The 72089-nt window shown below is 39.3% G+C and overlaps 1 long non-coding RNA gene across 1 annotated transcript; it reads left to right on the plus strand.

Annotated features, from left to right (window-relative positions):
• The first annotated feature begins 22186 nt into the window (after positions 1 to 22186).
• LOC134363657 (uncharacterized) lies at positions 22187 to 33660 on the plus strand. Its single transcript, XR_010021766.1, has 3 exons — positions 22187 to 22292; positions 31376 to 31488; positions 33131 to 33660. It is a non-coding gene; the product is annotated as an uncharacterized LOC134363657 (long non-coding RNA).
• The last annotated feature ends 38429 nt before the right edge of the window (positions 33661 to 72089 follow it).

Below are 72089 nucleotides of genomic sequence, written 5' to 3' on the forward strand. Positions count from 1 at the left end.
TCACAGCCTAATACAGTTTTCTTCCATTAACAAAAGGCATAACATTTAGCATTTCCTCTGGCTTAAAAAAAAATAGTATAAGGAATCCTCAGAAATTAAAATATAAAGAAAACATTTTGATAATAAATAAAGTCTTCCGGCTTTATTTATGATTAGTTGAAAATGAGAACTTGGGTCTAGACACTTTACTCAAAGTGTGGTCCAAAGATCACTTGCATCTGTGTTGCTTGGGAGTTAATAATGCAGAATCTCCGGCCCCACCCCAAACCCACTGAATCAGAATTTGGATTTGAACAAGATGCTTGAGTGACTTGCATATACATTAATGTTTGAGAAGCCCTGTTGCAAACAGGTGTGCCATTCAGCTGAGGAGCATGAGTGGGCTAAGTTATCACAGAGTGACTAAAGTCACAAAAACAGAGTTCAGGGAAGAGTTGGGGCCACAGTAAATTAAAGAAGAGCGAGTATTTCCTGAAGGACTAAATAACTAACATCCCACTTGATTTTTCCAGAATAGGGACATCACATTTAGTAAATAAAAATACAGTACACCCAGCTAAAATTAAATTTCAAATCAGTAATGGATAATTTTTTGGTATGTCCCAAGGAATATGCAAACATGCTTATACTAAAACCTTACTTATTGTTTATCAGAAATTCAAATTTAACGGAGCATTCTATGTTTTATCTGGTAACTCTATTGCAGAAACTCTAAATTTTTAAAAATTGTATATTGCATCCATATGGCTTATTTGTAAACTGGGCAGTAAGTAAAGATACACCAAAAGATAGACGTATCAATTATACTGGCAATTTCCAAAATTCTTGAAAGGATTTTTTGTTGTATAAACACATTCAAACCTTTTAAAGATACAACAGCCTAAATCCTCTCTTGAAGAACATAAAAATTACTAATTCTAATTATTACTTTTGAATTAATCATTTTCACCAGAATCAAAGATAATGATCTAATCCAATCTGCTTTTCAAATCCCTTCTTCATTCAGGTGTAAATATGGCTACCAAGGTCACCTCAAGAGTTAGCATCTTTTCTTTACCTGGTATAGTTTATAGTTACTCCTGAACTACTGCTTATGAGAAACAAGGTCATACTGAATTGTCTTGAGTTTTTCCTTCTGCCTTCTTTTCATAGTTAACTCTTCACATTGACTGGAAATAAAAAGAAAAAAATCTTAATCCAAGAAAGCCAGTGGAGTCAAGGGTCACAAATATGTCCTTCTGAATGAAATTTTTCTTAATAGACTTTGATAAGCTTTACTAAAAGAACAATGCCTTTTCTTTCCTTAGTATTTGTATTTGTTTTTTCTCCTTCTTTCTTTCTTCCTTTCTCTCTCTTTTCTTCCTTCCTTCCTTTTTTTAAATATCTGAAATTCATTGTATTTTTCATGTGTGCCTGAAAATGTAGCCAATCTATTTTATTATCTTACCAGAACCCAGGTCAGATAAGTGCTAATTTGGAACAGTCCTACTTCTGGTAGCATGAAGACTGCACATGAAGAAAATTTTTTAATTACTGAGGTCGGGGGATGTCTTGGCTAAATTTGTAAACACCCCTCCATTACCAATAATGAATGATGTAAGACTATTGCATTTAAATAGCTATCTTATATTTTAAAGTACTTAATTAAAAAATTACACTTCCAAGTAAGAAAACCTAAATTAAGAAAATATAGAAAATAGTATGCCATTCAATAGCAAGCTTCTACCTTCTAAGAAAGTATGAAAACAAACAGACAAAAACACTAAGGCCCAATAATTTCACTCAAATGAGAAACACACATAATACATGACTCCAACCAACAACTGAAGTAAAAGGTACATTTCATTTATGGAAAAGGAAAGAATTCAAGTATGTGTCAAGAGGGCAGTAAAATAAAAATGAGAAAAAATATAAAAGCACATTAAGTCACAAAAATTTTTTTCTTTTGATGTTTATTTCTGTCTTAAGTAGCACAATGATAATTCCATCAATCGACCATGAGTTTCAGAACAAAACAGAATGTTTTACAGTCTAAAAAAAAAGACACTTGGAAGATCCAGCCTTTAGTTCCCATGCAACATCCTGAAAGCAATAGAACAAGTGGGCTGCTAATTTTCTTCTCTGTTACAACAACAGAAATAAAATCTGGCAGAGAACAAAATGGTTACCATACCCACAACCAACATCTCATCTTTTTTTTCCCAGCTGCTATTCATATGGAATTTAAGAAGCTGCCCTTTTAAGTCTCCCAGAAGCCTCTAAAAAATAAAAATAGTCAGAAAAGGGTGATTACTAAGGACTGTGGGTGGGAAAACCATGTACTCAATTTGTTCTCAAAGTTTTAAAAGAAAGCAAGATGATTATAATAACATATTTGCACAGATTCATCTCAAAGGAGCATGCACACTACCAAGCACAGAGTAGCTGAGTTGGTGGTGACAGTTGGGTTAGTGTTTTTGGAGCCAGATGTTCTGAACCAGTGTCAGCTCTGATATCCCTGATGTACTGCACACTCTCAAGACAATGGTTTAGAAGATTTTTTTTTTTTTTTGCAGAATGGAAGATGGCAGGGAAGATGCATGGAGTAGCACTGAAACCTAAGTGCTGTCTCAGTTTGGCCAACTGCACCATAAAAGGAATTGAGTTTTTCAGAGAAAAGAGCTTTTCCTACAATATAAGGGACCAAGTCTATTTCTGATCACCAGATGAAGGTAAAGGATTCCAGAATATGCCACCCCAAAATATGCCACTTTGGCATAAAGATTATTTTGAGCTAAAGGTAATTGAAAATCAACAGATGTGGGGAAGGATCTCTTCCCTCCCCTTATCTTTCTGAAAGCAAGGCATAAATTTCCTTTCACAAAAGTAGCATAAATTCTCCAACTCTCTTCTGTAATGGGCTGAGAAGAGCAACTTGAATAGGCAGAGACAGAGGGCTGGCACTGAGATGAATCTGCATAAACAAACCTTACTAAAATAAATCTCTTAACCTTTTATTAGTTTCTCACGTACATTTCCTAGTCACTTTTTCATAGTGTATCAGCCCTAGAAGCCCAAACTTTCTTTCCTTTGTCTGCTCACTTCTCCATAAGTTACTAACTTTGTTAAAATGATATGTAAGCCCCAGAGTGTAACCACTTCTTTGTGTTTTCACTTCTTTTTCTGTGAATCCCTGTGCACATAAAAATATTAACATCAATAAAATTTGCATGCCTTTTCTCCTGTTCGTCTGTCCTTTGTCAGTTCAGTTTTATGCCCCAGCTACTGGACCTAAGAAGATGGATAGAGAAAAAAAAATTTCTTTCTCCCCTACAGGTAGCACAGGGTTGTAAAATATGTTCAAGTTAATTTAATCGATTATGAGAGGTAACAAAAGTGTTTTTATTTTAGATCACAATGAGCCTTGGAACTCTTTCCTCTCGATAACCTACATGCAGTATGACACACCTGCAAAGGTGTCTAGAAATTAATACCTTATCATAAGAAGAAAAAGCCAAACAACCACCCACAGTTGTTGCATTCCCAGAAGCCGGGGTGTGTCTTAGAATTTCTGCACCTCTGAGTTGGCATAAGCCTCAGCTTCATGTGTAGTTGCAGGAAGTAAGTTGATCCAGTGGAATCTGGTTAAGTCTCTCAGCTCCAAATCTACCACCCCTTCTTGTTCCCTGTAATTTCCCTGAAATGTTGTCTTCATAATAGAAGACAACAGCTTTTCATTTCACAATTATTGATAGCAATCACAAAACAAATACCTGTGAGAAAGGTTATACTAACAATCCCACACTAAATTTTAAATGATTAATGAAACATCTTTCCCAACAGAAGATTTTGAAAAGGCTGAAGAGGATATCACAGATGGAGGAGGAGGACGAAAATACCTAAAATGGGGTCTGGTCAGAATGGAGATAAATTCCACCTGCTTCTCAGTTTGGCAGAAGGTCAACCACTGCTAGGCTTCCATCCATCAACCCAAAGTGGCTACTCAGCACATCACTTTCCAAGCATTGTTTTAAAGGAAAGAAAGCAATTAATTTAGTCCTTGCCCTCAAAGAGCTTTTAAATTAGAGGAGGATCTAAAAAAAACTGCATAATTACAAAGAGTAAAAACATAAATGTATCCTAGCAATTTGCACTCCTTTTAAGTCTACAGTTTTGACATACATACACTTCAACACATATTCCAAAAATACAGCTGCAAAGAGGCACCCCCCTCCATCACCACCGGCAGCTACTAAAGAGTCCAGAGCAATGTTCAGATATAGAAACATGTAATCATACAATCAGCCAAAACCTATTTTTTTATTATGGAAGATTTCAAACATATTCAGAATTTGGTTATACCACTTGTGTGCTTGAATCAGAAAGCAAGCAAATCCCCTATATCTGGGGCCACATCTCTTAAGTTCACTGATCTATATGTTATTCCTCCCTCTTTTATTTTCTTGCAGTTTCTTTGTTGAAAAACTTCAATCATGTTTCCTGCATTCCGAATGTTGTTGACTGCATCCCCATGGTGATTATTCATAAATGTCTTTGCCCCTGGTGTTTTCTGTGGGCTGGTAGTTAGATCTCGAGGCTGGCTTAGATTCAAGTTAGGAGGTTTGGGTGATACTACATCAGGGGGCGTGCTATGTCCTTCCTATTGCATCGTATCAGGTGGCACGTATGTTGGGTGATGTTTTTGTGATGTTGGCATGAACCACTGGGTATAGGTGATGCCAACTTCATCCATTCATTACAAAGTCCTTTCAGCTCTTTGCCTAATGGTTAGCAGTCATTGATCATTGCCCAGACCCTCTATTTCATTCATGGTTGCAAAGTGGGGATATTCTCACTCCTTATAATTTCTCTTTTGTTTATTAATTCTTCTAAAAAAGAAAAAGTTTAACTCCTCAACTATTTAATTTTCCCAAGGTACAACTCTACCTGGAAGGGAGATTAAATGCTTTATTCTTTACCTTTGTTTAGCATTTTCAGAACGATGAGTTGGTTCCCTAGCATCCTACAAAGGGAATGCACGAGCTTTTTAAATACTGCTATGCACACATGGATTTTGGCATATTCTATATGTTTTGATACATTGGAGAGACAATTCTTTGGATATGGTTGCTTCATCTTTGGCCAATAGTAGCCTTTGTGTTGGCTCCTGTGTGTTTTGAATCTTTTCCCACAGCCTAAGTAGTCTTCAACAGCTTCCTTGCTTTCTGGTATGACAAGATGCTTATGAGCTCATCTTGAATATTTCCTACCCCAGCCTGGAAACCACCATTGTTTTTCAAGGAGCCCTGGTTCCTTTCAGTGAAAAGGTATTTGGAGACCACGGTGTGAACGCTTGGGGAGCTCCCTGCTCTTGGGTTAGTCACTGGCTCTAGGCCTTTTCAGTGGACAGAGCCAAAAAAATATTTATTGAAGAGAAATAATATTTTTAAGTTCATACTGATATTTTTCAACTCAAGTTTAAAATTATGGGTTTTTTATTTAACTTCTTTTATTTTCCATTTGATTTCTCTTTTTTTCTCTTCTGTCAAAAAACTTGATTTCTTATGACATTAATATAATTATAATGTGCTTTATACTAGTTTATGTAGGAAACATTTCAAAATATCCATACCAACATATTACTAACAATATAATTTCTAAAGCAATTAAAGATTTCTTTGCAGTTCTTTATTGCCTTTAGTATACATCCCACTGCAGATATATAGCTAAATAAATGAGGGTTGAAAGTCACTTCAAATAATTCCTTTCTATGTGGTTAATTCTCAATTAGCTTGCTTTATTTAATTTTGCCTTTGAATTAAGATATGGCTTTTTTTTACATTCTGTTTTATAATTTTGTAACATATTTGCATGTTGTCAAATATACAAAACAAAACACATCAAGAAAAACCTAGCTGCCAAAGTTGTTGCTTTTACTCTGTTTTCTCCCTCTTCTTGCAATTTCCAGTTTTATTAATTTTTTGTTTACTCTCCATATGTTAAATATTAAATACGTTCTTAAATAAAAGGTAACATATTAAACATTCTGATCTGCACTTTGCTTTTTGCACTTAATATATCCTGAAGATTACTCCATGGCCGTGTATAAGTTGGCCTTTTATCTCTTTTATTAACTATATAATGGCCCATTGTGTAGAGGTAGCATAGTTTAATTCAGCCAGTCACCTTGTGATGAACACTTGGGTAATTGACAGTTTCCTTCTACTGCATTAGTGCTACAGGGAATAGGCTTTTGCATTCATTTGTTCACGTTTTGCTAGTTTATCCTTGGGACAGATTCCTAGAAGTGGAATTATTCAGTTAAAAGGAAAATAGAGATATGATATTGCTAAATCCTCCCATAAGGGCTGTACCATTATGCCTTTATACCAGCAATATATAAGAAGGCATATTTCCCCACAGCCTCTACAACAGAGAATATTTTTAAACTTCAGAACCAATCAGAACACCTACCAAGAAAGACATGTTTTAGGAGAGTCAAGATAAAGCTATCAATAAATGAGAAGTCTAATTACAAAAAATTTTAAAGCTTTGATAGGTACTTCTCAGGCATATCTACCTAAGAATTTGACTTGGAAATAATAGAAAAGTAAAACTAGACAGACAGAACTAGATAGAGGAGAATCCGTTTAGTTTATCAATCATCAGAAACAACAACTGGAATAATTATTCCTGGCCCTCAATTTCCTGTAACTTCAACTGTGCATGGACAGGTATCATTCCCATTTTACAGAAAAAGAACAGACACAGAGAGAAGCAGTGGCTTGCCCAAGGCTTGCCCAATGCCATTCAGCTGAGACTTAAACTCAATAGAATATTCTTTCTTGATAATTCCATCAGAACCAGTGGAAGAGTAGGGAAGTAGACAGCCATTGGCTTAAAGGGTTGGAAAATGAATCCTTATCTCAGCCCTGCTGTGAGCTAGGGGTGTCATCTACAGTAAATCACTTGCCTCTCTAGGTTTCACTTCTCTTGGATGCAAAATCAGGGGCTTGGGTCTCTTGCCTAACCCTGTTGTCAGTTGCCTTTCATGCCTCTCATCTACGTGCATGAGGCTAAAGGAATGTTGCACCCAAGTCATCAGACCAGGGTCGGAAAAGCTTGGGAAAGCCCCGCTTCCACGCTAGCCAAACCCAAATCAGAACCCAAGACACTCCCAAGCTGAGTGTTGTTTGCAAAGGCATTCATGCTCCTGGGACCAGGTACCAAGGTTGGGCAGATGGGTGGAGCCTTCAATATTTACCAAGCTCCTATTGTATGCTGGGCATTTGGTAGATGCTCTACATCATTGTGGCTTGCTATCATCACTGTAAACCTGTTTTGCAAATGGAGAAACAGAGTCTCAGGGAGGTTAAGGGATTTGTCCCAAATCACATAGCCAGCCGCAGAGCTGGGATTACAGTCTTGCTACTGTTGTGTACCTAAGATCTCTACGTTGCTGCAGAAAATATTGTAGAGAATCATTTATCACAGAAGACAGGCTATGTATTGAACTCTGTTACCTAAACTCTGCACAAAATTGGAACCTTTTGGGTGTGATAGAGAACTTCCAGTCACTACAGGATCAAAGGAACCTGGGAGTGGGTACAGAGCAGGACAAGTTCTGTCCTGGTTCTCTCAGTAACCAGCTGTGTGTCTCAGGCATGTCACATAAGGACTGTGGACTCCAGTTTATTCCTCTAAAAAGTTATTGTGCTGAAGTAGTTCTTTAAAAACTTTAAACATCTTCTTGTTCCCCTCAGGGTAAAGTCCACATCCTCAGCATGGCCATCATGCCCTATGTGACTTCATCCCTCATATATGTTACTCCCGACTACCCCACTCTAAGTCTTCTTGGACTCACTGAGTTCCTTCAAAGCATCATGTCATCCCACCATAGGGCCTTAGGGCACACTGTTCCTTCTGCCTAGAACTCAGTCCTTTTTGTCCCACCCCCACACCATCCTCTGGGTAATTTCCATCTATCCTTCCCTCAGAGATGTCAGTCTTGACCATTAGACCAAGTACAATCACTCTGCTGTTTACTTCCCCGGCATCCTATCCTCCTTTGTTTTTTTAAATAGCATTTGTTACATTTTTTTTCCCAGTCTCTGTTTCTTTTTTTTTTTTTAATTTAATTTAATTTATTTATTTTTTAAATTTTATTTTGTTTTGTTAATATACAATATGGTTGATTATTGTGGCCCATTACTGAAACCTCCCTCCCTCCTCCCTCTCCCTCCTCCCACCCAACAATGTCCTTTCTGTTTTCTTGTCATATCAACTTCAAGGAATTGTAATTGTTCTGTCTTCTTCCCTACACCCCCCCCCAGTTTATTTGTGTATTTATTTATTTATTTTTAGCTCCCACAAATAAGTAAGAACATGTGATATTTCTCTTTCTGTGCTGACTCATTTCACTTATTATAATTCTCTCTAGGTCCATCCATGTTATTGCAAATGGCAGTATTTCATTCGTTTTTATAGCAGAGTACTATTCCATTGTGTAGATATACCACATTTTCTGTATCCACTCATCTGATGATGGACATTTGGGCTGGTTCCAACTCTTGGCTATTGTAAAGAGTGCTGCGATGAACATTGGGGAACAGGTATACCTTCGACTTGATGATTTCCATTCCTTTGGGTATATTCCCAGCAGTGGGATAGCTGGGTCATATGGTAGATCTATCTGCAATCTAACTCCATACCATTTTCCATAGAGACTGCACCATTTTGCAGCCCCACCAACAATGTATGAGAGTTCCTTTTTCTCCGCAACCTCGCCAGCATTTATCATTCACAGTCTTTTGGATTTTAGCCATCCTAACAGGGGTGAGATGGTATCTCAGTGTGGTTTTGATATTCATTTCCCAAATGCTGAGTGATGTTCAGCATTTTTTCATATGTCTGGTGGCCATTCACATATATTCCTTTGAGAAATGCCTATTTAGCTCTTTTGCCCATTTTTTAATTGGGTTGCTTGTTTTGTTCTTGTAAAGCTGTTTGAGTTCCTTGTATATTCTAGATATTAATCCTTTGTCAGATGTATATTTTGCAAATATTTTCTCCCACTCTGTTGGTTGTCTTTTAACTCTGTTAATTGTTCCTTTTGCTGCACAGAAGGTTTTTAGCTTGATATATTGTTTATTTGTTTATATTTCCTTTGGGTGCCCATGCTTTTGGGGTCATATTCATGAAGTCTGTGCCCAGTCCTATTTCCTGAAGTGTTTCTCCTATGTTTTCTTTAAGAAGTTTTATTGCTTCAGGGTGTACATTTAATTCTTTAATCCATTTTGTGTTGATTTTAGCATATGGTGAGAGGTATGGGTCTAGTTTCATTCTCCTGCTTATGGATATCCAGTTTTCCCAGCACCATTTGCTGAAGAGGCAGTCTCTTCCCCAGTGTATAGGCTTGGTGCCTTTGTCAAAGATCAGATGGCTGTAGGTGTGTGGGTTGATTTCCGGATTCTCTATTCTATTCCAATGATCCGTGTGTCTGTTTTTATGCGAGTAGCATGCTTTTTTGGTTACTATTGCTTTGTAGTATAGTTTAAAGTCAGGTAGTATTATGCCTCCAGCTTTATTTTTTCAGCTCAGAATTGCTTTGGCTATGCATGGTCTTTTGTTATTCCATATAAATGTCTGGATAGTTTTTTCCATTTCTGAGAAAAATGTCATTGGAATTTTGGTGGGGATTGCATTGAATTTGTATATCACTTTGGGTAGTATGGACATTTTCACAATGTAGATTCTTCCAATCCAAGAGCATGGGATATCTTTCCATCTTCCTGTGTCCTCTTTAATTTCTCTCAGCATTGGTTTGTAGTTCTCATTATAGATATTTTTCATATCCTTGGTTAACTCTATTCCTAAGTATTTTATTTTGGGGGTGGCTATTGTAAATAGGCAAGCTTTCTTGATTTCTCTTTCTGCATGTTCACTACTGGAGAATAGAAATGCTACTGATTTTTGTGTGTTGATTTTGTATCCTGCAACTTTGCTGAAATCATTTCACAACTCCAAGAATTTTTTTGTAGAGGCTTTAGGCTGTTTGATATATAGGATCATGTCATCTGCGAACAGGGACAGTTTGACTTCATCTTTTCCAACCTGGATGCCCTTTATTTCCTTCTCTTCTCTGATTGCTCTGGCTAGTACTTCCAACACTCTGTTGAATAGGAGTGGTGAGAGTGGACATCTTTTTCTAGTTCCTGTTCTTAAAGGAAAAGCTGTCAGCCTTTCCCCATTCAGGATGATATTGGAAGTGGGTTTATCAGATATGGCTTTAATAGTATTGAGATACTTTCCATCTGTACCTAACTTGTAGAGAGTCTTTATCACGAATGAGTGTTGAATTTTATCAAATGCTTTTTCAGCATCTATAGAGATGATCATATGGTCCTTGTGTTTGATTTTATTAATATGATGTATCACATTTATTGATTTGCATATGTTGAACCAAACTTACATGCCTGGGATGAATCCCACATGATCATGGTGTATAATTTTGCATATGTGTTGCTGCATTCTGTTAGCTAGTATTTTATTGAGGATTTTTGCATCTATATTCATCAAGGATATTGGCCTGCAGCTTTCTTTTTTAGTTGTATCTTTACCTGGTTTTGGTATCAGGGTGATGTTTGCTTCATAGAATGAGTTTGGGAGAATTGCCTCTGTTTCAATATTTTGGAATAGTTTGTAGAGAATTGGTGTCAATTCCTCTTTGAATGTTTGGTAAAATTCTGCTGTGAATCCATCTGGTCCTGGGCTTTTCTTTGTTGGGAGCCTTCTGATAACAGCTTCAATCTCCTTTATTGTTATTGGTCTGTTCAGATTTTCTACATCATCTTTGGTCAGTTTTGGTAGTTTGTGTGTGTCCAGAAATTTATGCATTTCCTCCAGATTTTCAAATTTGTTGGCATATAGTTGTTTATAGTAGTCTCGAATGATTCCTTGTATTTCAGAGGTATCAGTTGGAATGTCACCTTTTTCATTTCTAATTTTGTTATTTGGGTCTTCACTCTTCTTTTTTTAGTTAACTGTGCTAATGATGTGTCAATATTATTTATCTTCTCAAAAAACCAACTTTTTGATTCATTGATCTTTTGTATCATTTTTTGGATTTCAATTTCATTAAGTTCTATTCTGATCTTAATGATTTCTTTCCATCTGCTAACTTTTGGTTTGGATTGCTTTTGTTTTACAAGTTCTTTAAGGTGAAGTATTAGGTTGTTCACTTGCCATCTTTCCATTCTTCCAAAGTAAGCATTTCATGTGATAAATTTCCCCCTTAGTACTGCTTTTGCAGTATCCCACAGGTTTTGGTATGATGTATCATTGTTTTCATTAGTTTCAAGAAATTTTTTTATTTCCTGTTTGATTTCTTCTTGGACCCATATGTCATTAAGTAGAATGCTGTTTAATTTCCATTTGTTTGTATAGTTTCCAGAATTTCATTTTTTATTGATTTCTAATTTTAATCCATTGTTGTCTGAAAAAATACATGGGATAATTCTAATTTTTTTTAATTTGTTGAGACTTGATTTGTGACCGAACATGTGATCTATTCTGGAGAATGATCCATGTGCTGATGAGAAGAATGAATATTCTGAGGTTTTTGGATGGAATGTTCTGTAGATATCAGCCAAGTCCAGTTGGTCTAGTGTGTTGTTTAGGTCTTGTGTTTTTCTGCTGATTCTTTGCCTAGATAATCTGTCCAATATTGATAGTGGGGTGTTCAGGTCCCCTGCTGTTATGCTATTAGTGTCTATTTCCTTCTTTAAGTCTAATAGAGTTTGCTTTGTAAATCTGGCTGCTCCGACGTTCGGTGCATATAGATTTATGATTGTTATGTCTTCTTGATGGATCAGTCCTTTTATCATTATGTAGTGGCCCTCGTTATCTCTTTTTGTGGTTTTTAGTTTAAAGTCTATTTTATCAGATATAAGAATAGCTATTCCAGCTCATTTTTCATTTCTGTTTACCTGGTAAATCTTTTTCCATCCTTTCACTCTTAGTCTATGTGAGTCTTTATAGGTGAGGTGAGTCTCTTGAAGGCAGCATATAGTTGGGTCCTCCTTTTTAATCCAGTCAGCCAGTCTGCATCTTTTGATTGGGGAATTTAATCCTTTTATGTTAAGAATTGTTATTGAAAAGTGTTGAATTACTCCTAGCATTTTATTTATTTTTGTTTGGATGTCTTAAGTGTCTTTTGTTCCTTTCTTTCTGATTTAATGTTTGTCTTCTGTATTTGTTGACTCCTTAGGTTGTAGATAAACTTTTTTTATTTCTCTTCACTGTTGGCATTTTTATTTTACTAGTTAGTGTTATTTTTCTTGAGTTTTTATGGCAGTGTTAGTTATTTTTCAGTTACCAAACCCAGTACTCCCTTGAGAATGTCTTGTAAGGGTGGTCATGTGTTAGTGAACTCCCACAGTTTTTGTTTGTCTAAGAAATATACTATTTGCCCTTCATTTCAGAAGGATAGCCTTGTGGGTAGAGTATTCTTGGCTGGCAATCTCTGTCTTTTAGTTTTTTGAATATATCATCCCATTCCTTTCTGGCTTTTAGGGTTTGTGATGAAAAGTCTGATGTTAATCTGATTGGGGCTCCCTTATAGGTGATTTGATGCTTCTCTCTTGCAGCTTTTAAGATTCTTTGTCTTTGAGTTTTGCCAATTTGACTATAACATGTCTTGGAGAAGACCTTTTTGGGTTGAATACATTTGGGTATCTTTGAGCTTCCCGAATCTGAAAATCTGTGTCTTTTCTGATACCTGGGAAGTTTTCTGCCACTATTTTGCTGACTATGTTTTCAATGCAATCTCCTTTTTCTTCCCCTTCTGGAATACCCATGACTCAGATATTTGAGTGCTTAAAGTTATCTGATATCTCTCTTAGATTTTCTTCAATGTTTTTAATTCTTTTTTCTTTTTTTGTTGTCTGCCTGTGTTATTTCAAACAGCCCATCTTCAAGGTCAGAAGTTCTCTCTTCTACTTCTGCTAGCCTGCTTGTTAAACTCTCTGTTGTGTTTTTTATTTCATTGAATGAATTCTTCAGCTCAGCAAGCTCTGCTACATTCTTTTTCAGGGCACTGAATTCCTTGTACATTTCTTCTTTCTGGTCTTGTATACTTTTCCTCATTTTATCATGTCGTCTAGCTGAGTTTTCTTGTACCTCATTTAGTTTCCTTAAAATTATCACTCGAAATTCCTTGTCAGACATTTCAAGGGCTTCTTGTTCTGTAGGATCTAGAGCTTGAGAGTTATTACCCTTGGTGTTGTGCTTTCTTGATTTTTCATATTTCTGGTATCTTTCCTTTGATGTTTAGTCACTGTGGCAAGGGATTTCACAGTCCACTGCTTCAACACTATTGTCTGGCTAGTATGCTGCTGGGGCTGCCAATTTGGCATGGCTGCCTCAGTGTCTGCTCAGTCATCCACGGGCACCTCGGGTCTTGGGCCTCTCTGTGGGGGCACCTCTCTGGTCTCCACACACTCAGCTGGGCTGGGAATGGAGTCCGATAGTGGCGAGGCCTACCTGCTTGGTCACGCACTGGCACCTCAGGGCATGTGATCTCCACAGATCTCAGGCCTCTCTGGTGGGGTGCCTCTCTGGTCAGCATGCACTCAGCTTGGCTGAAGATGGAGTCTATTGGCAGCAAGGCCTACCTGCTTGGTCACATGCTGGCACTGTGGGGTGTGTGGTCTCCATGGATCTCAGGCCTCTCCGGCAGGGCACCTCTCTGGTAGGCGCTCACTCAGCCGGGCTGGGGATGGAGTCTGGTGGCAGTGAGGCCTACCTGCTTGGTCATGTGCTGGCACCGCATGGCGCATTGTCTCTGCAGATCTTAGGCCTCTCTGGGGGGCACCTTTCTGGTTGGTGCTCACTCGGCCAGGCTGGGGATGGAGTCTGGCAGTGGTGAGGCCTGCATGCTCAGTCCCAGTCTCTGTTTCTTTGGGACGGGATAAAGATAAGGCCTTATATTGGAGAAGTATAATTCTCACTGGTGGAAGGCAAGAGACCATTTGGGGTATGACACATGGCTTAGTCCTTATCAAACACTTCCTCTTTCAGCTTCTGAAGAAGATTTGGAGGCTGGGAAGTCCAAAGTCCAGGGAACACATCTGGTGATGGCTTTTTTTAGGTGGTGCCGCTTCACACCAGTGGAGGGTATCACATGGAGAGAATGGGCTGAGCAAGAGAGCAGCATTTGTTACTCTTAACAGGATTGCTTTATTTGTCATATTTTTTATTTCAGATTTCATTTTCCCTGCAGGCTCCATGATGAAGACAAGCACAGTTGTCCATCTTGTTCACTAATATTTCCCCAAAGTCAAACACAGAGCCTGGTACACAGGAGAATCTCAATAAACATATGCTCCAGACTCTCTAGCTCCCCTCTGGTCCCTTCCAGCTCTAGTAGTCTGAGGTGAGACTTGGATTCTTCTAGAAATCTTCTAGGATCTTCTAAGAGAGATGCTCTGGAATGTACATGCTTCATCTATCATTGGCACTAAAAAAAAACTCAATTAGGGACCACAGTAATGAGTAACAAGCAAGGATTATACAATCCTAGATTCATTGATGGGAAAACTAAATGTTAAAAACAAAGATTAGACCTCCAGGCTGTGTATTGCAATCTTGGTTGCCCATGGATTTGGCAAATTGCAAAATCACTCTGATCCTAGAAAGGTTTACTTATTTACTCCTTTATTTTACATAATTCAATAACATATGCGTATAGATGAAATTTAACATCAGGTAGAAGATGTATTAGTGAGTTTTGTGTTGCTATATCAGAATTACCTGAGACTGGGTAATTTAGAAGGAAAAGAGTTTTATTTGGCTTATGATTCTGGGACAGCTGCATCTGGCATGGGCCTCAGGCTGCTTCTACTCATGGCAGAAAGTGGCAGGGAGCAGATCACATGACGAGAGGAAGCGAGAGAGAGAGAGAGAGAGAGAGAGAGAGAGAGAGAGAGAGGAGGTGCTATGGTCCTTTAAACAATCAGCTCTCACAGAAACTAACAGAGCGAGAACTCACTCACTACCCCTCCTTCTCAGGGAGAGCATTAATCCATTCATGAGGGATCCGCCCCCATGACTCAATCAGTTTCCATCACTGCCACATTGGAAATCAAATTTCCATGTGAATTTGGAGGGGACAACACATCCAAACTCCATCAGGAAATGTCACCAGTTATAAGTCAGGCCCTGGAGTATTGCCTCATTGCAATTTTTCACTGTGATAAAATTTACCAGGTTAACCATTTTTAAGTGAACTATTCAGTGGTATTAAGTACATTGACATTGTTGTGCAACCATCACCATCATCCATCTCCAGAACTTTTTCGTCATCCTAAACTGAAGCCCTGTCCTCATAAGTACTAACTCCCCATTGCTCCCTCTCCCAGCCCCTGAAAATCATCATTCTGCTTTTGTCTCTATGTACTTGACTATTCTAGGTCCCTCATATTAGTGGAATCATGCAGTATTTGTCCTTTTGTGACTGGCTTATTTCACTTAACGTAATGTTTTCAGAGTTCATCCACACTGCAGCATGTGTCAGAATTTTATTCCTTTTCCAGGCTGAGTAATATTCCTTTCTATAAATACGCCTCCTTGCAATTCTTTTCAATTTTTTTTTTTTTTTTTTTTTGTATTTAGAAGTATTTCTATATTTAGAAAAATTATTGATTGGGGGGTTGTTTTGTTTTGTTTGTTTTATCATTACACATTGTAAATATTTTTTGTGGCCCTTTACCAATTTCTACCTAACCCCCCTCCCACGTCACTTCCCCACCTCTGGTGGCATCAGTTCTATTCTCTCCTTTTGAAATTTCAAGAAATTGTTTTGATTGTTCTATCTTTCTTTCTGTTTTGTTTTGTTTTATTTTGTTTTGTTTTCAGCTCCCACTTATGAGTGAAGACATGCAGTACTTCTTTTTGTGTGCCTGGCTTAGTTCACTTAGCATAATTTTCTCTAAGTTCATCCATGTTGCTGTAAATGGCAGAATTATATTCCTTTTTATGGCAGAGTAGTATTCCATTGTGCATAAATACCACATTTTCCTCATCCATCAATGGACATTTAGGTTGGTTACAACTCTTAGCTGTTGTAAATAGAGCTGTGATGAACAAGGGAGCACAGGTATCCCTTTGACATGATGATTTCCATTCCTCTGGGTTTATACCCAGGAGCAGGATTGCTGGATCGTGTAGTAGTTCTATCTGTTGTTGTTTGATGAAAGTCCATACTGTTTTCCATAATGGCTGCACTAATTTATAGTCCCTCCGGCAGTGTAGGAGGGTTCCTCTTTCTCCACATCCTTGCCAGCATTTGTTATTCTTGGTCTTCTTGATACTGGCCAGTCTGGGGTGAGATGATATCTCAGTGTGGTTTCGGTTTGCATTTCCCTGATGTTTACTGATATTAAGTATTTTTTCATGTGTATGTTGGCCATTTGTGTATTTTCCTTTGAGAAATGCCTATTCAGCTCCTTTGCCCATTTTTAAATCACGTTACTTGTTTCTTTACTGTCAGGTTGTTTGAGTTCCTTGCATATTCTGGATATTAGTCCCTTGTTGTATGCATAGTTTATGAGTATTTTCTCCCATTCTGCAGGCTGTCTTTTCACTCTATTAACTATTTCTTGTGCTGTGCAGAAGCTTTTCAGTTTGATATAATCCCATTCATTTTTTCTTTTGTTGCCTGTGCTTTTGAGGGTCTTGTTCATAAAGTCTTTGCCCAGTCCTACCTCCTGAAGTGTTTCCCCTATTAACTATTTCTTGTGCTGTGCAGAAGCTTTTCAGTTTGATATAATCCCATTCATTTTTTCTTTTGTTGCCTGTGCTTTTGAGGGTCTTGTTCATAAAGTCTTTGCCCAGTCCTACCTCCTGAAGTGTTTCCCCTATGTTTTCTTCCAAGAATGTTATAGCTTCATGTCTTATATTTAAGTCTTTAATCCATTTTGAGTTGATTTTGGTATATGGAGAGAGATAAAAGTCTAGGTTCATTCTTCTATACATGGATATCCAGTTTTCCCCACACCATTTATTGAAGAGGCAGTCCTTTCCACAATGTATGCTCCTGTTGCCCTTGTCAAATATCAGTTGCCTGTAAGTACATACATTGATTTCTGGGTTCTCTGTTCTGTTCCATTGATCTGAGTGTCTGTTTTTATGCCAATACCATGCTGTTTTGGTTACTATAGCTTTGTACTATAATTTGGAGTCTGGTAGTGTAATGCCTCCAGCTTTGTTTATTTATATATTTTTTTATTTTATTGCTTAGGATTGCTTTGGCTATTCAGGATCTTTTATTGTTCCATATGATTGCTAGTGTTGTTTTTTCTGTTTCTGTGAAGAACGTCATTGGTATTTTGATGAGGTCTGCATTGAATCTGTAGATTGCTTTGGATAGTATGGACATTTTTGCAATGTTAATTCTTCTTTTCTTCTAATCCAAGAGCATAGAATGTCTTTCTTTTTGTGTCCTCTAATTTCTTTCAACAGTGATTTGTAGTTCTCATTGCAGAGATCTTTCACCTCCTTGGTTAAATTTCTTCCTAGATATTTTATTTTTTTGGCAACTATTATAAATGGGCTTGCTTTCTTGATTTCTTTTTCTGCTAGTTCGTTACTGGAGTATAAAAATGCTACTGATTTTTGCATGTTGATTTCGTATCCTGCAATTTTACTGAAATTGTTTATCAGCTCTGATTGTTTTGATAGAGTCTAGGTTTTTCTATATATGGGATCATGTCATCTGCAAACAGGACAGTTTGACTTCATCTTTTCCAATCTGGATGCCCATTATTTCTCTCTCTTGCCTGATTGCTCTGGTTAGTACTTCCAATACTATATTAAATATCAGTGCTGAAAGTACACATCCTTGTCTTGTTCCTCTTCTTAGGATGATAATGGCAGTATTCCTTATTATCATTCAGGATGATATTGGCAGTGGATTTGTCCTATATGGCTTCTATTGTGTTGAATACTTTCCTTCTATACCTAATTTGCTGAGAGTGTTTATCAAGAAAGGATGGTGAATTTTATCAAATGCTTCTTCTGCATCTACTGAATTAATCATATGGGTTTTGCTCTTGATTTTGTTAATGTGATGTATCACATTTATGTACTTGCATATCTTGAACCATCTTTGCATCCTTGAGATGAATCCCAGTTGATCATGGTGTATAATTTTTTTGATGTGATGCTATAATGATTGTTAATATTTTGTTGAGGATTTTTCTGCCTATATTCATCAGAGATATTGGCTTGTACTTTTCTTTTTTCACTGTACCTTTGTCTGGTTTTGGTATCAAGGTGATGTTGGCCTCATAGAATGAATGTGGGAGAATGACCCTGTTTCAATTTTTTTGGATAGTTTGAAGAGAATTGGTATTAATTCCTCTTTAAATGTCTGGTAGAATTCAGTCATAAAGCCATCCGGTCCTGGGCTTCTCTTTGTTGACAGACTGATGATTACTGCTTCAATCTTGTTGCTCATTATTGGTCTGTTCAGGTTTTGTATTTCTTCTTGGTTGAGTCTTGGTAGTTTGATAGGGACTCCTTTATAGGTGATGACAATTTTTTTTTGTTGTTGTTGTTGCTGTTTTTAGGATTCTTTCTTTGACTTTGAGTTTTTTCAGTTTGACTCTAATGTATGTGCCTTGGAGAGGACCTTTTCAGATTGAATCTGTTTGGAGATTTTTTGAGCCTCCTGAATCTGAAGGTCCATGTCTCTCCCTATACCTGGGAAGTTTTCCACTTTATTTTGTTGAGTGGGTTTTCAATGCCTTTTCCTTTCTCCTCCTCTTCTGGAATACCCATGATTCAGATGTTTAGATGTCTGCTAGCTCTCTTAGATTTTCTTCATTTTAAAAAAAATTCTTTTTTCCTTTTTTTTTTCTGTCCACCTGAGTTATTTCAAAAAGACTATCTCTGAGATCAGAAATTCTTTCTTCTGCTGCTTGTTGTAGCCTGCTGGTTAAGTTCTCGGTTGTATGTCTTATTTTGTTGAATGAATCTTTCAGTTGAATGAGTTCTATTACATTCTTTTTTAAGTTATAAATCTCTTTGTAAATTTCCTTCTTCATATTCTGGATTTTTTTCTCATTTCATAATACTTTCTAACTGACTCTTCTTGTACCTCATTGAGTTTCTTAAGATTCTTGCTTGGAATTCCTTTTCAGTCATTTCAAGGCTTTCCCGATTGATAGGGTCTGATATTTGAGAATTACTTTATTATTTTGATGGTGTCATACTTTCTCAGATTTTTGTATTTCTAGTATCTCTGTGTTGATGCTTGGTCATCTGGTAGAGCAGTTGCTTCTATTATTCTAGGGTGGGCTTAGAGGAGAGAGACTTCCTCTTCCTTTTTCCAGTGTACACTGGTGATTCTCCTTGTGTCAATGCAGTTGAGTGGCTGGTGGGCCACCTGCACAATGGCCATGGCTGCTACTGTGGTGGCAAGCTGCTTTTGCAGCATCTGGGGCTGTGGTGGGCCACCCATGCAGAAGTGGTATTTTCAGCATGCTCCTGCCTTCTGCTGGGGAAAGGGTGTTGCCTGCAGCTCCTGCCTAGGACTCTGTGCATGCTTGTGCCTTCTGCCAGGTGGTGGGGGCTGCCCATGGCTCCTCTGCAATTTTTATATATGATCATTTAAGGATATTTACAGGAATTACTGAACAATGAGCCAGCCAGGGGATGGGTGATGGATAACAGAATGGAGGTGGGAGGGGTCACAAGAGGCCTTAACATTTAAAAAGAAGTCCAGCAACAGAGCTCTCAAATTCGAATCAGTGTTTCTCAGGAGCAAATGGACTGTGCTCCCTGGAGAAGCAAACTTCTGCAAAAGCTGCCCTACACCAATGCAGTGGAGAAACATACAGAAGCCACACCAGGAGCCAGGGGGTCAAGTTGTTAGATGCAGTATCTTTGCATAACACAGAGTTTCCATTTACACACACTCATTTTTATTGTCACTTGACTATGATTTGCTTGATAAAAAAAAGCAAAATAATCTCCCATGATAAATTACAAATACTTTCATTCAATATTACAGTTAACCTACATTCTTGAACTGAAAACTGGGCAGGTAGTCTACGTGCTTTGCACACACTATTTCAGTTGATTCCACAACAACTTCATAATGTTAGTTTTGTTGTTCTTGTTGACAACTAGAAAGGTGAAGGACAGAGAGGTTGAAAACTGGCCCAGCGTCACATGGGCAGAATCTAACCCAGGTGGAAGGCTCCAGAGCCCACTAAGAATTGTAATACACTCATTGTAAAAACGCTTTGTACCATACCAATCACACACAAACACACTTATATAATCCTAAAATGGAGAGCACATTCCCTGCATTGCAACCAAACTTAAATCTCCAGAAACAATTATTTATGGGGAAAAATTCTCATGGGTAAAGAAATCAGCTAGCTTCTAAGTCTAAAAGCCATCTGCAGAAATCTTCCATTGTCCAATTAAGTAAAAATTTAGTGTTCTACTGTTCAAAGTGATGGATGTTCCATTTAAAGGAAAGATGATATAGTCAACCCAGCCACAAGCATAGAGCATCTGATTTCCAGCCTCCCCACTTCCAGATCTCCTCTGTCAGATTGGGAGTAGCTGCCAAGATCTCATTGCTATGATGGACAAAGAGAAATAAACTTTCTATAATGGTGAACACAAAACTCAAAGCAAACTGAACACAGACATGTGGCAATGGTGCTTAGACTTGAGTGGGCATCAGAATTCCCTAGAGGGCTTGTAAAAGCCCAGATTGCAGGCTCAGCTCCAGAATCTCTGATTCAGTGAGCCTGAAGTGGGGGCCTGAGATTTTCACATTTCTAACATGTTCCTAGGTGTTACTGATGCTGCTGGTGCAAAGACCACACTAGAAAAGCACCTGCTATGACATCGGTACACAATGTTCCAAACTCAAACCTGTGGCAAATAGGACACATCTACCCACGCCTCCATCTGGCATACCTGCACCACACACGTGCACCCCACATAGGTACCACATACATGCACACATGTGTACGCATACCCTACACATCTGTACCCCAGAAACACACTAAACACTTGCACCATTCATAGGTAACACACCCTGGCATCATGGACACAAATACTTCACACCTGCACCACACATCTATAACCCACGTAACACACATCCACCCCATATGCAGACAGGCACTCACATATACACAGCATGAGCACAGCACACCTACACCACACACTGCTCACACCTGCTCCATACATGTGCATGCAAACACACACCCCACCCACACATCACAGATGCTGTCCTTTTGCACCATGACATGCCCCAGCCCCACACCACACCCACCTGTTTGCAGACTCCGAGCTACTGCCCTGTTCCTAAGACACTTCCCCCATCCTTCTCCTCTTTCCCTGCCCTTTGTCCTTGTCTGTTTCCCTCCTGGCTGGCCCAAATACCTTTCCCAAAATGTCCATACAAGAGGCCCCCCATGTCCTAGCCATCTCTGTATTTTCTTCCCACTCCCATCTGACTTAGCTGCTCTTTGTGAACCAAGTTCCTTATGAATTCTATTTTCTATTTCAGTGCAGACTTCTTCCATTCAGCTTAAATAAATGCTGCAAACAGTTACAGATCCCTTTCTGTGCAAAGCCTTATACTAGCATGTTGGGGAAGGAGAGAACCTTGACCTTCCTTCCTTCCTTCATCTGTTCACCCATTGACTAAGCTAAGTACTGGGCAAGCGATGGCCAGCGTGGACAGCAGGTACTTGAGCAACTTCTTCTCAGCAGGCTCCTCCTCCCTGCTCTGGGGCCCCTGTGGCAACTCCACATTATTCTCCGCCTGTGGGGAACCATCTAAACCAGCAGGTGAAAATTAAAATTCGTATAATATTAGCAGTAATGACAGCAAGAAAAAACAATAGCCACCTTTTCGTGAGGTCATACCACACAGCACACATTTTAGCTGCTAATTCTTACCCCAGATATTATCACCCCGTTTTCCAGGTGAGAAAATAGAGCCTCTGAAACACTAGGTTGAGGTTTTGCAGATTGTAAAGGGGGGTTTCAATCCAGGTGACTAACATCAGCAGATTTCTTTCCACTTCAGCATGTGCCCCCACCCCCACCCCCTAAAATGCAGGCAGAGCTCCCTTGACCGTGAGATCCGAAAATAGCAACGATGCAGTTCACAGAAATGGCAGATGTCTCTGTCCCTACCTGCTCCCTGTCCATTTCCAGCCACACGGAGAGAACAGTGTCATGAGGACAAAGGCATTAAAGCAGACATTTGAGATGAGTAGGTAAGTAACAGTGTTTATTTATTTGTTTTCATCATTTAAAACAAAACCATAACTTATAGTAAATAGGCTTTGTAAGAGAGATAACTTCAGCCGTACAAGCCATGAGTGACGTTCTTGTTTTATGAGACTCCTTGTTTTAACAGAGCCGCACGCATTTGTGTGGCTGGCAACACAGTGGGTAGTGAGGCAGGAAGTCTCGATTTAATTTCTCCATGATTCAGACTTGTCCAGACATTTGTCCTCAAGCTGTATTAGAGGGCAAAGAGGGTAAACAGTCCCTTAGCCAGAAGATGCGCCCGCGGTCACCTCCCACTTGCCCTGTCTGCTGACCTCCAAGGAAATTCAGCCCTGCAGTTAACATCTGTGGTCCCATCAGCCGGGCTGGAGTAAAAGGTACTTAACGCACACAGCTCGTTTTGCAAGGTTAGAAAGAATCAATAGGAGATGTGTTTAACGTGGTATCGCTATCAGGTCTCATCACACTTTTAAACTGAAATATCCACCATGGTGGATAATCTTAGTCTCACTGTAAAGAAAATGGGTTTAGTGTGGTCTAATATATCACACCTATTACAGATGCAAAAAAAAAAAAAAAAAACTGCAAGTGTCCTCTAGAATTTTACTCTTGCTATCTTCTTTTCTCTTTTTCCCATTCTGCTTTTCTTCCTTTCAAATGTTCTCTTTTCTCCTCTCTCTCTCTCTATTCCTCTCTCTTCTCTTTCTCTCTTCTTCCTTCCCTCCTTCTTCTTTTGTTCCTTCTTTCATCCTTCTCTTTAATTTCAGGCGCTTAATTCACTCCCTTGGATAATAGCCAGGACTTCAGCAAATCACCAGAGCAGGTGGGCAATTTCCCCTCAAGTTCCCTTGAGCTCGTGTCGACTGTAAAATTGAGGCTTGAAAACTCTTTAATTAAAGAGCAGAACTGGCCGAAACCCATCGGTTTACAACAAAGCAGACTTTTCCATAAGCTTCTGTGAAAATATTATGAAAGAGAAATCTGTCTGGATAGAGCGTAAATAAGGATAGCATATTGTCCTTTTGTTAAGTAGACCATAAGGTAAAATTATCTGTTGATTTTTGTATTAGTCCATTTTGTGTTGCTATAACAGAAATACCTGAGACTGGGTAATTTATAAGGAAAAGAGATTTATTTGGCTCACAATTCTGGGACAGCTGCATCTGTCACGGGCCTCAGGCTGCTTCTACTCATGGCAGAAAGCGGCAGGCAGCCGGCGGGTACAAGCAGATCACATGGCAACAAGAAGCAAGACAGAGAGAGAGAAGGTGCCAGGGTCCTATAAACAACAAGCTCTCACAGGAACTAATAGAGCGAGAACTCACTCATTAATCCCCCTTCCCCAGGGAGAGCATTAATCCATTCATGAGGGATCCGCCCCCATGACTAAATCAGTTTCCAACACTGCCACATTGGAGATCAAATTTTCACTTGAGTTTTGGAGGGGACAACACATCCAAACTCCATCAATTTTAATACATAATACTATTGGAAAATTAGAGAGCAAGGTCAAGTTTATATCATGTGTTTGTGGGGTGATGGGGTTGCTGTTCAATTTCACAATGAAGTATGTAGGGGAAACCATGGTCCATAATGGAGTGAAGGCTCAGAAGAGATGAAGTGAGAAAACGAGCCCTGGTTAACCCATCCCTATCAGCATTAGCACAGTGCAAACATTTGGATATTCACCTCTATTAGACCTTGCCTATGGAGTCCTTAGTATTTGGGGATTTAATAACTCAGCAGTGCAGTCGAGTTCCCCCAGGGAGACTGTTTTAGACAACTGACTCAATTGCTTGACTAGGCACCTTACTGATAACTACCACTGGTACACTTTGCAACCCCAGTGGCTGACCTGGGATTTAAACAGCTGTATTCATTTAAACCGCACACTGGGTGCCTGAAACAACAGACATTTACTGTCTCACAGTTCTAGAGTTTAGAAGTTTGAGATGAAGGTTGCGGCAGGGTTGGTTTCCTCTGAGGGCTGTGACAGAGAACCAATTCTGTCCTCCCTCCTAGCTCCTGGTAGCCTCAGGCTTATAGATGACACTGTCCCTGTGTCTCCACATCATCTTCCACTTATGCATGTCTGTCTCTGTGTCCAAATGTGCTTTTTGTAAGCACATTGGATTAGGATCCACCCCGATGACCTCATGTTAACTCTACCATCTGCAAGGACCCTATTTCCAAATAAGTCACATTCACAGGTTTGGGGCATTAGGACTTCAACAATTTGGGGGGGACACATTCCATCCATAACAACAACAACCATTTGCTTTCATACCTACATGTTCATCACTTAACTATTATCCTACATTGAGCTGTAAATACACATTGTATGTCAGCTGAGAAATTTACACTAAATTCCCTTTAATAATGCCTTGTGTACCTCTTAGTTGAAGGTTCTACATGCCAAAAAGGAAGTAAAATTTATCTTATTTCCCTTATTTGACTGCCTGGAGAATGAGCTTTTCCCAGGGCTCAGGACAAAGAAGGAATTGATGCCATACTAGGAAGGATTGAGGTCCCAGCTCCTTCAAAACAAGTTTCTCTGAGGAAGTGAGGGTACTGGTTGAGGAATAGTCACTGTCCTTTCTTTGGAAATTCACCAAAACTGGGGATGAAGCCTGACTAGCCTGGACTCTGTTACAGGAAAGTAGTACTTTATCTTTTACGTAAGTGATAAAATAGCTCGTTATCACATGACATGGGTAAACTACACATAAAACTGAGTCATGCAAATTACGGTAACATTCTGTGAAATCTGACACGACTCATCAAGTGCTTGATCCTATCTCACGAATATAAAAATTAACAAAGGTTTCTTTCTCTAATTTTCTCCACATGTTTATAACATTAAATAGCAAGATTTTACTATTGCCCTTAAACTAAAGTCTTTATGATTTAAAAATTGTTCCACTATCAGTGTCAAAAATTTGGCGAACAAATAAATATCAGATAAGTCTACAAATCCTATGACCGTGAACCCAATAAGTACTGAGAGATTTTCCTTCAGGGAGTCAGCATTCTGCCACTACAGGTACCACTTGGAGAGTTGGGTTTCTAAAATCCAGCAGCTAAAGGTTAGAGCTTCCTTGACTTGATTAACCTAATCAATAGAGGACTCTATTCAAAGCCAGAGCTGATTGTACTCAATCTTATTACTTTATTTAAAAATGAAGAGTGTATGTAAAAGGTTCCCAATTTAATAATTTCATGTGCCTACTAAACAGTGTCTCAGATCTCAGGAAAAAGAACTTTTCTAAGAGGAAATTCAAAACAGCCACTATTGAAGTATGAAGGAAGAAGGTCAAAGGAGGGAACTGTATACCTGTAAAAGTTAGATTATTTTCCTTTTCTTAGCTTTATAGTGAATTCCACCTTTCCTGAATAAAGGACATAGGCTTTAACATTTCATTTAAGTTCATTTGCAAAGGAAGAACTTAAGACCCTTTAAAACTATGAAGGTAATTCTGATCCCCACAATATTCAAGCCTTGCTACCTTTGGTAGGCACTGTGATGAAGTGAATGCATGTGATTATTCTCAATCTCCTATTATAGATGCATGAAAAAGTATTAGATCGCTATGATTTTCTTTCATACTACTCTCTACATGTAATATATGGTGACTGTGAAAACTTTGGGAAAATTCTGAATTTTTTTATACTCAAATAATCCAGGTATGCACATGCCTAGGACTTCCTCACTGCCTGGTGTCACTCTAAGTGATGAACTGCAGCAGGACCATCTGTCCACCTTGTTCCAGCCTTACCCTACCCCCACCCAGGCTATGTTGTCCCTTAACTCAGAGCCACTAACCCCTGTAATTCAATGCCTTCCTCCTCCAGGAGGTCATTCTGGCTTTCTCAGTTTACTCTTGAACATTCTCTTGTTTATTTATTAATCTCTATCCTAGGAACCTGGTTACCCATGCACTCTACCCCAAATTATTCATGTTCCTAATAAGTGCACTAAAGCTGAGACACCAAAGCAGAGCGATCAAGCTTATTGACTTAGGGACCCTAAAGACCACGGCTTGAAACCAGAGGCTATTAATGTGACTGCAGGACCTAAGCTCTGCAGCCTTGGTTTCCTCATCTCTATAACGGTGAAACTATCCCATAATCAAATGTGGTTGTGAGAATTCAAGGATCTAGTGAACCTGGCACAGAGTGAGTGCTTGGAAATATTAGCTGCTATTATTATTATTATTATTATTATTATTATTATTATTAATTGCTGTCAACATTTTACCATGTAGATATATATTATCTGCTGCTTATTTTCAGTCATGTCACAAATGTCTTTACATTTTTACAAGTGAGGCGTCAGGGCTTATTTACCATTCTCATTTACCAGATCAGAGGGAAAGGGGGTTCAGACAGCTCGGCTACTAGCAGAGCCAGGCCTGGGACTTGGATCTCCCAATTCTCTAACCCTTAACTTATCCCCAGTACCAGGAATCCTCTCTCTTGAGTCTCAAGAATCAGAGAATCGATATTTACCTTAGCAAATGAGATCTATTAAGATTATACCTCCACAAGAGTGGGGTCTGTTTCATAGTCAGAGCCCCTGGTCTCTTCTTCATTCCTGTTGGCATTTGTTTCTAAAGCTTCTAGATACTCTCCTGGAAATGCAGAAGCCACACACAGGGCTCTTGGATGTCCACAGTGCACCAGTGAAAGTCATGCTAAAAACAACATCACTGAACATTTTTCATGATCCACTTCTTCTCTAATAGTCACTGTAAATGTCTTTTAAGTGTAAAATAGCATTATTTTTTCTTCTGGTTGAGTAGACATTCTCATTCTGTTATTACACTATTCTGAGAAAAACACATTTTGTTTCTCTACCCTCTTACACAGCACTTCTGACACCATATGTGTGGGAGTTTCCCCAAGCGAGCAATTCTTCAGGAGACACCAACTGGGTGTCTAATAATTTAATTCTGAAACTATGTACCTGGAGAGAGTGTCAGATCTCACAGGCTGAGGACTCAGTTCCACAAGATTGCCCACACTTCAGATGCCAGTCAAAAGTCCCAGGTTGTGACCTGTGCCTCTGACCGACCAGCTGTAAATCAGCTGTTCCCATGACCCATCCTCAGGTTCTATAGTTTGTTAGGACGGCTCACAGAACTTAGGGTACCATGCTATTTACATTTACCAGGTTATTATAAAGAATATTATAAAGGATATAGGTGAACAGCCAGATGAAAGGTACATGGGGCAAGGTATGGGGGAGGGGCGACAGAGTTTCTGCGACATGAAGATTTTTCCATGAAGAAAGTAATAATATATGTGCATCCATTTCCTGTTATTACTGCAACAAATTACCACAAACCTAGTCACGCCAAGCACCACAAATTTATTATCTTATAATTTTTAAAGTCAGCAGTGTGAAATGGGTCTCTCTAGGCTAAAATCAAGGTATCAGCAGGGTATGTTCCTTCTGGAGACTCCAGAGGAAAACCTGTATCCTTGCCCTTTTTCATCTTCCAGAGGCTGCTCACACTCCTCGGTTTGGGGCCCCTTCTACCATGTTCACAGCCAGCAATGATGGCCAAGTTTTTCTCACCTCACATCATTCTGATCTCCCCTGCCTGTCTCTTCCACTTTTAAGGACCCTTGTGATTACGCTACACTGAGCAGGATAATCTCCCTGATATGGGTTGAATGTCCCTTCCAAAGCTCATGTGGAAGATTTCCCCCAGTGTGGCAGTGTTGAAAGGTGAGGCCTTTAGAGGATGACCGAATCACAAGGACTATGCTGTCATGAATGGATGACTCCATTCATGGAATAATGGGTTAATGGTTTGATGGGTTATTGTGGGTGTAGACTGGTGGCTTCATAAGGAGAACTCGTGAAAATGCTCTCACCATTCTTGCCAAGTGATACTCTGCATCCCCATGGGACCCTATGAGGAGTCTCCATCAAGAAGGCCCTAAGCGGATGTGCCCTGGACCTTTCACTTCCCAGCCTTCAAAACTGTAAAAAATAATAAACTTCATTTCTTTATAAATTACCTAGTTTCAGGCATTCTACTATGCACTATGGAAAATAGGCTGATACACACTATCTCTTAAAGTCAGCTGATTAGCAGCCTTAATTCCATCTGCAACCTTTATTCTCCTTTGCCATGTAAGGTAATATATCCACAGGTTCTGGGATTAGAATGTGGACATTTTTTGGCTGTCGGGGAAGGGAAGATTATTCTGCCTTTCAAAATATAAAAAGTACCTATTTAATTTTAGTACTTTTTTGTCATAAAGTTTTTTTTTTTAAACTCAAAACAGAGACAGCTCGATTAAAATTAATTTTAATGCTAATACAGCAAATTGGTTTACCTTTTGGGTTGAGTGGCTTTGTCAGTTCTGGGACTCCAGAGAATCACTACTTCAGCATCCCTTCAGCTCATTCACAGACGAGCACTTGGGGCTCAGTGACTCACACAGCATTTGCTGACAAAGTTAAAATTGAAATCTGGTGTCCTCGCTCCCAGAGAAGTGGTCTGTCCCATCACATTCTGCCACCAAGAAGTCCCCTGTCACCACTGCTTCAGATAGTGGTGACTGCCCCCTAATTCCACAGAGTGGACACACCTGCAGGTCGACCTGAACTGGTGACTGGTGGATCAAAACACCCATGTATATTCCAGGAAAAACAATGGAAATGACAATAATTATGTTTTTTTAATTTTTAGTTTAGAAAAAGAATTTGATCAGCATTCAGAATGTTTTTTTTTTATTCTGACATGTATACAAAAGTGTTTCAGATTTCTCAAAGGTCATCCTACAATGAAACCACATCCACCCAGTTTTGGAAGGAAAAGATGCTATCCAAGAATCCTCTGTCCCCCAAATTTGTCATTTACGTGTGAAGGTACATGAAAGATGCTTTTAGAAGGCACACAATCATCCCTCAGTATATTTGTTTAGGATATTGTTCAACTTACAGAGAGAAAAGCACTATAAAATAACATGAGAAGACTTATTAAAAATAATAACCCCACTCTAAAAATCACAGATGACACCAACAAAATCTGAAAAGCAGATCTGGGTATTATATGGAAACAAAAGATTACTACTGTCCTCATTTTACATAGAAGCTAATCAGTATTTAGTGCTTTATTTTTTATGTTGATAGTTTCTAAGCATAGATATGAACACTTTAATAACTTAAGGTAAATTTAAAACAGAATCACTAGAGAAAAAAGCCAGTTACCTCATCTGGGAGAGCGTGGTGCTGACAACACCAAGTCAAGGCTTAAGATCCCCTTACCGGTCATCTTTTTTAAAAAAAGAAACAAAAACTAAAGGCAAATGACAATCTATAAATATTGTAAAGAAAGATGCAAGTTATTAGAAGTCACAAAGAAAATTACAAAATTTAACTAGGGGATAAAAAAGAAGACTTGGATAAAAGAAGAAACAAACCATATTCTCAGAAAAAAACACAACGATGAAAAATTTTCCCCCAGATAATTAATAGGCATAATTAATTTTGCTTAAATCCCAGTAATATTTTTGGAAACATGGCGATGAAAAGCTGAAGTACATCTGGGAGAATAAAAACTTAATAGTTGACATTGTTCGAATAATAATAGTTAAAACCAACCTACATGTTGGTTTTATAAAATATATAAAATTCATGAATATGTAGTATAATTACATGTAAAATCATATATATTATAATATTGGTAAAAATAACAAAAATGGAAACAATCTGAGGGTATAATAGATTATTAGGTGTAGAAATTATGAAGGAGCCATATAGAGAGTTCATGGCAGGTGTTAAACATCATGTAAAGAAATATTACACGATTAAGTAAGTGTTTACATATTAAGAATGATCCCCATCCTATGAATATATAGGCAAATAAACTATATACATAACATATAAAACATATTTGTGCTGTCCCTGAAACATTTTTTTATTTATTAACAAAAGTTGCAATGTGATATCAGCCAAAATTGTAACAGTCATATGGGTTCTCTCTAAATGGCATGTTTTTAGATGCCTACTATTTTTGTCTTTAGGCTTTTTGGTGTTGCTTACATTTTCTGAAAGGGATATACTATAATATCAGAAAAGGCATTATGTATAAATAACACCAGTGCCTTGCATGTTCTGCATAATTTTTGTTCTTTTTTTAAATCACAGAAAGCTTTGAAATCCTTATAAAATTTTCAGCACTCTCCCCAGAAAAATGCATGACTTGCAAGTAAGCACCAAATTTTGTATAAAGGTACAGATTTTATAGACCTACTGAAGCCCATTTGATTTTCCATGTGAGGAACAGACTGTAAAAATTTCAAAGCTACTCCTCACGCATTATCTCAATAAATCCTCACCAAAACTTTGTAGATAGAAATAGCTACTATTATTTGCCACTTTAAAGATGAGTAAACTGTGTCTCAGAGAGGTTAAAAACATACAAGTGGCCATGTCCTTAGGTGAGTTTCATCTTGTAGCACAGAGTGGTGTATTATACACAGAACAGGATGTCATCAAATAAAATAAGCTTGAGTCTTGATTCACCCAGGAAACTTTGGAAAATCTCTCTTGACTTTACCTTGCCTTGGTTTCATCACCAGTGAAATAAGAGATAATAACACTTGTCCTGCCTATCCCCCAGAGTTGTCATGGAGATGAAATGCAGGGAAAGCACTTTCAAACATAATTTATCTTTGTTGTTAGTAGTACATAAATGTGTCTATTACGAATCTATTACAACTCAGGCTAGCACTGGAGTAAGTGCTGGTGGGACTTAGGTGGGAGGAGAAAAAGACAAAGCATCTTACTAAGAGGCAATTAAAATGCACCACTCTTGCTCAAAAAATCTGTTTCCATGAGTAATTAGCAACATATTGCTCATCCAACAATGGTTTGTTGGCTATTACAACAATTCCGTGTGGCCATCCTATAAAGCGAACCAACACAATGGGAGTTCCCTGCTTTAATAAATGTTTGTTTTCACAGGTATCTTGTCTAATTTATGGCTGTGATTTATTTTGAATGATTAAAATTTTAAGTTAATTGCAAAATCTGCTCTTTTTTCAGTGCATTCATTACAGACTTGCTGAAGGCTGCAGAACAATTAAGGCACGTAAAGGAGTAATGAAGCTCCCTCACCCTGTGTGACCCTATCAGACTGCAACTCCTGACTGTCAGAGGTAAAGCACTGCCTTATTACCCCTCACACTTTGCTTCCGTGGGGAAAGTCCTCCATAAACATGAATAGAGCTGAAGTGTCTCAATGAGCCATTGAGCTAGTCACATGAGAGGCTCCAACAATCATTAGCTGGGTGTCATTTCACCTTGATGCAACTCAGTTTGCTCATCAGTAATCTGGGTACCATGAAGCCTGTTTTAATGTGGAAAGTCTCTGTAAACTGCAGTGGACCATGAAAATGGAAGGAATCATTCTTTATTACATTTAGAACCCTTCTGAGCCAGTTTTTTCCAATATCTTCTTTATCAAGAATATTCTGTGACATCACCTAATGTACTTAACAGTCTGCCTCTAAAACTGAACTGAAACTCTTTACTGATGCTCTTATTTGGTTTCTGTTGCTAATTGCACTCACCTATTTAGATACCCCTTGCTCCCTATTCACCAGGGGGTGGGCCATCTGGATCAATTATCTATTTTATTCCTTATGTAGCCAACAGAAGGGTAGTTAAAGTGCAAAACTTTATGTGCTGATCCTTTCATCCTTAGTGGTAACCCTTCTACGATTGCTCCGGAGTGACGGTTTTAGAGCCCGCAAGTGTGAGATCACTCCGGGCTGCTCTTCTAACCTCTAAATGGAGTCAGTCCTCAGGGATGGATGGAATTTCACTGCGTTTTCCCATTTCATTTGTATAATGAAATCATTGTTTGGCCTTCGTTCTGTACTTTTGCCCTTTTTGGTCTTAAGGTGGACCATTCAGTAGCCCCCTCCAATTCCTCTATGAAAAAATTCCTCTAGGAATTTTAAGTGCACTCTCATCAAATCTCAACTAGATTTTTTTAAAAAAATATTAGACCAAATGAATCCCCCCCTTGCCAGCTTGTTCCATGCTTGCCTGTGTTTATATAGAACGGAACTTTAGCCTCACTGGAATCACCTGAGGTACTTGTTAAGATAAAGATTACCAAACCTCAGCCCAGAACTACCAAATCAGATTCTGGGGATGAAAATTGGAATTATGCATTCTTAGAAAGGCCACCACTATGGTTTGGATGGGGCTTGTTCCTGCCACAACTCACGTTGAAGTTTAATCCTAGCGTTGCCGGGTTGGTAGGTGAGTGAATGGGTGGGAGGTGTTTGGTCCTGGGGGCAGAACCCTCAGGAATAGATTAGTGGCCTCCGCAGGGGTGAGTGACTCTGCAATCTCACAGGAATGGATTAGTTCCCGTGATAGCAGATTGCTAAAAAGACTCCGGCTTCCTCGATTCTGTCTCTCATCCTCTCTTTCCATGTGATCTCTTTGCACATCCTCCCCTCCTCCCCTTTCTGCCAGGATTTGAAGCAGCTTGAAGACTTCACCAGATGCAGCTGCCCAATTTTGGACTTTCCAGCCACCAGAATCATGAGCCAATTAAAACTCTTTTTCTTTATAAATTACCCAGCTTCAGGTATTCTGTTACAGCAACACAAAACAGACTAAGACAGCCACTATACTTTGATAAAACACTGCCAGGGATAACTGGTTCAGCCTAGGTCCTGAGTTACACCTGTATTTTCAACCCTTTAGGGGAAAAGTAATGTTTGTTCTAGAGAGTCCCTAAGAGGACAAGCTCTCACCTTAACTTTGTTAACTTTGTTCCAGGTGGAAGCTGCCAGATACAATCCAACTTCATATCCTAGCCTCAGAAGTTGAATCATAAAGGATCTCACGTCAGACTGGGGTTTTCTCTGTGATGGTGAAAAACACGCGGTTTTACAGCAGCTCTGTTAGGATCTGCTTTATTCCCTCCTCTCCCCCCAAAAAACAATTAAGTTTCCCTTATTCAATCACCTTTATGTTGTATTTCTCCAAGATGAGTTTTGCCAATTTCATGAAATTTAAGGAGAGTCTTCAGTTTGAGATATCACTGACTATCCTAGAAATGATGGTTTCATATCATAAAAAGATTGGCTGTGATGACTTGAAAACTTCCATGTAGCGTCTACAAGTGTTTTCCAGATCTACATACCACTCGACTGCTCTCCTTCATCGATCAACCCTTTGGAAGGAAGGAGAATATAGCACATTCTTGGGAGTAAAGAAGTCGTCGATAAATGTTTAGGTGATAGACATGCTAACTCTTCTCATTAGATCATTATACAATATATGCAGGTATCAAAACAACAAACTCTACTACATAAATATGTACAATAAAAAAATAATAAATTTTAAAAAAATAAGGTGTTGAGTTTTTTTCAGTGTTTAGTGAGAATGATGATACTTGCGTGAAGCAGAAACAAAGTGGGAGACCTTTATCTAACCAGCCACTCTTTGTTTTTTATTCTTCTCTTTTTTTTATTGTATAGCGTGAAGTAATTTAGACAGCCATATGCAATTGTGCTTGCTGGAGTCTACCAGATCTACCCTATGATTCATAACAATCACCTCAGGCACCATAAGACTTTTCACTAGAATGATGACCTTTGTCTTACTGACCCATCATTTCTCTTTCTCACCAGTGACTTGCCATATGTTCTTGGGTAAGTAACTTCACCATCTGTGGCCAGTGTTTCCTGTTCATCCCAGTACAAGAAGAGTAATGCTTTTTTAGCCAGTGAGGACTTTGGGGCTCAAGTAACAAATAATCTTAATTTTGCTTCAGTAACAAATAATCCTGCATAAAAGTGTTAGCTAGCCATTGTATTTTAAAGTGTACTTGAGAGACCACCTAATACCATAGAGGAAGATTTCTTCTGAAATTTGTACAGATAGACTTAAACTATCTGGCTCCAGATGTGACCATACTCAAGCAGTGAAACAAATTGAGGCCCAGGAAAAAGAAATTTGATTCAGAGATGGAACTACTGTTCAGTGACCATGGAAAGGAACAGCTAATAACACTCTTTTCACTCAGTCAATATAAATCAATGGTATTGCTTGCACTATAAATAAAAATTATAACAGCCCTGGGAAGCACATACGTGTTGGCATTATCCTCTTCGGAAAACACACACACACACACACACACACACACACACACACACATTCACATACCCACATACTCTTACACATACCTACATACACACACTTACAAATTTGCCACCATGATATTCAATGTTTCTGAATCACTCACAAAAAATAACTGATTTTAGTGCAAGTACTTAGGAAAATGAAATCACATAATAAGCTCTTTTCAACCAGCTCTTGGAACTGAGTATAATATTTCTCCTTAAGTTTTATGTGCCATAAATTCAATTGAAAATTTAAAAGATTTAGCAGATTTTCTTTACCATTTTATGGCAAATACCTGATTTTTGAAGGATTTTTGTCAGCCTCAACTCACTTAAAGGTTTAAACGTTGTTTGGATGAGACAGTGTTGACTTGTCAAGGAGAAGGTAGGATGCTGGAGGCTGAAAACACCCATTAGCAGATATAAAATGATGGACAGGTAAGGGCAGGTTGAGATAATAGCCTCACAAATGGTGGTCTATGGAATAAAGAGAGGTAAAGTTTTGGAAAGGAATGTGTTGATTTGTAACCAAAATTCCTCCAATATTAAGTGGAGAGCAAGAGAGTTCTTGAGTAAATTATAGAATATTCACTTAATGTAAATACCACAGTAATGAGCAAGAAGCCCAACTAAGCAGAAAAATGCATGTAGTATCATAAATGAAAAAGCCAACATATCAATCAATGGATCAGAGGAGAAAGTCAGAAATAAATCAACATATTCACAAACATTTAGATTTGGACAAAGATGTTAATTCAAATTAATGGTAAAATAACATATTAGCCAAGAAATAATGTATGGACAATTAAGTAGCTACCTGAAAAAGTTATATTTCTCCCTCAAACTTATACCAATATAAATTCCAGAAGAATGAATGAAAAAGAAACCATAAAAGTACTGAAAGAAAGCATAGAAAAATATTATAATCTCAAAATGAGAAAGTCTTTCCAACTATAATATAAAACTCAGACGATAATAAAGAAATTGATCAATCCAACTGAGTCAAAGCATGTTTTTATATGCCTTTCCCCCTCCCAAATAAACACCATAAACAAACAAAAAAGACAACTTACTGGGGAAAATATTTACAACTCTTAATGTAAAGGGCCAATTAATATATAGAGTCTTTTAAAACCAACATAAAAGGGGCCAAGCCCGTGGCGCACTCGGGAGAGTGCTGCGCTGGGAGCGCGGCGCCCCGCTGCAGGTTCGGATCCTGTATAGGAATGGCCGGTGTACTCACTCGCTGAGTGCCGGTCACGAAAAAGACAAAAAATAAAAAATAAAATAAATAAAAAATAAATAAAACCAACATAAAAAATTGCAGATGGGCAGATGAGAGCAAAAACTTAAAGTAATAGCTTTTAATAATATACAAAGTTTCTCAACTTTCATTCTAAAAACAGAAAACTTAAAACTTCAAGAATGTACTTTATCAGGTTAACAAAACTTGATGACACACTATGCTGTGGGGAAATGAGCACTGTCATTTATGGCTGGTGAAAGTGTAAACTGGTAAGTCTCTATGAAAGTCAATCAAATGCACATACTGTTTGACCCAGCTATTTCATTCTCATGCAGTTAAGAAGTTAAAGTTCCTATACTGCACATTGAAGAAAGGAAAAGGATAATTGTCCTTTGGCCATAGTCTCAAGATGTACACAAGTCACCACCACACCTGTTTTAAAGCCATTGAAACTGATCAGTGAAAATCCACTTTACTGAAAGCCATCCAACCGGTAATAGCTCCACTCTTCTGAAAGTAGCCTAGAAGCAGCAAGCACAGTCCAATTGCCAAGCTTCCACAGCTAAAGGTCAACCAATCCCTAAACACTCTTGGTTCTCAGTGTTTCAGTTCCTGGACTCAATGCCACTCAAAACCTTATAGAAGATCAGCTTTTGCTTTGTTTTGACAGATATGTGTTCTCTAAACACTGTTGTCCCTTGATGAGCGAGTAATAAAATCAGGTTTTTGCTTTAGATATTGAGCAGTAGCCTTTTCCTTCAGTCCAAATACACATATGAGAAATGACATATGCACACAGATGTTCATTAAAGCATTGTTTAACATAGCAACAGATTATAAACAATGTCAATAATCTAAAAGGTCCAGTGAATTAGAAAACCAGAAACATCATATGGGTCCTGGAAAGGGAACTAGTTGTCATGAGGAAAGGGAGGGGGCAACAGATATATACATTTCATTTAACCACTTTTGGTGTTTTTAAAATTTTTCCACATGTGCACGCATTATATGTTAAAAAGTAAGTTATTTAAACAAAAGTAAAAAAGTGAAAATTTTAAAAGTAAGTTATTTCAAATTGTATGTGTGATATTTTAAAAATACATATGAAATTGGTAACAAAACAACAGTTGCTGTGCTAAATTATTAGTGGAATAGTACTTTTAAATGTTTCTGTTCATAAATATTTTATAATGTTGTTATATAACTTGTAAAGTTAAATGGGAACTATTTATAAATTCCATGCAACATATCAGACCAAAAATACAATGAATGGGATCATTCCTTTGCAAGTTAGTATATAACCCAAAATTGCAGAGACATAAAGAGTATCTCACTCATAAGAGAGAAGAGGAATTAGAGGAGTTCAAGTATATCACATGAACAAAACTGACAGAATAAGACCTTCCTATAATATCATAAGGCATCAAGTAAAGCCCAGAAGCTCAGAGGAGACTTGGAGCTAACACTCCTACTACCAACAGCTTGGAGAGCATTAACATTTGTAACTGGAAAGCTCACCATAAAGTTTGCAACATACACTCATTATTTGTCTATTTCTTTAAAAAAAAAAAAACAGAAACTAAACCTAGCAAAAAGTAGAGAAACACTTTGCTTATTTTAAATTGATTCTTTCTCCCAGATACACTACATATCTAAAGAAGATTACAGTAACCTCTGCTTATAGAAGACCCCTCTGCTAAGAGCACAATATCCATCCTCAATGGCATTTCCCAATATCAAACTAGTTGAATCACTCAAGTACTCAGAAAAAAAACAACTTCTTAGTTCTCTTACCACTGTGTAGTGTGATCTTGGAATTCAGAAGATACTTTAAGCTTTTTTCTTTCAAAAGGAGAACTCTACAAAGGGGAAAACAGAATAACAAATGAAATCATGCTGCTTTACAGTTATCCTGAACTGTTGACTGGGGATTAAAATAGTATATTAAAATGATGCAAAGTATCAAACAGAACTGCTTCCATAAAATGTTTTATAGTAACACATTACTCAGACTGTGCTGGCTTGAATAATCAAGTTAGGTGCTGAGTTTCAGGTACCCACTAATGCTGAGAAAACTCACCAGGTGCATTTTTATTATTCTACTACTTATTACAACTTTAATCCAGTCCCCCTGTTCCACTTTTATTTCTGGCCTTGAAATAATTAACACTGGTTATATTGATTATGGAAAAAAAGTAACACTGTAGGCACAGAAGTTTTATTTCACTGTTTATGCGTTTTCATTGATGAATTGATGTCTAAATTCAAAAACTTTGACAAACAAGAAAGTTGAAAGATCTGATCATTAAGCTGGTAATTCGAACTTCGTCCTGCACAAAGAGTTGTACTTTTTGGGTCAAAAAAGACAAACTTTGGATATATTTATATTTTTCATGTTAAAAAAATCACTTAAATGATTGCTTCTATCTGGACTTGCCCATTAAGATTTAAGAATAATATCAAATCTTACACAATTTATAGTTGTCAAAGTTTCCTACAAATGTTATCATCTGGCAATATCTTTTAAAATTTAAAAATACACATGCTTCAGTTCCATTTCTGGGAATCTGTAAAAGCACAAGCACCGTAGTATTATTCCCTGCAGCATTGTTTTATGGAGGTCAAGACCTGGAAACCATGTTAATGTCCATCAATAAAAGAATGGTGGAATAAGCCTGTGGGACAGTGCTATGCACAACCCACAGAATATTAAGCCGTCTTTAAAAATAATTAAATAGCATTATACCAGATGACATGGAAGAATTTTGTCAATGGTTTTTGACTAGGAAAGGCAAGATGTAGAAAAGTACACAAAATGTTGTGGGTTTTTTTGTGAAGACAAATTGTAAAAATAAGCTCTCATATCAGTGGTTCCCAACCAGCAGTGAAATTGCCCACTATGTGACATTTGGCAATGTCTGGAGATATTTTGGGTTGTTAAAATTTGGGGGAGGTGCTGCTGGCATCTAGTGGGTGGAAGTCAGGGACACTATTCAACATCCTAAAATGAACAGGACGGCCCCCACAACAAGGTATTATCTGGCCCAAAGTGTCAATAATGCTGAGGTTGAGACACCCTCCTGTATATGGAGACTATATAATTTTATAATTAAATTATGTAAGCATAGAAAACATTTGGAGCTCACACTCTAGGTTGTGCATGGAGTTCACCTCAGGAGAAACAGGAACAGGGATGAGGGCTAAGATGCTAGTGGAGGGGAGGCGGGGGGATGGACGTGCCATGCGAAGATTGCATTAGTATACCATATTCACACTACCTTATTTCTTACAGCTGTGTCAAAAGAAGCAAAAGCATTGTCTTGAGGTCATCTTCATCATATCTATTCCTGTTCCTAGGATGCAGCTAAGTTGAGGCATAATTTTAAAACTTCACTAAGACTGCACTCTTCACAGATGAAAGAAAAACAAACTCTACTTGGAAGAAAACCTCAACTTAAAGGTCATCAAGGCTAGGAAAATGATATCTTAGCCAGCCTGGCCTTACAGATCTTCATGCAACACTGCTTGGATTCTCATGAATAAACTTGTTGGCCTCAATTAATCTAAATTGACCTCACCCTCTTCCACCCTTTATATCAGTAGCTCAGTATTTTTATTACACTATAAGGAATTCAATTTAAAATAAAGCAGAGCATCAAAAATATGATGAGAGACTCACTCACTTTGCACAGATGTGAGCACGGCTGGTTTTGCTGTTCTTTTCCTGTGGTTAACACTTTAACTTATATCCTGCTTGCAAATACACGAAATTCAAAATGGGCATTCTGCACAGTGCCACACTTGAACTACACTGAGTGAATGCCATTTCTGAATTAAGAAATAGTGCTTTTTGTCATCTTTCCTAAACTCTTAGTCTTCAGGTGTCTTGTGGAGATTTTTGCAAGCATATAGCACAGAGCTGTGATGTATTCTGGGCAAGCCTCTCTCTGACAAAAGCCCTGCTCAGTCTGTATGTGGACACAGAACGTTTGTTGCCAGGCATGAAGGGCCCAGAGCACACTTTGAAGTACAGGCTTCTGCAGCAGCATCCAGGCAGCAGGTAAGGCAATCTAAGAGCCATCAGAACCACGCAAGGAAAAGTACCCATTTTTGTTAAATGTCACATGCCAGATTGCCACAGACGTAAAAAACACCAGGAAGTCAGGGATGCTATGGGAGGGCAAAATGATTCTCACTATTCATCAGGGAAAAAAAAAAAAATATATATATATATATGTATATATGTATATGTGTATATATATATATATATATGTATATGTGTATATATATATATGTATATATGTATGTGTGTGTGTGTGTGTGTGTGTGTGTGTGTGTGTGTATGTATATATATATATATTTGTCATTCTGTTTCTAACTCCTCCCAGACCCTCACCCCTCAATTCCATTTCACATGCTCTTCACTGGGGCACTAAGTTCTCTTTCTCCCACCTTCCCATCCCCTTGTCCTTCTCTCGCTCCATCCTGATCATTTTATTTTACTCTGGGGCATTTCCTTACTAGCCTGGAATGCACTGTAATTCTCAGCGTAAAGTCTTTCCTCCAAGAGGTCTCCATCCCCAAATATCCATCCTCAAGCAACTGTCCATTTCAGCCTCCAATCTTATTAGAAGGCTGTCAACGGCCTTGTCTGCATATCCATGCCTTTTTGTCCACACTCCGAACTTGTTTTCTAGTGTCCCATGAAAGCTGCCACTCCTCTGCCTAGACTGCACCCACATCCTTTCATGCCCACTCTGTTCTGATTGGCAAGATCCATTGCCACTTTCTGGTCTAGGTCGTAAAGCACAGATTGTAAGAATATCACCTAGAGCACTGGCCCACAGTAGCCAACGGGCTCCTGCACCCCTCTCAGTGACGTCCACTGGTGAGTCTGTCTCCAGCACAGTGTCGAAAATGAGGCCCCATAGAGGAGAACGTCATGATGAATCAGCAGCGTTGACATCAGGGTGGGAGTGGGTAGTGGTGGCAAACATGGCAGCATCTATTATTGCCCCAGAATTAGTCATAAGAAACCTTTCAATGATGGGTGAAACTCTAGGATCCATGTGCCCATTCCATGTACCTGAACTGCAGTTATCTTAAGGATATGGATATATACATAAACACACACTACATCTGTGATACATACAGAAGGTACAGAAAACCGAAGTGTTTATAAGCTGAAGACACGGAGCCAGTAGAAGCATCTTCTTGTTGCTTCCACATTTTCCAACTGAGTCCATATTCCTTCCTGCCTTGACTTTTTTCCCTAGCATTCTGTTGAGGTGACTCTCTGAAGGGCCACCTGGAACATGATTCTCACCAGCTCTCCTGAGTGGTTCCTTCACTGTTTGTGAATATCTGCTGAAACGTCACCTCCTCAGAGAAGCATCCTCTGACTACTGTCCTGACAGTGTCTGGCCCTGCCTACTGGCTGTCCAGCCCAGGTCAGACCCTATTCCACTGCCTGGCATCAATTTCTTCACAGTGTGCATCTGATGTGACACTATCAACGTTTGCTGGGTTATGTGATTCTCATCCCTGAACTCACCTCCTCCCCACCCCCTCCGTGTTGTAAGCACCATCACAGGGAGGGTGTGGCCGTCCTGGGGACCAGGTGCCCAGCACAGGGCAAGGTATAAGGCAGGTACTAGACACAGGTTTAGGGAGTTCCTTACTTAATCTGTTTTCTGTACAGATGAGGAAGAAAAGCCCAGACAGGTGGCGTGACCCAGCTAAGGTGACCCAGAAAGTATAATAACTGAACATTCTGTTTGAGTCTAGAATCTATTGCCGTCACGCATTGGTTCAGATTTGGGTTTTTTTGTTTTGCTTTTCTGAAAAAATTAAAAGTAACTGATGTGGACTGTTTTTCCCTAAGGGAGGCCCAGAAAAGCAAGTGTATATTCTACAAAGAATATAAATATTTCTTAGTCGTGAGCCCAAAATTTTCAAGTAATTCTCAGGAATTCTCAAGGAATTCTGTGCCCTGACCTTCCTTTTCCTGTGGTGAATTAAGAACCACGAGAACAGCTGCTCATGAAGCTTCTATAGATAAAAACCCAGGGCCTGTCCCCCTCAAAGGTGTCACTGCTGCTCAGGGTAAGCGTCCTTTCCTTGGCTTCCGAAATCCTCAGTAGATCTACAAGCCTTCCATATACAGTTCATGGTTCTCAGCGTTGCTTAATGTGATTTTTCTATCACAAAGGAGAATTATTGTTCAGACTGTGCTTGCAGAATGTAGTCCTTCGTTAAATTAAGTATATTAAAATAAATAAATAAAATAAAATAAAAAACCCACACACTGAAAAATCAGGCTCGGATTTAAATAGCACCTGTTCCACAAGTCCCTGGGACAATGAACCACCTTCCCCGACAGCCCCACATTCTTCTGCTTTTTTCTATTCTCTCCTCTGGTTCTTCACTTGTGTTTGCATTGTTCCTTGTGCCCAGTTCTCTTATAACGCTCACAACACCGTCTCACTGTTACATATCGGGTTATTTACACAGTAAACATCCAGGATTTGAACACCAACTATATGCCAAGTGTTTTCTGTGTTACAGAGTTAACTCATTTGATCATCCCAATAAATTTATGCAATCATTATTTGTATCCCAATTTTAAAGATTAGGAAAACTGAGTCTCAGAGAGATTAAATAACTTGCCCTTGATAAATACAATTTACCAAGACAGCCTGTATTAGTCCGTTTCTGTTCATTATCACAAAATACCTGAAATTGGGTGGTTTATAAAGAAAACCAAAATTTATTGCTTACAGTTTCTGAGGCTAGGAAGTCCAAAATTCATCTGGTGGTGGCGACAGTGACCCAGGGGTCTCACACTGCAAGATGGTGGATGCAGAGAGAGAGAGAAAGACCCTCCTCTTCTTTTAAAGCCCTCAGAACTACACCCCTGACCACCTTTTTAATCCATTCACTACTGCATGGTCCTACAATCCAGTCACCTCTTTAAGAATTCACCTTTCAGTTACCATAATAGGATTTCCCACCCTCTTAACAGTCACAGTGGGAAACAAATTTCTAATACACAAAACTTGGAGGACACAATTCAAGCTTCAGTGAGTTTTGGGGGGACACAATTCAATCCACTACACAGCCTGACCCCCAAAGTCCAGTTCATCCCTTTGTTTCACTGTAAATCATGATAATCCCTTTCTGACTTACATGAAATGTGCAATGGACAGAGTGTGCAGAGAGACTGGGAGACAGAGACAGGAAGAAAGACAGATGGACAATACAGAAGAGGTAAGAGCTTGAGCTTTGGAGTAGATTTTCTGTTTAAATTTATGAACTATGGGTAAGTTACTTAACCATTCTAAGCCTTACTAAGTTCTCTTTTTCAAAAAAAAAAAGAGCAAAATAGTATTGTCCTCATAAAGATAAAGTAAGATTAAATGAGACAATATAGGAAAAATATATTCTCCCTGTGTCTAATTGGTAGGTAATACATAAATACATTATCCAAGAAACTAACCAGAGGGGTGTGAGTGTGTGTATCTACAGATGTATGTAAGTGTATGGAAGCCCTAATGCTGGACCTGTGAACCTCTATGTGCAGAATCTTTTAATGTGTAACAAGATAGGAACCCTGAGCTGATTTGTCCCTGGAGATCTGGGCTCACCTACAAGTGCAATAGTCCTGGACCTTCACAGAATGAGCAGCTCCCAGCCACTGACAATCTGGAATGTCTAAGAACACCATGCTCCCAGCAACAGGGGGGAGGACAGCAGCATCTGACAACAAGGACAGCAACCCAGAGTGCTTCAGGAGATGGTGGAGAGCAGGCGCCATCCTTCACATGAAGGTGAGGCTGCAATTAACAGTGAAAAATGAGCGTTCTCAAAATCCTGGTTCTCTTGAAATGGGGCTTTTTTCCTTTTTCCAATGAGTAGAGTTGCCACATTTCACAAATAAAAATACAGTATGGCCAGTTACATTTGAACTTTAGATACACAATGAATATATTTTTGCTACAAGTATACCCAGGCACTATTTGATAACCCTAGCTATGAGCAATGCTGATTTCTACATATCCCTTCTCCAGTTTAATCATCGTAGATGTGACTGTGTTTGCGACCACTGGTCCCCAGATGTCATGGGAATGGTTGATGAGAGATGGCCATTACTACACCAAATCAAAGAAAGATTCATAAACCCTACAGGGACCCTGCATTTTAGCCAGTATCCCACGACAGCTTTGCCATAGCTATTCTTAATTTACCCTGCAGTGGTGATGAAAACCTCTCATTCTGCATGTGTGAAATGTCTCCCAAATATATGTTGTTAGTTTTATTTTAATTTTTAAAATACAAAGGTACTTCAAAAAATTTGTGGAAAAAGAGAATCCAAAAGTGATCACATTATGTAATGGTGAATGTAGTAATTATCCTGATTTGAGCATCACATATTATACACAGGTATTGATATTCAGCTCTGTACCCTACGGATATGTACAATCAATTATGTTTCAATAAAAAGAAAAAAGAAAAAAAATGAATCTTTCTATGAATTTTTTGAAGTATTCTCATACATATTTTCCCACTAAAATACCAGACATTTACAGAGGCTGTATTTCTTTCTTATAAATGAATAAAATAAACACCATTTCCATTTCTGCCTCTAAAATCTGCACCCCCATATGAGATGGTTATTAATCCTGTTGAAATTTCCTACCAGGTCAGTGCTGTCTTCCTGTGCACTGTCAGAAGTTACCCTTGTGGTCTTCAAGGAGTTACAACTATTTAAGGTTTTGTAACCACTGAGTTCTTTAAAAGACTGGAAACCCCAGGATTTGTACAAAAGACTATTTTGAAAGGTTTTAAGTAAGTGCTACGAGTCAGATTCTCTGTGAAAGGGGAAAAGAACAATTTGTCTGCATAGGGAAATACAAGGATATTTCAAAATGTTCATGGAAAGATTCATATTATCTTTCCAATCCATTTTCCACAACCTTTTGAAGTACCCTTGTACTATTTCAAAGATCTTACCTTTTTGAGGTACAACTGGAGAAGTCCATGAGAAACTGCCCCATTTTGGAGTCCCAGTTCATGTCTGTTCTGTTCACACGTGAGTTTCATTTGACAAGTTTTGGTCCTCCTCAGGGCAGGAGCAGTATCAATATCATATCATATCATGATCATTGCACATGGCCCTGATATTGACTGACCGTCACAGTAGTACTTCGGTGAAAAACATTTAATTATTGTTATCCAAGAATTGTGTCTCTACAAGCCAGCAAACCTCTCTTGGGATGGTTTGCAAACTTTTTTGTGCAAAGAATCCTCAGGTGCATAATTTACAGCAGATCTCCCGAGGGCCTATTTCCTGCTGCGCTAATTCAGGGGGTGGGGGCAGAGCCCAGGATCCTGCATTTTAACCACTACCCCATTTGACCCACATGCTGGTGGCTCTCTGAACACACTTAGAAGGACAGTGTCATCCCTCTATAAACTGCTCCTAGATCTTTCAAGATGCTGACAAAACTACAGGAATGGCTCACAGATTTAAGATTTCAGTAGAACTTGTTTGATTCAGGATTCAAGAGAAAAGGGAAACTAAAAGTTAGACATTGGAGAGATGTGTCAGGTTCAAGGAGCTTTCAAGGATTCATTCTCATTCCTCCCTGATTCTTGAACTTGGTATTGAAGGGGGAAAGGTCAAGTGTGAAAATTAAATGCAGAGCCTTTAAGGAAGGAAAAGAGAGAATGGGAAAGACAAAGGATATGAGAATCAGAGAGGGAAACAGACAGGAGAATGCCTCTTCAGGGCCTAGCAGGATATGTCTGTGGGGCCAGTCCTCAGCCTCCACACTCCTGGTCCTGCAGCACCATGTCACCTGGTCTAGACCCGCATGACATTTAACGCCACAAAATCCTCCTTTGCATTGGAACATAGTCTTTCCACTTCAGACGCCATCCACACTCACAGTCACATCCTACCACACCTCTCTTCAGACTCAGAGAAGTGACCTGAAACAGCAAGTACAGTTCTCCAGATGTTGCTCACTAAAGACATGAGCTGCTCTATCTTTAAGTGGCAGCAAGGTCTTGACAGAGTTACCTAGGAAAATTTAAATTAAAACTAAAATTCCTCTTAAAATTCCTTCATCCTAGACATAGCACATGTTGCCAAGGACAATAAAAGTCTCAGCTTTCTACAAATAGTAAGATTGAGATTAAAAAAAAAAAAAAAATCAGAGCTCACAGCAGCATAGCTGAGTGGACGGGACTCAGCTCCAGAGCCTGACTGCTTGGATTTAAACCTGGGTTCAGCCTCCACTAGCTGACTACCCTCGGGTGGGCTACTCATCCCTCTTTGTGCCTCTGTTTCCTTCTCTTTCAATGCCTGCTAGGGATGCTGTGAGGTGGACGAGTGCACTGGTATCAACTGCTTAGTATCAAGTACTTATTAGGTGCTGAACTAACATTAACCATCATCTACATCATAAAAAGAGAATGTTCATAGAGTATCAATACCCACATCTGTACCATAGACAATCAGAATATTTCCCGGTTTTTTGCATCCCAACAAATTAGAAAGTCATTGCCAATTGTTAGTTCCATCAGTCCACTGGTCACGCTAAGTGACATCCTTCTCCCTTTTCTTCCCCAGAGCATGAGCACATATGCAGTCTCTGAACTGAGACCCTGTTATCATTATACTTTTCAAACCTAAGTCAATTAATTAACTGTGTATTTTTTACTACAACTTTGAAAACAATTTCTTCCCCTGAAATGAAACAAGGATTCATTCTTCTGTCTCCCTCTCTGATTCTCCTATCCTGTCTTTCCCATTCTCTCTTTTCCATTCTTTGTCTCTCTCTGTCTCTCTGTCTCTCTGTCTCGCTGTCTCTCTGTCTCTCTGTCTCTCTGTCTCTCTCTCTCTCACACACACACACACACACACACACGCTCCTAAAACAGAAGTACAGTATCAAGAAGAAAATAACTAACTGCCTAACTTCCTAACATAAACATTTTCATTTTATTTCCTATGGTTTCTCCAACCACCCACATGAATAGAATTGAGAAACTATACTGCCCTGGTAAGTTTGATCACTGGAAATGTGCTTGCAACAGCCAATCCTTAAATCCTTTCATTCCTTTCTTACCCTTTGTCTCCCCTAGCTAGATACCAGACACATGTAAGGCTGAATGTTCTAGAAAATAAATGAACAAATAGGTTTGCCCCTGCAGAAGCAATATTTTCTCTGCATCTCAATTGTTATTAAATACTTTGGGGCCAATGCTCAGGGCGAGGAGCTAATAATCCTCCGTCATCACAGCTCCTTCAGTTCTTTGCCCTTAAACTGCCACAAGGAAGGAAAGTTGGGAAGCCCCAAACCCTTTTACTGGGGCTGTACCTTTAAACATAATGCTTCTAAACAGAACCTCAAAGGTTCGTACAATGGAATAGTGAGAAACGTTGCAGAAGGAGTCCTTTGAAGACACCATGAGAAGAGATGTACAGCTTCAGAACCCAGTGGAATTTTTTAAAGAGAGAAGGCACCTGGGGAAGAGGAAGTGGGAGAGAGAGGGGCTGAGATCATACAGTCCTATACTAATGAGAACAAAAACATTTCCTAGAAATCAGGATGGGAAGTCAGTTTTACAAGTTCTCACATTTCACAACTTCTGGAGACGTGCAGGTGGTTAAACTGACTTTTTATGTCTTAAAAAGTCTCTACCTGGAATCTGGATTTGGAAAAGGACCCAGGCCCTCTTCTCTGGGTTAGGATAATGATCAGCCCAGAAGTCCATGGCACTATTTTCTCATAAGCAGTACCTGATGGCCAAGCTCTCTGGAAATTTAAAAGATCTCAGAATGCATGATAAACCTTGCCTGCCAAAATCTCCCTAAAATCTACTGTTGTTCAATGTTAATTCCTGGAATGACTAAGAAAAAAATCCTGAAATTTTGAGTTCATACTGAAGAAATGAACTGCGGTAACTTGTACTTTCCAATATTGTGTTCTGTGACTTTGACGTAAGAATTCCAACAGATATAAAATATTTTTCTTACTTTTCTACAACCAAGGTTTCAAAAAAGGAACAACCCAAAAGTAATTGTCTCACTAGTAGATCACAAACATATTCGTATCTGTAAATTCAAGTTATTTAAGAAATGCAAATTAGGACTTTTTTCTTTAGGTTTTTACAACACCTGTAATGAATGGTACACAAGGGAAAGTTATATTTACTCTGATAAAAATCTGAGTTAGAATGAAACATGTAACTGAAAGAAATAAAATGCAACATAAGGAGAGATTTATTTTATTTTATTTTTTGTTGTTGTTGTTCCCTTAAGCCAATTTCTTTCTAGAAATTTAATAGCTGGGCAAAAGTATTTTCTTGTTTCTTAAATTGCATTGCCAGTATCCAGTGGGCTGAAAATGGTAACTTCATTTAGTTTCTCTCAAATTGAATGGCTGGTTATCAAAAGCCATCTCATGTACTTGTAACTCGAAAACCTCCTCTACATATTACAAAGCCCTACAACAAGTCAAAGGTGCTAGGAGGTCGAGAATGTAGTGAATTGGCTTTTCACATCAAGGCAGGGCTCATGGTCTGATGTTTTTATTTCTGAAACAAAGAGCACTTCCCAAGGTCTTTGAGGAAGTTGGGCTGCTGGATGATTTAAGTGACATGTGATGAGGACCCAAGTTCTCCATCTTAGTCACTACATTAGCATCAGGGATGTGACAATAGCTGCACTGTCTTAAATGCATACTTTCCAATTGGTCTTTGTTGTTTGATGGAAAGGAAGTGCCCAGTGCAGCCCTTTCTGCTTGAGGAAGTGTGAAGGGGTCCTCTGTCAGATGTTGCTTCAGTAAACAACACCCTTTGGCTTTATTTCCCACTCTTCAGACAATTCATTTATACTCTCTAGCCTCCTAAAAACAAAAACTTAATGTACTACTTTTTAAATTTTCTTGCATTTATTAGTTTAAATAAAAAATTAATGTCACTGAAATAAACAGAACTTTAGAAACAAAGCCAGTTACTGCACTCCCCCCCCAAAAAAACAAAGAAAAATTAAAGAATACTAAACTAATTAACCAGAAATGAAAGCCCAAAGTGCCATGTGGTTGTGTGTATGATCTGTCACCCCAGAAAGACCTAGAGAAATTGGTGCAATGCAGAGAAAATTTTAGAGAAGTACATTAATTTTAAGAGTGATTGAATTATTTTTCCCCCTACAAAATTAGAATTGATAGTAGAGAAAATGTTGCAGAGTTGGGGTTATTTTGTTTCAGACTTTACCCAAGAGAAAGAGACCGGAGAGTTGCCTAATCCTGGTATCATGTTTCCGGCTATGACAGGAAGAGATAGCTCATAATAGATAAAAATGGAAAATGTTGTGAAAAAATCAAATACTTCTAAGAAAGACAAAATGCAAGATCCAGCTGCAGCGAATGTTAAAGGAAATGAGTGTCGCAACGAGATGAAGCTCAAGACATATATTTAAACATGTTCTAATAGCGGAATGGGCAGAAAAACCCAGAGAAACCCAGAGCTTGGGACCCCACCCCTTACCGTCAGCAACACCCTCCCCACTAATTCCCATAACCTGTCTGGGCAGTATTATTCCCAACCTCTTCTTTGATGAGGTCTAAAATTTCTCACAATTTCTAGATATTCTATCCACAGGTCTAAATCAATCCTTTCTGAACCTTAAACTCAATTCTTTTTTGGCTGATTCTCAATAGAAAAGTACAGGTACTTTCCATTTCCAGTTCTCTTTTCCAAATTCAAACAAAATTTAGCTTACTTACTCTTCTTCCCATGACATAGCTACAACTCTTTCAGCCTTTACCAATAGAATAACTCTCCAAATAGCAAATGATCCTTTCCTCACACCCTGACTCCCATGATAAGATCTCCAGCCAACATCCAGTTACGTCCTCCATTTCTTTCCAAGGAGTTGCGTGCAGCTGGAATATCAAATGGCATGAGAAAGTTTCCTCATAAAGAAATAAATGATCCAAATGATTATCTACTTAATGTCTGGATCACCGAGTGAATGAATGAATCCACAAACACTCTTGAGGGCAGAATCTGTCTTTTCTCATAACCCCGTCTGTTTTTTTAACTCGGGACATAACACTTCCCAGCAAAGTGGACAAGTCAATGAGGGGGACTGGGGGGCCTTCACCGAGGAGCCAGGGTTCTTGGAAAAACATGATAATGGCGAAAGGAAAAGGAAATGCAGCCATCATGCGTTCCAAGGGAACTCAGCCTAAATCAAACATGTCTGACCACTCAGATGGGCTCCAAAAACAAATACAGAAATATTTATTACCCAAGTTGTTAGGCAGATTTAGGACAAGCAGACTTGTTTGGGCTCCCTTTTATAAATAGAGTTAAGTACAGTACGCTTCTTCAAAAATATTTGCTTTAATTGCAAAGAACCCTGAGATTGTCTGGTAGGAAAAAAATGATAATTTAAAAAGTAACATTACTTGAAATATACCTTTCCATTGGCTCAAAAATTCTCATGAAAATATTTTGGAATAAAAGATATTCGTATTTACTTTAAAAGTATGACCATCAAATTCAAGAGGGAGTAGCTTCCCTGAAAATAGCTCCCAATTCTAGTCTTAAGACTGAAGTGAGGATAGAATGTGCCACCACCATCATTGACACCCTGGGCACTTGGGAGTCAGCCCCCTACATCACACCATTAACCCAGACACCAGGCTGCACTATCCTCTACCAGGATCATGGCCTTCCCTTCAGATTTGCATCTGATGTAAAAAGAAAGCAAAACTGCTCTATTAACAATAGTGTCTTACATTTGGCTTAGCACTTTCCAGTTTACAGTGAGCTTGCACATACATTTCACTTAAAGACCATGACAATCCTATGAGGTAGACATGCCAGATATTATGAATCCCTGTTTAGTAGATGAGGAAAATGGATCTAAGAAGGTGAGGTGGTTTGCCCACAATCATGTGGTAGCCAAAAGTCTAGAGCCTAGGACATCTAAACCTCAGAAAAACAGGTGTATTAGTAAAGCTTCCATCTTGCTCTCTACTCAAGACAAATACCAAAAATTAGATTCAGAGCAGAGAAAGTCAGCATCTATCTTGTCAAAACTTTATTTACTTAGTGAAAAACCAGTTGAAATGAAGCAGCAGAGAAGTGGTTCTTGGGATCTGTCTGTCTCAGTTTCCTCATCTGTAAAATGGGGCTAACTACAGAACCAACTTCACAGACTCACTGTGAGTTTTACAGACCTGCAGAGTGCTGAGCCCTGCGTCTAGAAGGTCATCAGTGCTCAATAAAGATTACCTATTATAATAAATGAGATTATCCAGACAATTTGAATAGGAAACATTTATTTTATGTCTCTTCTCTCATAGGATATCTGGCCTGAGATGAATCCAAAATTAAAAAGATGGACTTAGTAAGTCAGTAAGTCAGTAAGTCACTATCATGTAGATCGTAGGAGTCTTTTCCTTAAATTATTTCTAAATTAAGGACAGTCCATGCTGGAAAGAAAGGCACATGCTTGGAAACCACGAAGCAGCCCTAAAAAACCATCTCTGCTGCTTCTTTCTGGAGTTGGATTCTGAAATGCCCTGACCTTCTGGTTTCTCCCCATGTAACCCACCCCCTGCACATGCATAGACATGATGCTTTCTTACTTCCTTTTATAATCAAGAGTGATGCTAAAGGCAGCTGCTTCCTTCTTCTGAGAAATCCCACAGTACAGAAACTTGTTTAAATTAGTTTGACCTATCCTTTTCCAAACTTATGTACACATAAAATATTTTTCTAGAGTATTAATATTCCACAATCAGAGAAACATTGTCATAGAGCACCAAATACAGTGAAAGCCAGGACCCTCTCAGATACCATCAAAAGTTCACATGGTTAAAAGAGCTGTTATTACCTGTGAGTGATCCTGTGACTTAAATCCAGAGAATAACCTTTTAGCTGGCTGGGTTAGTGCCCAAGAACATGGGAAAACCTTAATCCCAACTTCACTCAAGGTTGGCTTTAGAATTCTTCAAAATACTTCTAGTTCTGGCAACCTAGTTAGACCAAGCTCTTATGGAAACCCTAATGCCATAAAGCAATAAAAGTGCTGAATAAAATAATAAGTTAAAAACATAACTGTATGCACAAGAAAGAAAGTAAAATCACAAGTTCCAGAAATGAAGAGGGAACTAAAATAATGTCTATAGCTGCTGGAACTGAAACTGTGGCTGGCTTGTGATTGAAGAAGAGAAAAGACTTCGGGAAGGGGGAGATTCTACTGGCTCAGGAATGAAGCATCGGAGGCCTTAGAGGCCAGGTGTTTGGCTCATGCAAGGCAGGATGTTGACACTGAGACCTTTGCATAAACTTAGAATTTTCAAATGACTTCACCCCAATTCTCTCATACCCAGCTAGATAAGATTGCAAAGTTTATGCTCAGAGATCTTCATGTAGACAAAAAAAAAAAGATCCCCATGAAAAATTGAAACCCTAAACCAGCATGACGCATAGGTTGAGAGATTTCACTGCACTCCCTCTGTGATATGCAAATTCTCAGAATTTAACATAGAGTTTGCATTTAGTATTGGCATTTAGCAAGTACAGAGCTACTGCAGAGGGACCTTTCTTAACCCAGGCCACAGGGAAAATAAGTGCACAGTAAAGGATTTTAAAATACACCAACAAATGCTCCATTATAAACAAACTCAAAAAACAGCAATATTTGACACCTAAAGACAGCAGGGGAAAAATCTGAAAGAATCGTAAATTTAAGGTGTTGAAATAAAGATATGAAAGAAAGAATAAAGCTGAATAGGCAAAAATAAGATTTCATGGACAAAAAAAAAAAGTGCAAATTTTGACAGTAACCAAATAGAACTTTTAGAAATTATAAAACAAGACACTAAAATTACAGCTCAGTAGATGGGTTAATCAACTAATTAGACAAAGCTGATGAAAGAATTACTGAACTGAAAGTCAGTGCTGAGGATATTACACAAGTGGTCTTCAAAAAGTTCACAAAAAATGTTTATTATGAAAAACCAGTGCATAGATTACAAAATTCTTTTGCACCAAAATAAATTTGTACTAATTTGTTAAAACATGTCTGAACAGGATCTAGTTTGAGGTTCTAAGAAGGATAAGACATCAGCTTAAAAAGAGCCCCTATCACAGCAACATGAATTCTTGTAAAATTCAAGCAAGAACAAACAACAAATTTATGGTAAATCTTAAATGGAAGAATGCTGAAATCATTGATGCTTTATGAAAAGTTTATGGGAAAAATTCCCAAAGAAATCAGCAGTTTACAAATGGATAACTTGTTGTAAGAAGGGACAAGAAAATGTTGAAGATGAAGCCCACAGTGGCAGACCAGCCACATCAATTTGCAAGGAAAAAAAATTAATTTTGTTCATGCCCTAATTGAAGAGGACTGACGATTAACAGCAGAAACAATAACCAACACCACAGACATCTCAATTGGTTCAGCTTACACAATTTTGACCGAAAATTAAAGTTGAGTAAACTTTCTGCTCAACAGGTGCCAAAACTGTTGTGCCCAGATCAGCTGCAGACAAGAACAGAGCTTTCAATGGACTTTTTTTTTTTTTTTTTTTTTTTTTTTGTCTTTTTGTGACCGGTAAGGGGATCGCAACCCTTGGCTTGGTGTCGCCCGCACCGCGCTCAGCCAGTGAGTGCACCGGCCATTCCTATATAGGATCCAAACCCGCGGCAGGAGCACCACTGCGCTCCCAAGCGCTGCACTCTCCTGAGTGCACCACGGGGCCGGCCCTTTCAATGGAAATTTTAAAGAAGTGGAATCGAGATCCTGAAGCATTTCTTTGAAGAATTGTTACAGGAGAAAAAATGTGGCTTTAACAATATGATTCTGAAGACAAAGCACAATCAAAGCCATGGCTACCAAGAAGTGGAAGTGGTCAAGTCAAAGCAAAAGCAAAGATTATGGCAACGGTTTTTTAGTGTGCTCAAGGTGTTCTGCTTGTCGGCTTTCTGGAGGGCCAAAGAACAATAACATCTGCTTATTATGAGATTGGAGAAAATTAACCAAAGCTTTAGCAGAAAAACGACTGGGAAATCTTCACCAGAAAGTCATTCTCCAGCACAACAATGCTCCTGCTCATTCCTCCCATTAAACAAGGGCAATTTTGCAAGAGTTTAGATGGGAAATGATTAGGCATTCACTTTATAGTCCTTATTTAGCTCTTCTGACTTCTTTTTCTTCCCTAATCTTAAAATATCTTTGAAGGGCTCCCATTTTACTTCAGTTAATCATGTAAAAAAAATTGCATTAATACTGTTAAATTTCCAGGATCCACAGTTCTTTAGGGATGGATGAAATGGCTGGTATCAAAAGTGTCTTGAACTTGATGGAGCTTATGTTGATAAATAAAGTTTATGTTTTTTATCTTTTAATTCCATTTTTCCACTAACTTTTTGAAGTCCCCTCGTGTAGAATGAATTGGAGAAATAAAGATATGGAAAATGGTAAGTTAAGAGATGTAGCAGAGAGAATGAAAACAGCTAGCATGAATCCAGCAGGGGTTCTAGAAGGAGCCAGTGGAATAAGGGAGAAGTAATCTTTACAGAGACAATGGTGAAGAATTTTTCAGAATTAATGAAAAACGAGTCCTTCTATTAAATAAATCCCAAGCTGAATGAAAAGGAAACCTACACTTAGACCAAACACAGTGAAACTAAACAACATCAAAGACAAAGAGAATATTTTTTTAAAAATAAACAAAATACCTACAAACTAGCAGCAGTTAGATTGTAAAGAACTTCTGACCAGCAACAATAGAAGCAAGAAGAGAATGGAGTAATGTCTTCAAATGGTTAAGACATATTTGCAGACAATGAGGGAGAGTTTATACTCTTAGACCAACACTGAAAAAGCTGTTAAATCCTGCTCTTTATGAAGAAGGAAATTGAGTTCAGAAGAATGTGGTAGGATAAAAAGACAGAGAGAGAGAAAACAAAGACATTTGTAAACATACAATTATCTATAATAATAAATGAACTATAAATAATACAATAACAACAGCAACTAACTTTTACTTAAAAGCAAGAAAAAATAAAATATTAGATCACAACAACATAGACTATTTGGGTTTTTTACAGTTATAACCTGCTAAGGTCTTTACATTTTGGGAGAGAAGGATAGAAATGCAGATAAAATGTAGGCTTTGTTGTGTCAAGTTTACTTGTCAAAAAAATATAAGGACGACCACTAAAAATAGAAATAAAAGACATGCTTCCCACAGCAAGAAAAGGGGCAAATGGGGCAGGAGTCAAGAAATAAAGAAAACCCAATCAAACAGAAGTAGGGAAAGTAATTTTTTAAAAAAACAAAGAAAGAAAAAATATAACAACTAAATGTCTACATTGAAAGAGAGAATATTATATCCCTGTCTTTGACTATGTATGGAAAATACCTCCAATATAAATTAAAGTTCTAAATATAAGGAGGTATATGTATGTTGTATACATATACACACATATACACATATATATTTATGGCTAAAATTGTGGGATAGGGTAATGATGTCTTAGAAAACCAGTAGAAGAGCGAAAGGATTGATATAATTGATTCTATTATAACTAAAACTTTTGGACACCAACAGATACCATTAAAAACTTGAAAAATCAAAGACTTGGGAGAATTATTATTACTCTCTGTGGCTGACAGAATTTTCCAAAGACAGCTGCTGTGATATATTCCATCTCATCTCTTAAGTCCTTCCTACAATGTGAGGTTGACCCTCCTCCCACAGAGTGGCAGAGTCTATGTCCCCTACTTAGAAAGCTGGATGAAACTTCAAGTCTGCCTTGCCCAGTAAAGCGCAACAGAAGCAAGTCTGTGTTACTTCCGAGGCTGAGTCATAAAACACATCATGCACTTCCTCTTTGACCTCTTGTGAGGATTGCTCTTCGAGCTCCCCACCACACTGCAAGGAGGCCCAGGTCACATGGAAGTGCCATGTGTAAATGTCCCAACTGACAGCCCAGCTGACGTCCCAACCAACCACAGCAATAGCTACTAGATATGTGAATGAATTAGCACTGCCACCATCTGACTGCACCTGCTCCAGATCCCCCATGTGAGCAGCCTGGTGGGTCCATTCAACCCACAAAACCATGAAAGATAATAATGAAGTTACTGGTGTTGCTTGAAGCTACTAAGTTCAGGATAATTTGTTTTATGGTAGTGCAAAAAGAGACGAATAACTCAAAAGGAAAATTGGCAAAGGGTATGCAAAAGCAATTCACAAAAAAGGAAACATGGGTAGACAATTGTCTGGCTATACTAAGGCTACTGTCTGGAATCCTCACAGCACCAATTGTATAGCTCTTAATCCTGTTCGTGACGCCAATTGTAAAGCTAGGTGACCACGCTAGTAGTAGTGGCTCTTTTAGCTGCCAGTAATCCTGCAATGACTGGGAAGATGGTTGAGCTAGGGCTGGGTTTAGAGCTCCCAGACCCCTCAAGCCCATTCACAGACTGGGTCACAAACCCTCCACTCCAGTCTGGGTCACCAGACCCCTTCACGCAGGTCTATGAGCTAGGCAACCGGCCATACCATCCTTGGAAGCTGCAGGTCTGGTAAAACATGGTCATGCAGGGCAGGTGCCCAAGGCAGTAAAACACCAGCCAAAGTGGTGCCGCTTTGCAGGCGCACTTACTACTTACTCCACCCACACACTCAATACCAGCTCTAAGGCAAGGGGAGCCTGACCAAATTGTTCCATTTTCCCAACAACAATAAACATATAAAAAGATGCTCATCCTCAATTATACATACTAGAAATCAGGTATAGACAATTTAAAACAGCATAAGCCCTTTTACATTCATATTTTCACCAAAAATGTAAAACTCCTATAATAACAAATGTATAGAGAAGCAGTCTATGATAATCGTTCAGAGGGCTGGCTCAGGGATATCTGCCTCCTTCTCCACTCACAAAGTACAAGACCTTGAGCAAATAATATAAACTTTGTGTGCCTCAATCTCCTCAACTGAAAAATGGGTTTCTGCCTAGTATTGTTGTGAGAATTAAATGTGTTCATACATGTCACGTGCTTAGAATAGTGTCTGCCAGAGGAAGTAGTGAATAAAAGTTTATGATGACAATAATGATTACAAAAATGATGTGAAATCAGAAGTCGTGGGCACTTCTGGTGGGACTAGAATATAAAGTGATATAACCAAAATTTAGAGAGCAATTTGTCAATTCTCCAAGTTGCAGATGTCAATACCCCTCAACTGAGCCACTCCACTTGTAGGTACATAGCACAGAGAAGGGCCAGTACGTATGCACCAGAAGATACAGGCAATATTTGCATCATGGCATCACTTTCTTATTGCAAAAACTGGAAACAAACTAGGAGTACTTAGTGATTTTTAAAAAGTGCAGTAATAGGCATTTGCCCTGGTTGTAAGCAAGGCAGCTTCCAACTTTGAAGACACCACTTCATTTCTGGAGCAGAGGACTCAGTCTGATCCACGGAAGACTAGTGTGGTAACAGAATGACACATGTATATTATCCAGCATTCTACCAGAAACGTCCATTACACTCAGGAGGAGGAATATGGGATATAATGATAACAGAACCCCTAAGGCCCAGCGTGGGAAGCAGAGCTGTGGAGCTACAGCTACTGTCTGAAATCCTGTTGACATCACCAATTTGTAGCACTCTTAATCCTGTTCGTGACACCAATTGTCTAGCTAAACGACTATGCCAGTTGTCGGGCTCTTTTACTTGCTGCTAATCCTGCCGACTGGGCCGATTGTTGCACTAGGGCTCGGTCTGGAGCTCCCAGACCCCTCAAGCACATTCACAGACAGTCACAAGCCCTTCAAATGCCAGACTAGGTCCCCAGACCCCTCACATGCCAGGCTGGGTTACCAGACCCCTTCACACAGGTCTATGAGCTAGGTAACCAGCCAAAAGGTCCTTGGAGCCATAGGCTGGAAAGCATGGCTGCGCTGAATAGACATTCGAGGCAGATGCCCACCCGCCTGCTTCACTAAAACTCTCTCTCTCTCTCTCTCTCTCTCTCTGAAGAGCACAGAATAGCAACAAAACTAAAAAGATACATTGGCGCACATGTGCACTAGCTACACACACACACACACACACACACACACACACACACACACACACACACACACAATTTGCTTACAAAGGATGCTGAACCACACCCAACTAGACCCGAGGCAGGGGCCCTGACCAAACTATTCTATTTTCCCAACAAGAGCTTAAAGGTGGGTCCAGGGCAGGACTGATGGTGGCAGGACAGTCATTCCTGTACTATTGTACTTATGCACCCACCCTGCCCTAGCCTTTCTGTGTATGTATGTTTTTTACGTCGATATAGAAGATGGACAAACCTTAAGTGTGAATCATCAAGGAGTAGCACTTAAAAGCTCCAACTTAATCCTTTTCCTCTACTTCAAGAAGTATGATGGGATAGCTCTAGCCAGAATTTGGGGGCTCATATTTAGTTCTGGTTTCATTCATCAGTAACCAGCAGTGCACTCAAATAGCCTTTCTGAATGTCAGTTAAAGTCTTGAGTTCAAATCTCAATTATCACTCTAGTAGCCGAGTTTCATTGAACTGTATGCACAATCTTAGTGAATCAAAATTTACATCTCTAATCAAGTGACACAATGTTTATTGAAACACTTCACAAACTCTAAGCTCAGTGGCAAGATTTACTGTTCTGCCTATGAGACAATCCTTGGGTTTCTATGATTCAGTAATTCTATATAGCATAGCTTGGATATCAGAAATATCAACAAATTTGAAGATGATTTAATAAGACCTTAGAGCTCCCATTATAAAATTTACATAGCCCCATATTTTGTTGTGCACATAATAAATCGTGGTATTAGTCATTGGTCTTTGAAGACAAGCTATTAAAGCAATAGAATTGTTAATTAATTTAGTGCAGAGTTTATCAGTTCTATGTACAAAGCTTGCTCAGAGACCACTACATCACCCGAGTGTGGGGCTGGATAAAGTCAGCTCCCATGGAATAAACCTTATCTCGTGCCCTGCAGTTTCCAGAAGCCATTCTTCCTAACTTGGAGATTTGTTATCTGCTGGCTCTTTTGTAATGCATTTCCTGGAATAGGTCATAAGTAGTTGAGTCAAAAGCTTCTACAGAATTAGCTCAGCACTAATAGAAAAGGTCACTGTGCTACCAGGAGACACAAAAGTATCTGAATGCACATGTCAAAACTAACCTCAAATGTTCAGGAAGACACAGCAAACATTCTAATTAAAAGACCAGTTGTTAAAGCATTCTCTATATAAAAAAATTACAGAGCTGGCAGCATTATATATGGTATAAAACAATAGAAAAGAACTTCTCAAAAGAATAATTATTTCCATACAATTATTTTTTGTTGTGCATCTTTCCTTCTAGTTTCAGTCCATATGCAAATCTACCTCACACCATCAGTTTAGAATGTACAGCACGTAAAACCTTTGACATATCCTCACATACCATTTTAGGAAGCAAAATTCCTATCGCTTCCTCATTGCAAGGGAATTGGGGTGGGGGGATGCTCAATTCATCTCAAACACTTTGATCAATTCTACGTGTGTCAAAACACTTGTGTTTCATTCTTTACTCTGCCCCTTCTTCTCTACCTTCCTTAGCCCCCATAACAGAATGTTTTTTATACAAAAAACGTCAAGCTAGAGTTCTTAGGGGAAGGGAGGTCCCCATTGCTGGTCTGGCCAAGAATGAACAGAAGGCAGACGGTGACGCGGCATTGCTGCACCTACCCCACTGCGGCCTCCTCAGACCCCCCACCCTCTCCCTGGTCCCTGTGCCTCTCGGATGACCTCACCTCCCTCTTTATCAAAAACTAGAGGGCCTCAAGGACAATTCCCTCATTTGCTTATTTCTCCATTTCTAAATTGATCTTAAGCACCCTTCCCTCCCCCACCTCCTCCATAAGACGTATCATGTTAGTAGAAAACTCCTTCGTCGGGGCCCTTGATATTACCCTTCCCATCTCCTTGGGTTCTTTTTCCAGCAGTTACTCCCTCTTACTCTGCATCGTCCTTCTATGCCTGATGCTTCTACTGGCTGCTTGTCTTCAACGTACAAGTACTGTCGTCTTTTCCACATTGTGTGTGTGTTTTAGATGTGTTATGCATGTGTGCATTTATGTGTGTGTTTGTATAGATTCACACTCTCAAGTTATCTTCCTTAATCCCTCTTGTTCCTTCCACATTTTCTAACTGAGCCCCAAATCCTTCCTGCCTTGTGTCCCTTCCCTGGCTGTCTATTGAGGTAGCTCTCAAAAGGGCCCCCTGTAGCATTAATCTTGCCAAATATCAGGACCTGTTTTCAGTCACCAATCACCTTGGAACCCTCTAGGACATTTTCTTCAGAACATTGCAAAGCCATCGTCGTCCTATTGCCCACCAACTCCTGCTCTTCAAAGTGTAGTCTTTGATTTCCTAAGCTCAGAACGTTCTGGCCTGTCCTTCTTTCTCTTTCACCACTGCTCCTCATCTTCTTTTGCTCATTTCTCTTCTTGCTTCTAGTTTCAAAGTGTTCAAAGAGACCACCTGGCCTCTTTTTTCTCGAGTGTCTTTCCCTCACAAGTATTCTGCAAGTTAAGTTTTTGGCTTCAGCTATTGCGTCCCTGTGCATAATGCTGAGATTTATTTACAACGTCTTGAATTAACTCCTAAGGTCAAGGGCCATACCAGCTAGTGCCTTCAGTGTCCACTAGCATTTCCAGCTTAATCAGTTTAAAACTCCTTTCTCTTTCTACTCAGCTCCTCCTCCTAATGTCCATTCTACTTTTGCTAATGGCAAGCTGGCTGCCCAGTCACCCGGGACCAAAATCCTGGAGAAATCTTTAATCCTTCCCCTTTGGCTCCTAGATTCAATTAAATGTCAGATCTTGATTCCACCTAAACAGTATGCCTCCTCTTCTTGCCTCATTACCTGTGTCCCCATCTCTAGTCTCTTCTGCTCTAATCACATTTCAGATGGCTCTAAGATTAACCTTTAGACACATGAAACATGTCTCCTTACTAAAATGTTTAATGACACCCCAATGGTTTATAAGATAAAATCCTATTTCCTTAATTTAGCAAAGACCTTCATCATTTGGCTTCCAACTGCATGTTGACATCTTATTTTCCATAATCCCTCCACTGCCATCAAGCTCTTCCTCGCAGCCACCTTGTGTTTCCTGTTGCCAAGACTTAAGATTCTCCTTCTGCTAGAAATGCTCGCTCTCCATCACCATGCATATGGACCTTCATGCCTTTAAAGGTCAGGTCAAATAACTCCTTTCCCTGCAAAGCATTTCCCAGTGCTCTCAGCTGCACCCTTCACATCCCACATTATTTTGCTGCTGTCATCATGACATCACTTGGCCTGACTGTGTTTTGTATTTTGTATTAACTCATGAATGCATCTACTTCCTTCCCCCTACTGGACCACAAGGTCCTGGAAACAGAGATCATGCTTGCTTCTCTCTTGTATGCCTCCTTACAGTGTCCTAGCACAGTGTTTGCTCTTAGTAGATGCTCAATAAATGTTGATGTATGATATGCAGTGGCGGCTGAAAGTCGGGCTTTGGAGACAGTCAGGGATTTTGATCAAATTAACTCAAGCTCTCTAAGCTTTATTTTACACATCTGCAAAATGCAAATGATAGCAGTACTACTTCAGGGGATACTTAAGAGAATTAAGTTGAAAAAAATGCATACAAAGCCTTTAACATAGTGTCTGGCACATTTTATGTTGTACTATTAATGTTTATTATGAGAGTGGAGAAACGGGTGCTCCTGTTGCTTATGTGAGTATAAAATGGTACATCTTCCTCTGGGCAATTGGGCAATAGGTATTAACAGCTTTAAAGAATATGCATAACATTTGACCCTGCAATTCCATTTCTGGGAATTTATCTTAAGGAGATAAATGAAGTTTAATGCAAAGATTATCATGAGATAGAAATGTGTATAATGCCTAAGGAAAGAAAACAGTTTCAATTTCCAATAAGAGGACATTGGTAAACTGCATTGAGACATCATAAGAAGAGACGTAAAGCGTTGTAATACTGGCTTGAGGATAAAATGTTTACAATGTATTGTAAACTGCAAATCCTTTTCTTTTGTAAAAAGATACATATGTAACTAGAATTTGTGTGTGAGTATGTGAATCTAGAGGGACACAAACATGCTGACAGAGGAAGTCTGGCTGCAAGTGATTTTTATTTTTTTCCTGTGGGGTATTTTTTTTTTTTCTTTTTTGAATTATCTGTTTCATGTTTTGAACAAATACATTTTTGGTAGCCAGAAACAAATATTACTAACTATTCATATCTCTATTCTTTTCCCTTCTCTTCAAGTACTACCAAAAAATAAATATAAAACTCTTTTTGAACCATACATCTCCCTGGGCCTTGCAAAAAGAGCATCTCTTTTTTTCTCAACTGTTAAGCATTTTTCCTTTGGATTGAGAATAGAATAAATATAGAATGATTAAATGTAGATAAGGGATGTCAAGGCAAAAATCATTTAATGAAGCACTTCAGAGCACTTTCTAAAGCTTCAGTGTAGAAAGGCAGGACATCTTGTATCCAGGCCAGAGTTCTGGAGTTTGTTGAAAAAAAGTGGTTCCCACTGGTTACTGGTTGTTCCAGGTGGTTCTGTCAAAGCACAGCTACTCCCCAGAATCGCAAAGGAAGGAGTGCTAAACTTTAACCACACCAGAAGCAGTCAAAGCCACAGAAGTGTCTAGAAATGAAAAATTTTTAGAGCTTTCATTCATTTCAGGAAGGCAGGTAAGAGAAGGGTGGGGAAAGATGGCAGGAAGTGCAATAAAAAACATTTATTGATATTGGTTATCAAATCAAATTGATTATTGGAACTTGAGTTAAAAAATAAGACCTGAAAGTAACTCGTTAATAGAATTACACAATGTATATTCAAAAATTACACTAATTTTAAAATTTAAGATATTTTAAACCCTGAAATGACAAGCAGCTTGTATTGAAGGAAGAATAGTTGCCATCTCTGATGTGAAAATAAGTTAACTAGCAAATGGCCTGGAAGATAGTAATATTGTTGTGCTCTCTCCCTGCCGATGAACAATAGACATAAATGTTTCTCTTCTCTCAGGATCTCTTCAGAAAAGCTTAATCCAAAGCAACATGTTGAATAAAGCTGCTATGAAAATGCAAGCAAAACTATTAGACTAAATGCAATTCAGGGACCTTCCCAGTAATGGATAGTCAGTGCATCCTGCATCCTTACTCAAGTAATAGTTAATGCACAAAAACTATGAGGGGAAACACCCAAGCCATACCACTTGCAATAATGCCGTTCTGATGTGAGAACTGAAATGCTTCCCTGACCTCAGTGAGTAAGGTTCATCACCTGTCAAGCATTAGATTTAATTACCCTTATTTATTTACTGATCCAAGCTTCCTGGACATCATGGCCCCTTCTCAACATGCTGCAAAAGCAAGATATGCAGCCATTGGGCAGTGCAAGTCAATACCCAGTTTGAAGATGTCTGTCTCCAGTTTGACACCAGCACCAGCGTCTGATGCCCTGCTGCTCCGCGGTGATAAATGGCAGGACAGCCCTCCCTTTCCTAATGCACCCCACCCATTGGTTTCCTCTGGGAAGGGCAGGGAAAGGAAGTGGTTGGGGCACACAGGTGGGCTTCTATAGTCCCGACATGCTTTATTAGAGAGCTGGAGGACTGGATTCTCCACTGCCCAATAGCCTCAACGGCAAAAAGAAGGAAGCCAGGAGCAAGGGTCCAAGGCAGCCAGCAGGGAGCATGACATCCTATTCCATGCCAGTGTTTTCTTGTTCCTCTTGAGCATTAGAAAATGAGAAAGGGGCATGGAGGTTGAAGCCCTGAAAGATTGACTTTTAAGTGCTTTTTCCCCCTTGAGAGCACAAGATGGAGAGGAAGAAGAAAATATGCTTGGTGGAGGGGAGCTGGGGGGGGCAGGGGCCACGTGGTTAGCCTCCAGGAGCCATTTAAAAAATGATTGCCTGCCCCTGGGTGTCTGTGTGATATTAGGGAAACAAGAGGAAAGGCTCAAGGGCAAACTGGACACTCAACCCCAAAAGAGACTTGCATGTGGGACTTTCTCATACATCAGAGAAAGGCTTTGGAGATGCTTAGTTAAAGAATCAAACCATGATTCTCAAATTGCTTTTCCATCTCCACTTTATCCTATTGTGGTTTTTTTTATTCAGCTATAAAGTACACACATTTTAATTATAATAAAATTAAAAGAGAACATTTCTACTACTAAAAGTTTAATTTTTTTCCTAGTTTTAATTATTTTATCTCCAAATGGAACTAAAATAACTTCATTAATTTCAAGTGACCTTAAAAAATGTGCTCATGGTTGATCTTGAGATTGGCCTTTTATTTGGAGATGACCTTATCTAGGTTAAGAACCTTTCTATTTCATGAACTTCACAGCTCCCCACACAAGGTCTGATACACAGTGGACACTGAATGCCTATTCCTTGAATGATCATGAAGGACAAGGATTATGAAAGACAAAGGGGGAAAACAGAACCATTTTCTAGCCATGAAAATAATGAACATCGTATGCAAGTCATTCCTAATGCAAAATTTCCCAAGGAATTTTCATGCAGTTCTGGCTTCCTTTCTCCAGCAAATCAGCTAGTCCTGATGCTTCAAATTCCTTCTGTGGGAAAGGAGACTAGGAAAAGAAGAAAACCAAATAGAAGATATGCACAGAAGCAAGACTGCATTGTTGACAGAGTTTAGCAGAGGGGGAAGGATGTTTTCAGTCTCTTAATAAATTGTCACGCTGTTTTGTTGATTAAGGCAGGATATTTATGCCTCGGATCTGCTGCACTTTCAATATCCTTGGTGTCCTAAGAGGACAGAGTGTCCCGGGAAGAAAGAAAGACTGACTCGCCGAGGGAGCACACACCATTAGAAGCAGCCCTCAGTTGTAGTGGCGTTTACAGCAGCTGGCGTCATTATGGGATGAAATGGTTCCTAATTGTGCTATTGATTTTCCCCCTCTTTAATGGGTTATTCTCCCAACACACTCCAAGTTGAGATCCTACCACATACCACAGACATGTTGCCAGGGATGTACGTAAAACTGTGCATTATAAGCACATGGAGCTTTGCTCTGTGTGTTACTTGTAGGTGGAGAAATCTGGAAGGAGGAACCTACAACGGCCTTGGACAAGCACATGCTTACTCCAAGTGCAGGCATGGGGTGGGTGCTTTACACATTATTTCACTTAATTTAGCCCTGGAAACACCCTTATGATGTAGGTATTGTTATACTCATCTTATTACTCAGATTAACAACTGAGGCTCAGAAAGGTGACGAAACATGTCCAGGGTCACACACTGAGTAAGACCTGAAGCCAGAATTCCATCCAGGAAAGTTCAAATCCCTTTATATCAGAAGTGGAGACCAGAGAGCAGAGTATGCAGCTGAGAAGGCCCTGTCCTCGGAAGAATCTTGTGCCTGGTTTAATGCTCTGCAGTTGCTGTTTGAAAATGCTTAATACTTTTCCAGTAAGGGGGCCACATTTTCGTTTTTCACACAACCCCTGTTGTGGCCCTCAAATTCATGTGCTGAAGCCCTAACTCCCAGTGTGATGGTACGTGGAGATGCGGCATTTGCGAGGTGATTAGGGTTACATTAGACTATGGGAGTGGAGCACTTATGATGGGATTAGTGGTCTTATAAGAAGAGAAAGAGATCTATCTTCCCCTGCCTTGTGTGACAACACAGTGAGAAGGCCATCATCTGCAAGCCAGGAAGACACCTTAACAGAACCCGACCATGCTGGCACCCTGACCTTGGACTTCCAGCTTCCAGAATTGTGAGAAATAGATTTTGGTTGTTTAAGCCATCCAGTCAATGATACTCTGTTATGACAGCCTGAGCAGTCTAAGACACTCCCTGTCTGGTTCATGTTCATGCACATCACAGGAATTAACATGGTCTTACTACAACAGTTGGTCATCTTGGCCCCTCCCACCAATCCCACCCCACATTGACTGGCACATGATAGAAGCGCCTCCTTGGTGTACAGAGTACAAAATGAGCAGGCATCAGCTTACTGCTTTGAGTAAGTCAAAATCAAATCCAAGAACCATCGATTCCTATTTTTCTGTTATATAAGCAAGAAGAAAATGAATGTAATTAATTTTTCCTACATTATACTTAAAGGAAAAAAAGACAGTAGACAAGTGACATGCCAATTTTATATTACAAAACAAATCATTTATGGACAGATCGAAGAGTATTTGTACCTGAATTTTCTTTAATTCAAGTGAAGTTCAATTCTTCAAAAATTGGGAAGCCTTATGATATTTTCTGTCTTTGTTCAGTGTGGGTAATTTATCTTGAAGGTGTGGAAACAGGAGAATGAAGCAGGGAAGTGGGGAAAGCCATGAAGGAGTGTTATTGAGCTGGACACTGTGAACTACTAGGATCCTCTGAGAATCCTTTCAGAATGTGCCCGGCTTGTCTCTGTGAAGGATGGAAGACTGGGGCATTTACCCCTGACTCTCATCCTCCAGTAGTTGAAGGGGACCCTAGGAAGAGTAACTCCCCCACATTTCTGGGCTGTTCTGTGATAGATCATGGCACTCCTGGCTTCAGAGAAAGCTCTGGAAGGAGGCCAGAGATACTGAAGACTGCCCTCAAGGTGGGATTCTATCAGCATGCCTGGGAGCTGTCCATTTCAGCTGCTCCTGAAATCAGAGGAGGACCAGCAGCAGGTGTTGCAGGGCACCAAAAGCATTCGTTACGCCTCTGATGTATTGATCCCCCAGACTAATCTCTCAGCGCAATCATTGCTCGATGCAACTGCTCTTCTCAAAACCCTTCAGTGGGTTCTGAATAAAATATCTCCTGAATAAAGCCCAAATTCCTCAGCCAGAATATCAAAGGCTTCAACATTCCGTATGAATTTTTATCCAAATAGCCTTAACTCTTGTATTCATACACATGAACTATGTGTCCTGAGAAGGATAGTCTCATGGGCCTTAAGACACCTTCCTCAAGTCTTTGCCCAATTCATCTCACCTGAAAGAAATTCCTATGACTTACCCATCCTTCCAGAACTGGCTTGAATCTCCCCAACACTGTCTACATGAATCTCTCCACTCCCTGGGAACTTAACCATGCTTTGTGATGTGTATTAGCTGTTTTCCCAACAAAATTCATATCCTTTCTCAAGAGAATTAATTTTGTTACTTACTACTGTTTTTTAATCTCCTATAATACCTATAGTAGTGCATAGGTATATATTATATTATGGTACATTAAATATTTTTGAAATGAGTATTTTAGTAACCAGAAAGATGTATTTCCAAGTAGCTGTGTTTTTCTGGTTTTCTTATTAATTCTGGCTAATTTCTGGCTCTATTTCAGAGGGTGAGGGTTTCAGATGCTCAAAGTGGTTATTATAAGATAGAAAGTGATCTCATGGACAGGAGAGGAACCAAAAATACAGCTGCTCCACACAGCTAGGAAACTCTCAGAAAAGACATTACTCAGCAGCCCTGTGGTCTTCCTTCTTTCTCTATTTCTCAGTGTCTCTTGGTTTTTTTCCTCTCTGCCTCTTCTGTCTCTTCAATGAACTCAACATAGACACCAGTCCTGAGTCTATTATGGGCAACACCCTTCACCAGTTGGACAGAGTCTCTGTCTCTCTTCAGATTTTTGAGAGAGAAGTTGATTGGTCACTGGCCAGCAAGCTGATTGGCTGGCATGGGGTCAGGTGTCCACTTCCTGTTCCAATCATCTATGGCAAACATGGTGAGATAAGACAGACAAGTATGACTGCCCAGCACTCTGACACAAGCCATTAGATGTGAATAAAGATGAATTTGTCGAGACACTGGATAATGTATGTGAACAGGGAAGAGCTCATGAATCACATACAAGGGAAATGTTTAGGATTTGCTAGATCTGATCCTAGGAGAGTAGAATGTACAAAAACATTTCTAAATATGCAATGTTCTTTTATGCCTGTACTCTTGTAACTATGGATGCTTTTCACATATCACCTGCCATCAAAAGTCAACTCCTTCCTCAAAGACCAGAACCAACTGGGAGCTTCTCTGTTCCTCTAAGCAGAAAAAGTGGCTCCTAAGGCAACATGTCTTCATTCATTCATTCATTTACTTATTTATTTAATTATTTCTGGAGTCCCTTATTTGTATCCTCAGGACCTTGTTCTAGGTCCTGAGGATACAGTTGTGAATAAAACAAAGCCCCTGTCCTCACAAAGTTTTCATTCTATCTTGGGGAGACCCCTGATAAACATAGACTTTTGATCAGCCAGGGAGAAAGTTCTTAAACTAGTAACCCATGGCAAGAAGACAGTGATAGGAAGTGGCATCTAGGGTGATCAGAAAAGGCCTTTTGAAGAAGTGATATTTGACCAGAGACTTGTGCAAGGGTGTAAGCCAGGTGACAATCCAGGGGTATATGATCCAGGCAGAGGAAACAGCGGAGCAAAAACCTGGAGGTGTCATGCTTCACATCACAAGTGCATAGAAAGAAAGTCAGTGGTGAAGAAAAGAAATGGCTGAAAAAGATCAGAGAGGTTGTCGGGGCTCAGTTTGTATCAGCCCCAGTGCCATCTTCTATTGCAGAACCTGGCTAATATTGTAATTAGGGCTGGCTTTATGGGTGTGCAACCTTGCAGTCACACAGGGTCCCTTGTTCAAAATGGCCCTCCCTGCTTGGTTTGATGGCATGTGGCCACCACCTTGAAATAAAAGGGGCCCCACGTTTTTATTTTGCTCTGGTCTTAAAATTACACAGCCAGTCTTGATTGTAATTATTTATATAGGTGTCAGATTTCATTTTTTTAGATTTTGAGTTCCCGAAAGCAGAAGCTGTCTCATTTCTTTTTATAGATTTTTCATTTGTAAATGAATGATGCAGCTACAAGCCAAGGAAAAGTCAAGGAAGGACCCTCCCCTAGAAACTTCAAAGGAAACAGCCCTGTTGACAGCTTGATCTCAGACTTGTAGCTTCCAGAATTGTGAAGGAATAAATTTCTATTGTCTTAAGCCACCCGGTTTGAGGTCACTTGTTACAGCAGCCCTGGGAAACTGATACACACACATACACTCCCCTCTCCAGGCACATGTCCACTCCCCACCTCGGCCTGTGTCTTTAAAGCCTGGCAGAGAAATTCCAAAACAGGGCTGCCCATGAGTTACTAGAGTGGCCCCTTCCATATGACATACAAGAGACTTGTATGGTGCTGCCATTTAAATGAACCTAGAACTCTGGTTCCAGCTCTTCCCTGTCTCCAGGGAAGATTTGGAATAGGGGCAGTGGAAGACCCTATTTACTGCTCTTTAAGGACAAGCCTCGGAGCACAGAATGACAGACTGTGGGCACTTGCATTTCTGGAAGCACGCATCGGCTTGGGCTGGGTTTTCTGTGTGGTCATGAGCTTCTCCTACACCGGCTACTCAGGCCACACTTGTCTCTCAGGAGGTACCAGGCACTCATCCGGACAGGCAAGTGTGAGTGAGGGGCCCTTTCCACAGGAAGAAAACTGAGACTTAGCAGGGGTGAGCTAAACTCACAACGAGCCTGCACCAGCACAGAGCCAAGCTAACTAATGACTGTCCAGAATGACAGGCACAGACACAGCCTCCAGGGAAGATAGAGTGGGGACTTTGGACTGAGGCCTGCTGCTCTGCCCCTGTGACAACTGAGGCTCCCTGTGGTCAAGCATAGAATAGCATCAGCAAGTTCTCGACCTTCTCGGTCAGCAACTGAGGACACATGCAAAAAGGACACCAGTTGAAAAGGGAAACTCGAAATTCCAAAGCCCACCTCTAGGCCCAAGTGAACAAGGCTTATTTGTCACCAGGTGCCAGTGAGAAACTAATTGTTGGGCTCTGGCTGCAGGTGTCTCCTCCCAGTTTCAGAGAATCAGACTGCCACTGCTAAAGGGCCTCAGGGAAGGGACTGCAAACATCTTGACCTCAGACTTCCAGCCTCTAAAACCATGAGGAAATACATTTCTGATGTTTATTTTATTTTATTTTATTTTATTTTTTGTTTAAACCACCCAGTCTGTGATATTTTATTATGATAGCCCTAGCAAACTAATACACCATAAGAAACAAAGGAAAAAGAAATAATTGGAATTAATTTCAAAAACATATTCTTGACCTAATATATCCAAAATATTATCATTTTAACATGTAGTCAATATAAAAATTATTCATCGCATATTTTACGTTCTTTTTCTGATTTGAAGTCTCTGAAATCCTTATGGCACCTATAAGTTTCCCTTCCCTTCCCAGGACACTCAGCCTAGCCTCTCTGTGTTTCCCAGTTCTCCATCGTCCCAGGCAACCCAGTGACAGTCCAAACCCACGGGAGGATAGAGACAGTGACCAACCAAACTTAACATCATGCGTCCACTTGTGTGGTACTGCCTATTATATAATGTTTACCTTTTCTAGCAAAGTTTAAGTTTCACAAAGGCAAGAACCAAGTGTGATTATTTCATCCAAGAAGTCATTGATACATATTTCTCGAATGCAAGGAATAATAAATAAATGAATGAATGCACCTGATCTTCTATAGCATAGGGCTATTAACCTAAATACAATAATGGTTTCTCCATGGATAAATTTCTGATCTCTCTATTAGAACTTAAAAAATGAGAAGGAGAGCATCTCAGGTTAAATTTCTTTGTATCTTTCCAAACTACTAAAGTCATCCAATATTCATAGTAATTGCTCAATAGACTATAAATAAACAAAAAAACATTTTAAGGTATCGATTATGATTTTTTTAAATTTTCTCAGCCATCTAGATATTACAAATAGATGCGAGCAAAAACTAAAACAAAAGGGGTCGGGGAGAAGGGGAAGTAGGACTCGAAAATGAAATGGTGACCACCTAATTCTTGATTTGAGTGGAATTTCTTCAAAACATTCAAATGACACTTTAACCAAAATTAAAACCTGTCAACCGTGACTGCAGAAAAAACAGATTATGAGAGGTGGGTGACGTGCCTGCTACTCACATCCTAAGGTCCCAGAACACTTTGCCCCTACCCAACCCAGCAAAAGACCAGTTGCATTGACTACCTCCCACTTCCAAAAATGTGTTCTTTCACATTAATGGACTTTAACTATTTTAGAGCACTTTTAGGTTTGCAGAAAAATTGAGCAGAAAGTACTGACAGTTCCATAGACTCCCTCCTCCGCCACAAGTTTCTCTCATCATGAACGTCTTTCATCAGAACGCTGCATTGCTTACAGTTGAACCAATATTGGTACGCTATTATTAACTGAAGTCCATAGTTTACATCAGGGTTCACTCTTGGTGTTGTACATTCTATAGGTGTTGACAAATGCATGATGTCATGTACCCACCATTCCAGTAGCCTACAGAATAGTGGCGCTGCCCTAAAATCCCCTGTGCTCCATTTACTCACTCCCCCCTCCCGCCCTCCAAACCCCCAGCAACCAACTTATCTATTACTGTCGCTATAGTTTTGCCTTATCTAGAATTTCATAGTTGCCATCATACAGTATGCACTCTTTTCAGCTTGGCTTCTTTCACTTAGCAATATGCATTAAGGTCGCTTTGTGTCTTTTCGTGGCTCGGTAGTTCATTTTTTTATTACTGAATAATATTCGATTCTATGGATATGCTCCAATTCATTTATCCATTCGCCTGCTGAAGGACATCTTTGTTACTTCCAGTTTTGGTAACTGTGCCTAAGGATGCTATAAATATCTGTGCGCAGGTTTTTTTATGGTGTGGACATAGGTTTTCAGCTGATTTGGGTAAATATCAAAGAGAACCTTTGCTGGATTTCGTGGTAAAACTACGAGGGGTCTTCAAAAAGTTCATGGAAAGATTCATATTATCTTAATTCTGTTTTTCCATGAACTTTTTAAAGTTCCCTCATATGTTTAGCTTTGTAAGAAACTGCCAAGCTGCAGGACTTTTTGGTTTTACTGATTGCCATTAACATTTTTGCCTTCATTTTTGGAACTATGATGTTTGAGAGTTAATCCAACCCACACTTGGTCTTGTTATGCCCACAAATATAAAGCTTCAGGGTAGAAGGAGGGGCAGCGGGAAGAGAAAGGAAGGAACTGCATGTACAAGCATGGGCTGCTTGGGATCTTCAGCCAGCTTGTTAAGGGTGAGGGCTTCCTGTTTTTCTCCTCTACGTTACAGACCAAACACTGCTGGTCTCATCATCGCAGAGATGAGGAGGACAAGCCCTGCTGCCTGCACTGTGAAGTCCTA

The sequence above is a fragment of the Cynocephalus volans genome, chromosome 1 (genome assembly GCF_027409185.1).
Source record: "Cynocephalus volans isolate mCynVol1 chromosome 1, mCynVol1.pri, whole genome shotgun sequence".
NCBI lineage: Eukaryota > Metazoa > Chordata > Mammalia > Dermoptera > Cynocephalidae > Cynocephalus > Cynocephalus volans.